Here is a 72,089-nt window from a genome sequence, read left to right on the forward strand (position 1 = left end):
TCACATGAATATCATATATTCAAAACCATACATATATAAGCATATTATATCAACATCAAATCATGGCGAATCACGTACACGCTCATATATCGAAAACAGTTAAACACATAAACGAATTAAAAACTTTTCGCAAGTAGCTCTGATGCCATTGAAGGGTTTTTAGCACATAAACGCAGCGAAAACGTAAACTTAAATCTTAAAAAAACCGAAACCCTCCACAGGATCCATGCGAAAAATAATATTTAATTCGTAGTTCAGTATGTTTACCTTAAGAAGCTTTACATTAATGGAAAGATGGAGGTCTTTAATAGCGATCCAAGAACCACGAGCGGAGATCCTTAGCAGCTGTTCCTCAAGTGTGAAGCACTCCACCGGTATCCACCAAGAAAACGATGTAATGGAGAAGGAGGAGGTGGAGAGAATTAGGGTTTTGTAAAATTTTTAGGTTGGGGCAAAAATAGGGTTTATAATAGTATATTTATAGGCAAAATTTTCAGCTGAAAATTTTCCCATAAAATATTATTATTATTAACCCTTTATTATTCTCATTAATAATTAAAACACCTTTTAATTATTAATCTTTTTTCTAAACACTTTAAAAATAATTCTCTCTCTTGATTTAATTTCCAAAAATTAAATTCTTAATTAATAATATTAAGAACTTTTTCTTAATTAATTTAAAATCAATTAAATCTCATTTAATCAATTATTAAATTTGCCAATTAATTATTTATTTTATAAATAAATAATTATCAGTCATTATTAATAAATTCCTCCACCATTAAATCATTCTCTTTTATGGTGTGACCCTGTAGGTTCAATATTAAGCCGGTAGTAGAAATAAATAATAATAAAACTATTTTATCATTATTTATATAAATTCTCTAATTTATTAAATATGATTAATTAATTAATCATATTTATTCTACATCGTGAGGGATACTTCTCAGCATATCGCGACTATCCGGATAATACGAATTCACTGCTTAGAATACCAAGAACCTATTCAGTGAGTAGTTACCGTACAATTAATTCCTTCTACCCTGCAATGTCACGATTAAATACAAGGCATGGAACTTGTGTCAAGCCTATCTTATTTAATCACTTGCTTTCACATTCACTATGCTTAGTTCTATTTAATATAAATTAGAAACTCCTTTCTAATTTCATTCACTCTGGCCAGAGATTCCTGAACTAACATAAGTGGATCAGCATTGAACATTCTCTTCCTACACTGGAATGGGTAGATCCTTTATTGATCATAAACTATCTTCGTGTACAAATTCCTATACCCAGTAGAGCCCTTATAATTGTCCCTTGAGACTAAGAACTAAACCAAAGTATAGTTCAGTGTACACAAGATGACTATGATGACCTCAAGTCTAAGGATACTTGTACAACTATCACTATGTGAACAACTGCTGACACGTGAGTGAACTCCATCAGTTTTTCAGTTGTGTGAGTCATGTTCAGTGAACTTATTCTATAATAAGCACCTACATACTAGCTATAGTGTCACCACACAAATGTCTATGAGAACAGACATCCTTCATAATGAAGCAAGCATAGTATGTACCGATCTTTGCGGATTATTAATTACCAGTTAGTAATCCTACGACCAGGAACTATTTAAGTTTAGAGTAATCATCTTTTAGGTCTCATTATTATGATCTCATCACAATCCATAAAAAGCTTTACTCTAAACTGTGGTATATTTTATTTAAATATTTAAATAGATAGAGCCCGCAATAAAAACAAAACAAGTCTTTTATTAATATCAATGAAATCGAAACAGATTACATAAAAGTTATTCCTAAATCCTCATACATGATTGGACTTAAGACATATCTCTTTCATTGTCCACCTTGACCAACACATCCTCTATAATACCTCGTGGATATATAATAGAACGATCGGCCAACTACAAGGACATATATGTCGGCTTCAGATCAGGTAGACCAAGCTTCTTGAAGATAGACAAGGGCATCAGATTGATGCTAGCTCCCAAATCACATAAACACTTGTCGAACGACAAGTTTCCGATGGTGCAAGGAATAGTGAAGCTTCCAGGACTTTAAGCTTCGGAGGCAACATCTGTTGCAGCACAACACTGCATTCCTCCGTAAGAGAAACGATCTTTAAGTCATCAAGCTTCACTTTCCGAGAGAGAATATCTTTCATAAACTTCACATAGCTAGGCATTTGTTCAAGAGCTTCTGTGAAAGGTATGTTGATATGAAGTTTCTTAAACACCTCCAGAAACTTAGCAAATTGCTTATCCAACTTCTGCTTATGCAGCCTTTTAGGATAATGAGGTGGAGGATAGACATGTTTCTCCCCTGTATTACCCTCAGGAGAAGTGTGTTCAATAGTTTTCTTCCTTGATTCCACTTCTGCTTCCTTCTACACATCTTCTTCAGCCAAAGCTTCAAATTCTGGAACTTGAGATTTTTCAAAACTTGCAACCTTCCCAGACCTCAATGTAATTGCCTTAACCTGCTCTTCTAATTCCCTCTTGCCTGGAACTTCTGTATCACTAGAAAGCATTCCTAGTGGTCGATTCAATAAGGCATTAGCAATTTGCCCTATTTGGTTATCCAGAGTCTTGATAGAAACAACCTGGCTTTGGCATATAAGAGCCTGGTTTTTGCACATAAGCCACAACTCCTCCAATTCAGATTTTTTATTCGAAGATAGACCTGCATCATGAGTTTGTTGTTGAAGTTGGAGTTGTTGTCTTGGTGCAAACTGTTGCTGAAAATTAGGAGGGTTGAATTGTTTTTCTCCAAACTACTGGAACGGCTGTTGCATCGCATTCTGATTGTTGCTCCAAGTGTCATAAAGACAAGATGGGTATTAGATACCAGAGTGATTGGCTTTAGTACAAGTGGGAGATTGAAAGGAATATGTCCTAAGTCCAATCATGAATTAGCATTTAGGAATAACTTCATGTGTAATCTGCTTTGATTTCATTGATATTAATAAAAGACTTGTTTTGTTTTTATTACGGGCTCTATCTATTTAAGTGTTTAAATAAGATATACCATAGTTTAAAGTAAAGCTTTTTATGGATTATGATGAGATCATAATAGTGAGACCTAAAAGATGATAACTCTAAACTTAAATAGTTCATGATCATAGGATTACTAACTGGTAATTAATAATCCGCAAAGATCGGTACATACTATGCTTGCTTCATTATGAAGGATGTCTGTTCTCATAGACATTTGTGTGGTGGCACTATAGCTAGTATGTAGGTGCTTATTATAGAATAAGTTCACTGAACATGACTCGCACAGCTGAACAACTGATGGAGTTCACTCACGTGTCAGCAGTTGTTCACATAGTGATAGTTGTACAAGTATCCTTAGACTTGAGGTCATCATAGTCATCTTGTGTACACTGAACTATGCTTTGGTTTAGTTCTTAGTCTCCAGGGACAATTATTAGGGCTCTACTGGGTATAGGAATTTGTACACGAAGATAGTGTATGATCAATAAAGGATCTACCCCTTCCAGTGAAGGAAGCGAATGTTCAAGGCTGATCCACTTATGCTAGTTCAGGAATCTCTGGCCAGAGTGAATGAAATTAGAAAGGAGTTTCTAATTTGCATAGAACTACGCATAGTAAATGGTAAGCAAATGATTAAATTAGATAGGCTTAACACGAGATCCATGCCTTATATTTAATCAGGACATTGTAGGGTAGAAGGAGTTTATTGTACGGTAACTATTCACTGAATAGGTTCTTGGTATTCTAAGCAGTGAATTCATATTATCCGGATAGTCGCGATATGCTGAGAAGTATCCCTCACGATGTAGAATAAATGTGATTAATTAATTAATCATATTTAATAACTTAGAGAATTTATATAAATAATGATAAAATAGTTTTATTATTATTTATTTCTACTACCGGCTTAATATTGAACCTGCAGGGTCACACCATAAAAAGAGAATGATTTAATGGTGGAGGAATTAATTAATAATGGCTAAATAATTATTTATTTGTGAAATAAATAATTAATTGGCAAATTTAATAATTGATTAAATGAGATTTAATTAATTATAAATTAATTAAGAAAAGTTCTTAATATTATTAATTAAGGATTTAATTTTTGGAAATTAAATCAAGAGAGAGAATTATTTCTAAAGTGTTTAGAAAAAGGATTAATAATTAAAAGGTGTTTTAATTATTAATGAGAATAATAAATGGGATAATAATAATAATATTTATGGGAAAATTTCAGCTGAAAATTTTGCCTATAAATATACTATTATAGACCCTATTTTTATTCGAACCCAAAAACCCAAAAGTTTTAGAAAACCAAATTCTCTCCACCTCCTCCTCCTCCTTAACGTCGTTTTCTTGGTGGATACAGGTGGAGTGCTTCACGTTTGAGGAGCAGCTGCTAAGGATCTCCGAACGTTGCTTTTGGATCGCATATTAAAGGTTAGTAAACGATCCCCTATGTTTTTATCACGATTTATATGCTTTTATTTGGATTTTATATGTGTAAAAGTGTTTTATCATGCCCCCGCTGCGATTAAAATCCAACATTCTCAACAAGAAGGAATAGATTTTGATGAAACATTTGCTCCAGTTGCCAGACTTGAGGCCATCAGAATCTTTCTAGCCTATGCAGCTCATGCCAATTTCAAAGTCTATCAAATGGATGTCAAGAGTGCATTTCTAAATGGGGAATTGGAGGAAGAAGTTTATGTAAGCCAACCTCCAGGATTTGAAGATCCAAACTTTCCAGACTATGTGTATTATCTGTTGAAAGCACTCTATGGACTAAAGCAAGCACCTAGAGCCTGGTATGAGACTTTGTCAAAATTCCTTCTAGATAATCACTTCACAAGAGGTACTGTTGACAAAACTCTCTTCTTTAGAAATGTTAATGGCTCTAAAATACTTGTTCAAATTTATGTAGATGATATTATATTTGGATCTACTGATGATAACCTTTGTAAAAAGTTTGCTAAGTTAATGCAAAGTAAATATGAAATGAGCATGATGGGAGAGCTAACTTATTTTCTTGGTTTACAAGTTAAACAAGTTAGTGATGGAATTTTCATTAGTCAAACTAAATATATTTATGATCTTTTAAAGAAGTTTGACTTAATGGATTGTTCATCTGCAAAAACTCCCATGGCCACTGCCACCAAGCTTGAATTAAACAAGGCTGAAAAGTCTGTGGATATTTCAAGTTATAGAGGCATGGTTGGCTCACTTTTATATTTAACTGCTAGTAGACCTGATATAATGTTTTCTACATGTCTCTGTGCTAGATTTCAAGCTGACCCTAAAGAATCTCACTTAGTGGCTATTAAAAGAATCTTCAGATATCTCAAAGGGACTCTAAATCTAGGAATTTGGTACCCTAGAGAGTCTGGTTTTGATCTAATTGGCTACTCAGATGCAGATTATGCAGGCTGTAAAATAGACAGGAAAAGCATAACTGGCACCTGTCAATTTCTAGGGAACAAGCTTGTGTCATGGTTCAGCAAGAAGCAAAATTCTGTTTCTACATCAACAGCTGAAGCTGAGTACATTGCTGATGGTAGTTGCTGTGCACAGATACTATGGATGAGGAATCAACTATTTGACTATGGTTTGACTGTTGACAAAATTCCAATATTCTGTGACAACACAAGTGCCATTGCCATTACTGAAAATCTAGTGCAGCACTCAAGAACGAAGCACATTGACATCAAGTACCATTTCATTAGGGAATATGTGATGAAAGGTACATTGGAACTTCACTTTATTCCAAGTGAAAAGCAGATTGCAGACATATTTACCAAGCCACTTGATGAATCAACATTCACAAGATTAGTAAGTGAACTAGGTATGCTTAATTATTCATAATTTATGTTCTCTATATAATATGTCTTGAAGCCTGAAATGAATTTGCTGCAAGAACAAAGTTGGCTTTAAGTAAGACTTGTCCAATCAACGAATATTCCCTATCCGTTGAAAGCCAAAATTGTTCTATCAACGGATGTTCATTATCCGTTGAAAGACAAATACATTTCTGGTAATTTTATCCTTCAACGGATAAAATGGTGTTGATCATCAATGGATAACTATTTACCTTATCCGTTGAAGTGTCACATCAGTTACTATAAGTGAGTCACAGCCATTGATTCTTTTACTTAACCATTGATACAGATATACACTATTGTATGTATTTGTGTTAAAGGCAGTTTTCAGAATTTTTACAGTTTTTTTTCCTCTTAAACGGCTGTAATTTATTTAAAGATATCATTTAATCATTTTATTTTCATTTTAATTCAAGAAAGTATAAAAGCCCAATTGAACTCTTATTTTCACTTTACGCTTTCTTGCAATTCTTATTCTCCTTCTCTCCCAAAATTCTCAAGTTTTTCTCTGCAACCTCTACTCACAACAATGGCACCAGTAGTCAAAATTATGTCTCAAACAGGATTTGTTTATGAAAAGAATAATTTTGTAGCCTTGGTTGAAAAGAATGAAGCCCATTCTGATTATCACAAGATGATGGACTTCATCAAAAACTGCAAACTGAGCTATGCAATGCTGGAAGCCCCAACCATCTACTGTGAAGTGATTGAGGAGATTTGGACAACTGCAGAGTTCAACTCCACATATATGACTATTGCCTTCTCTCTCAAAGGTAAGGATTATTGCATTAACTGTGATGATATAAAGTCTTGCTTTAAGTTGCCTGAGAATAATGTCATAACACCACACACTGATAAAGATGTATCTACTATGTTAGATTCCATAGGCTATGCTTTTGATTCTGCTAGTTTAGGTAGCATTAGAAGGAAAGGCCTTAGGAAAGAATGGAGTTTTCTTGGAGATGCCTTTATTAAGGTTTTCTCTGGGAAGATTAGCAATTTTGATGCCATAACTTCATCTCTTGTTAATATGCTTTATATGCTAGTTTCTGATAGGTACTTTAATTTTAGCAACTGTGTCATGCTAGAATTAGGTTCCAGATTAGGTAACAAAGCTAGTAGACCACATAACATCTACTATGCTAGATTTTTTATGTTATTGGCTAACCATGTTGCTGAAGGATTGGTTATATCAAATGAGAATAATAAACTCAAATGCTGGGCACAAGAGAAAAGGGTCCTTGCAGACCTTTTGAGAATGAACCTCAACAGCCAGGTGCCATTGGTATATTTGCCAATCATGAATGCACCACAGGTAAGTGAGGTAAACACTTCTATAACTCCTACTATTTCCAACCCCATTATTTCTTTGCCTTCTAGTGTGGCCATGGAATCTGTGTCTTTGTCCAAACAGGTTCCTACCAAAGCCACCAAAACTAAAGTTTTAAAACTCAAGTCAAAGAAAACTACCTCTGTTGTTTCTCAAAAGACAACAGTTGTAACAACTACCATAAACCCTGAAGGGAGTGAACATGGTGTGAGTGGTGAGGGGAGGGGTGAACATCAAGAAACCCCCCAGGATAAGGTGGGAGAGGTGAGTGGTACCCAAGCCAGCCAAGCCACAGTCTCTCAAAAGACTGTGGTGGTTCAAAAGGAGTCTAACACATCCCTAGTTGCATCCTCCCAAAAGGATGTAACTATTGAAAATAGTCCCCAACCAGGGACACAGAACAAAAGGGGGAGGGACACTGAAGCCACACATTCACCAATTAAAGCCTTTTCAAGGAAGAAGAAGGCCAAGACCCTAGTTTCCACACAAGGGGCACACACAACACAGATACATCCACCTGTATCTGAGCCTTCTCAAATTCAGCTTGATGTGATTCCAGCAAATGTGGAGTCACAGCCCCATTCTCTCATAATAGAAACACACCAATCATCAAACTCTCCATCACCCTCTCTGGATGTGGATATGATATTCACATCAATTCCTGATTCTCCCTCATTAAAACTCAGGGAGGAGCCCCACTCAAAACCTGATGATCATCATTTTTTAGATGATTTGTTGGATCATCAGCCAATTCTTTCAGATGTAGTTGAAGACTCTGTGTCACCACACTTAAAATCAATTCACACAGATTCAACAATTATGTCACTTTCTATATCTACATCTTTTCCTTCTTCAACGGATATCTCTCATCTGTTGACAAGTGGTTGTTCTTCAACGGATAAGCTTAACAGCAGTTATCCGTTGATACCATCAGTTTCCACTTCAACGGATACTCCCTATCCGTTGATGGTCTCTACACACATAACAGAAACAATTCCAACTGTAGAGGATATGGTTACTGTACAATCACTTTTAGGTTTGAGGGAAGGGAGTGATCTTTTGAGTGAGAGGCTGGGTTGCTCCCAGGCAAAAGGAGAGGTTGAGAGTCACCATATGCATGCTATTTCTTCCAGCATGGCAAAAGTGAGTGAGGGGAGTGCCACCTTAGAAGGTGAGGGTGCGGGTGTGAGGGTGTGTGTGAGCCAGGGGGAGCCCCTGATGCAAGAAAATAGAGAAAATGAGAGAAAGGCAGGTACAGAAGCTATAAGGGTGGATCCAGTCATTGCTAGTGAGTCAATAAAAGTGGATGATGCAGAAAAGGAAAGACAATTTCATCAACATTACAAAGCTGTAATTGATAACATTTCCTTGGATGCTGACACTTTTACTCATCCTGTTTCAGCCTATCAATTATTGGCTGCTCAGGGCAATGTGGAGGCAGAACATACATTAAACATTGTACACACTTCAGAATCTCTTCTCAGAGACAAATCTGCTGTTAACAAGCTGCCTTCTCAAGCTGGTGAGCCATCTGAAGAATTTGGAGTAAATTCTAATGATGATGACTCTGATTCTTTGGATGAGAGCATGAACTTAGGGGGAGTATCAGGCTCAAGTTCTGTTCCAGATCTTCCTGAATGGGCATGGGCAAAAGCATCAACGCCAGGAGAGTTTGGTGTCACTTTAGTCAGACAAGTCATGACAATTCAAAAGGCCCTTCAGGAGACTACAGATGCTGGTACCAAGGCAATTCTTCAAGCTCATCTGGAATCTCTGCATCTCTTGCAGTTGCAGCATTTCAAACAGAATCTAAGTGTGGATGAGCTCAAGCAGGATATTGCTGATTTAAAATCCTACAATGCTGAGAAGTTGGATTCAGTCATACCTTATGGTACTATGCAAGATTTGTTGGGGAGACTGAGGAAAGAATCTGATGCTGAAAAGAGACTGGCCAGATTGGAAACCAGAGTTCAGATCATTGAAGAATCTATGGTCACCATTCTTCAGAATCAACAAACTCAAACAAATCTACTCATGCAGCTGGCAAATGCACAAGGCTTGACCCCTACCCTTGATGATAACAAAAAGGGGGAGAATAAAGGGGAAGGGGAAAGAGAGCCATCAACAACAGTTCAAATTTCTCAAGTGCTAGTTCCTGTCATCACCACTTCTCCAATCATTCCAATCAAAGGAAAGCTTGATGGAATTGATCTAATCCAGATAACAGCAGCTGAATTGCAAGTCAAAGAGCAAAGGAAGAAGATTGATGAAAAGATGCAACAAATATTTGGTTCTACAACTTCTCAATCACAATCTGTGAAGCATAGCACAAAAGTGGAATCAATTATTATGGAGCTCAAGCCAATAGGGAGGAATAAGGTTAGAGAGACTTCTTCCAAGGATCTGAAACCTATGGTTCTCAAGCCCAACAACAGATCCAATAAGGACTCTACAAAGAATCCTCTGAAAGAAGTGGATTTTCCTCTTCCAAAGGCTGATGAGGACAAGCTTTTGGGTAGAAGTATCTCAAAGCTCAAAGAGACCATGGATGTGGCTGTAAGGAGGAACATGGCTATTATCTTCAGAGAGGGAAAGAGCATATGTGTGATGCAAGGACATCCCAAATTCTCAATAGCCAAGAGGGAAAAAACCAGAAGGTTGAAGGAAGAAGCCAAACAGCTAAAGGCTGACAAAAGAGCACAAGCAAAGCTTGAAAACAGCTAAAGTCAAGTCAGGCTGAAGAACAGAAAGAAATTGAAGACAAAAGTGAAGATGAAGCTATGGGGGACATGGTTGATACTGATATGGAGGAAAGAAGTAAGGGAAGAGAAGAATGGCAAAAAGGGAACAGAAAGAAGGTCAATGCAAAGAGAAAGATGGTAGATGAGACTGAAGAAACCCAATCAATATCCAAACCACTACCCTCTATTCCTGAACCCATTGTGCCTGACCCCTTCATGAACATTCATGGTGAAACAATCATTCCCAAGGAGGAACCAATTGATTGGGACACCATCAAATTGCCCACCTTCCTAACCTCTTCTCCACCATCAAAGAAGCAGAAAAGAAGAATCAAATCAATACCCTCTAAAGCCTCAATCAAATTCACACAGAAGCCTAAGCCTAAGCCTCAAGCCTCTAAGGATGATTATGTTCACATCTGTGACATAAAAGAATTTTCAGACATTGAACTCTATCTGGATGAGCTGGAGGAAGTAAGGGGAATAGCTGCCTACAGACAGCTACCAGAAAGACTAGTGTTCAAATACAAAGGAGATGGGGAAATAACCTGGCCTCTTTACAGAATTCTGAATGAAGGCTACTCTACCTTGATTAGAGTCTACTCAGCCATACAAAGGGATTCTAGCTTTACCAGGACTGTCAAGACTGAGATTCTCAACAAGATTGCCAACATAAGGAAAACTTGGAGGGAGCCCAATGCTTTGCCTAGAACATTACTCATTCAAGAAAGAGGAATTACAATTCACAAATCACCTCATTGGTTGATGGAGTTCAGAGACAATAAAGGACTCAAAAGATTTTTCAGAATTGAAGATCAGCTCAAGATTGCCAGTAATGAAACTCTCAAGGATATGCAATCTAAGTTAGACATCAATGAAGAAGATGAAGCTGAATTCTACAGACAACTTCAACTTCAAATAGAGGAGAATGACAGGAGGCTAGGAAAGAAAACAAGGAATCAAAGGAAAAGAAACTAATCTGCTCAGGCTAAAGGAGCACCCTTGGAAACAATGTAACTCTTCAATTCCATCTCAGCATACACATTTTTGTAGCACTTTTGAATTTCTGCTTTATTACAGTTTATATATTTGTCAAGTGTTTTGTTATCATCAAGCTAAACCCAAATTTATGCCTGCAGTTCTAGTAGACATAAATAGGGGGAGATTGTTAGGAATATGTGTATTAGTTTGATGATAAGTTAAACAAAACACTTAAGTAGAAATCTAGTGTTTGTAGCTTCAACGGATAAGACCATCTTGGCTATCCGTTGAAGGAGTAGCTTTACTTAGCAATAAGTTTAGTATTGTAGCACATTTCATTCTCTGGATTCAAGTTGTAATTCTTAGATGTTGTAGGAAATTATCAGTCATGTTGACTACTAATGGATATGCAAATAGGAGGGCTAATTGTAAATATTTCATGCCTTGTAATTTTGTATAAGTGAAGAAGTATCAACGGATATTGAAGACCTTTAACGGATAAGAAACAAAGCTTCAACGGATGTCTCTAATGCTTCAACTGATAATATTCATCAACGGATAAGTGCTTCAACGGATAAAGACTTCAACTGATAATACATCAACGGATAAAGTTTCAACGGATAAAGCCTCAACGGATAAGGCATCAACGGATGAAAGCTTCAACGGATGCTTAGTTCATTAGTAGTTGATAGTGACAATTCACAAGCTGACAGAGGCACATGGGTTGACAGAGACAAACTGGAATGTGGAAGCCTCTAGGAGGAATCAAGAAAATACAGCATTTCCATTCTGATGCAAACAAGGAAGTATTCAAAGATTCACAGATTATCCTAGATTGCATTGGATAGAGAAATGAAGAAGAAACATGTAAAGAATCTTTTTAATTATATTTTACAGTTTTGTCTTCACTTGTAAACTTGGTGATATATAAACCAAGTAGCAGCTAGTAATTAGATATAAATTTTTTTTTGAGCTGTTTAGAATATCCAGAGAGAAAATCATCTAGTTTGTACTAGGAAGCAGCTGTGATTTAATTCTTTGAATCAGAGATTTTCTGAAATAACACATCTCTGGTGAAACAACAAATCCACCAGAAAAGTTTTTAAGTTCTTTGTGTTCTTTACATTTGTGTTTGAATATATATCTGTCTGTATCAGCTTCAAGCAATTCACACACATTTGTTCACTTAAACACTTAGCCTTAGAAACTATTCAAAACTTGAAAAATTTTGAGATTTACATTCAACCCCCCTTCTGTAAATCTCATTGTTAGTCCACTGGGAATACCATTATGATTTAATTCCAATTAAGCCCAATACCTTGGGAATTTTTTATTTATCTCATAAAATAATAAACTCTAATTATTGATATCCAATTAATGATATAATATTATAAATATGAGAATAAAATCATATAAAATATATATAAATATATACTCTATCAAAAAGTGTACCAACCCTTTATTCACATCTATTTTTTTTATATTTGATCAATATTCCTATGATTTTTAATATTGTCATTTAACTTTTATGCACATAACTTAAGTTGCTTTGACGACATAATTAAAATAATTATTTTAATAAAATTTCTTTTTGTGAATTTTGGTATTTGTTATATATTTTTATTTAGAAAAAAGAAATTTAAAAATTAATTTTAACTACTCAGTCAAAATATTTGAGATATGGACATAAAAGTAAATTCTTAAATATTAAAAACAGAGTGATATTCAAACAGTTTCTTGAAAAATTCTAAATCATTGAATTAATATCTGTACCCAAAAAAAGTGAGTGTAGCGGGACATCCCTCTCAGCCGCCTCCCTTCTTTCATCCTCGCTGTTAGGGTTTGTCTATTTTCAAGTAAATCGAGGGGCTTCCACGGGTTTTCTCCGGTGGAAAGCCCCAACCCCTTCATTCTATATTATTCTCGTTTATTTCCTTTCAATAAAACCCATTTTTTTGGGTGTTTGTGTGTCTCTTCTCTTGGAGTATGTGTTTTGTCTCTCCTTTTTGAGTTTTGTTATGTTTTTATTTAGTCATACTTGGGTTTATCTGGTGATGGATCTGTTGAGGACGAATTTATTGATATTTTTGGTGATCTGCAAAGCCTGCATCGGATCTGGGACGGTGGTGATTATTGCAAGAGCTCACCTTTCACAACTAAAGATTGTTCATCTTTCATGGGTTTATACTTTCGGCATGTCTATAGCTGGTATCTGACATGTAGATAGCTGGAGTGCCTTCGACATGTCTATAGCTGGTGTCCGGCATGTAGATAGCTGAGGTGCCGCTTCTTCAATCTCATTTTATGCGATTGGTGTTTCTGAACACTGGGCTAACCATAGTTTTTATGTGATATGATCAATTGCGATGTTGCTATTTTCAGAGATGCTGCTGCAATTTGGATCGCTTGGGATGTCTTTGATTTCGTTTTTAATTTCAAGAATTTTTAAATTCTACGTGTTAAACGATCAGGAAACAAATCATCTAATTCTTTTTAGTATGTTATTTGTTTTATCACCTGGTTGTATCGACAGTTGGGGGTTTGTCCCGACTGTACTATATTCAATTTAATGAGAAATTTCTGCATTTGTCAAAAAAATATGTGTACCCAAATGATTTCAAAAATACACATAAATTACTTGTCTTGTGAATTAGTCGGAATATTGTTTATTAGCTAATTTTTATCACATGATTTTTTTAAAATCATCTGTGATGAATTAACAAATTTCGAATGTATCAAATTTTTGAACGTCAGGTATTTGCTAAAAGGGTAGTAGATTCAATTTAACAGCAAAAAATTAGTTTTTAAAATAGAATAATTTTAAGATGTCATAAATAAAATCTTGTAATAAATGGCAGACAGATCTTAGTAGATGCGTTCAATCTTTACTTTTACTCCGATTCTTTATACCTTAATGTTTAAGCAAAACAAAATATTACCACATATTATTATTATACTTTAAATTAATTTCAAAAATAAAATAATAAAATTTTTATTTATATTTTGTTATTTGCGCGTACAAAGTGGCAGCTGTATATGTGGAACCCGTGACCCCACGCCTTTCCACATAAACTCATAAATTTGTGTCTATATGTACATGCTGTGATTTATACATACATCTTTATATAGGTGTAGGCAGTTTTCTGGCTGGTATGGCAAAAACAGGTGTATTGGATGGTGATCTAGGAGTGGTAGCCAAGGCAACTGAGTTAAAAAAAGAGATACAAAGACTTGTAAAGACAATTGTTGAAGAAACAGATGATGAGTTGTTTAGTTTAGAAGTGATTGATCAGACCCATCACTTGCTTTGTGCTTTAAAAGATTTGAAGTTGAGAAAGTCATTGTCTTTTAACATAATGTCCCATAAAGAAGATGAAAAGATTGAGTCTTTGGGTGATTTTCCTCAAGAATTTAGGTGCCCTTTATCTATGAAACTTATGTGTGATCCTGTTATTGTATCTACTGGTCAGGTGTGTGTACTCTCTCTGTCTCTCTCTCTCGCTCGCTCCCTCCCTCCCTCTCTCTCTCTCACTCTCTCTGTTTCCTTGTTCTTTAGTGTGTGGCTATGTGCTTTTTTGTTTGTTTACCTTGGTGTTCAATGATTTGGTCAGTTTTTTGGATTTGATTTGATAAAGTTGGGATTTTTATGAAGAATTATACATTTTATGTAGTTGAAATATGATTGAATCTGTGTGGTAGTTGGTAGAACTTGTGCTTTTGTGTTTGTTTTTGACAGTTACTTTGAATGTTGGTTGTTCTTTTTTTGACTTGGGTAACTAATTTTTTGTTCTGTCAGATTTCTTCTTTGTTCTCATAATTGCATTAATGAAGTTCTTGTATACGACAATTTTTGTGTTGGTCTACCTAGTTTACAATGTTAGTCACTCATCGGAATTTTACTTAATATTCATGGTAGTCTCTGGAGTCTGGAGCTTGGTGAAGAGTTTCGATTTCAAGCAATTCAATTTTTCATATGCTAGACTTAGGGGGTGTATTCATTTCAGATTTTAAAGGATTGTTAATAATCTACGTATTTTAAAAGATTTTTGTTGATTTCAATTTTTCGTGGATTTTGATGGAGTTGGTCCAAAATCTTATAAAGTCTTGCAGATTTTGTGTAGAGTTTTTTAGAACGGTTTTTCTAGTGTGTGCCCAATGCTACATGCTAAGAATCCGTGTTTGTCAAAATTTTATTTTATTGATGGAGATGTGCATGCACGGGTTCCATCATTATTAATAAGCTCCCACCAATAAAATTTTGACAACTCATCAGACATGGATTCTTAGCATGTGCCCTTGGGCACATACTAGAAAATTCGTTTTTAGAAATCCATCAAAATCTCATGTATTTTGAAGAGATTTCAAGATATTAAAAATGTACTAGCAAATCCATCAAAATCCACAAACTTTTTTAAATAAAAGAAAATCCATGGACTTTTGAATACCATCAGATTTTGATGGATTTTTTAAAATCCAAATTGAATACCACCAAATTTTGATTGACTTTTTAAAATCTAAATTGAATACACTCAGATTTTAAAAGATTTTTTCCGATCCTTGTTGAATACCTTCAGATTTTAAAGTATTATTTAAAATCCAAATTGAATACCCCATGATTTCTAAAATTCATAAAAATCTTTCAAAATTCCAATTGAATACACCCCTAGAGTTGTACTTTCCTCATGTTGTAATGTGCATATGTGTCATTTGTATAGATATATCCTATTTTTTATATTGATAGTTTTGGTGTTACGAATATGTACATGTTTATGAGAATGAGAGAGCAACCATGTCGGGTTGTAAATTTTAATTTTGAACTCATAGTAGTTTGTTGAAATTGCAGACGTATGATAGACCTTTTATCCAAAAATGGCTAAAATCAGGTAACAGGACATGTCCTCAAACGCAACAAGTTCTTAGTCACACTTTTCTTACACCTAATAACTTAATTCGGGATATGATATCGAAATGGTGTAAGAGCCATTGTATTCAGTTGCCAGACTCTAACCAATACTCCAATGATGATGGATTAACCAAATCAGACCGGGATCATTTCAACTCGTTGCTTGAGAAGATGTCTTCGTCATTGTCTGATCAAAAGAAAGCTGCTAGGGAATTGCGATTGTTGACCAAGAGATCACCCTCATTCCGTGCACAATTTGGTGAATCTTTTGATGCTATTCCTAAATTACTAAATCCTCTCTCCCAAAACAAGTCGAGAAGTGAAGCTCATTTCGATCTTCAAGAAGACTTAATTACTACAGTTTTAAATTTATCTATTCACGACAACAACAAGAAGCTAGTCGCAGAGACATCGATGGTTATTCCTCTCCTTCTAGATGCATTGAGATCGGGGACAATTGAAACAAGGAGCAATGCAGCTGCCACTCTTTTTACATTATCAGCTCTGGACTCTAACAAATCACTTATTGGAAAATCCGGTGCTTTAAAACCACTCATCGATCTTTTAGAAGATGGCCACCCGTTAGCTATGAGGGATGTTGCCTCAGCCATTTTTAACCTCTGTATTCTTCACGAAAATAAAATGAGGGCTGTGAGGGGAGGTGCAGTGAGAGTGATCCTCGATAAACTCTCAAATAGAGTACGTGTGGATGAGTTATTAGCTATTCTTGCTATGCTTTCAACCAATCAAAAGGCTGTTGAAGAATTAGGAGAATTTGAAGCTGTTTCGTGCCTGCTCAGTATGACTAGAGAGAATTCTTGTGCTCGGAACACGGAAAATTGTGTAGCAATCCTCCATACTATATGTCTCAATGACAGGACTAAATGGAGTGAAATAAAAGAGGAAGAAACTACACATGGTACAATATCTCAGGTTGCTCAAAATGGCACATCCAGGGCCAAAAGGAAGGCTAGTGGCATTCTGGAGAGAATTAATAGAGCCATGAATATAACACATAGTGCATGATAGATGCTGGAGTTTTCTCATCGCTGAAACTGTAAATTATACATAGTGTGGCTGTTGTTTCCATCGCACTTCCTACCAGGGTATATCATGATCATTCTCAACTTAAATTTTGTAAATTATGTTTTTTTGAGTTATTTTAATCGTAGATAGATATAGTTATAGTCATTGTAAATAAGTGCCATGAAGAATATAAGCTTCATCTCCTGTAAGATTGATTTTACTCTATTATACTATCAAATAATTCATGCACATGCCTTTTCTTAATACATTGCTTGACCAGTACTTGACAGTATTAATGAATAGATTCAGAAGCAATAGTTATTTATTTTAAAGATTTTCTACTACATTCTGCACATGCATGACTTGGTACATGAACATCACAAATCCAGTTGAAATACCAGAATGCATTCCTTAACTTGTTGGCAACCAAATTGTTTTTTCCAAATTTTTAATTTTATTTGTACGAAGTAATCAAATCTTATCTACTGTGTCCATGATGCCTTCCGGCATATTCCACCACACGGCTTAGATATTTCTTAAATTTTTACTTAGTTTATAAGAGCTGGCACTGTGTTTTGGTTGTTTATTGCTTAGATATTGGTCCATTTGAGAATGAAGCCAAAAAATTGTTGTCCACCATGAATTATTTATTTGTGCTTCTGGAAATAAATGGCTGAGGGTTTGGGTGGGGATCGGAGGGAATAGAAAAAATGTAACCTTTTTGAATGGTAATGGTGTTGTGGACCAATCCAACATGTCACTCATCACACTTATTGATCAAGTATTCTCTAAAACTTTTGCCATGCAGCATTATATTCTCTTACCACCATCACCATGGTTCTCCATCTACATTTTGTTGCCAATAGAGTGTGGTCTAAAACAATTTGAACTTACAGATTTGTTTTTATTTGTAAGTTACTGTAATAGAATTCTTGCAGAAAAGAAGTCACAGAAGTGCACCTAGCAATCAGGCACAAAATAATTGAGAGGCATGAAATGATGTTTGCATAGGAAAAGAGTGTGACAGATTTCGAATCAATGGCATTTTTTGTTTCTTATGGATGTGCTTGTTTCATGCTTTTAAGCATATCATAGGATAACACTTCTTTAAATTTTCTATTTCCATATTTGTTATGTGAAAACTTATTTGGGATTAATCTAGGAATTGTAAGAATTGTAATTCTTTGAATTATCCTATTTTATATTTATTTTGTTTAAGGAAAAAATAGGATTATAATTTACTCTGATATTTGGTTGGAGGCGGCAATACTTAATCCCCTCTAATAAGTCATTGTTTAAAAGAATATATAATGCCCTTATTGTATTCCCTTGTTGTAATCCTGTGTTAAACAAACATAGCTTAGAAAATTTTATGGATAATGATCCAGTTCCATGATTATCTCTCAAAAAATGAGATTGAATAATTTGACGCATTATAAACTTTTAAAGGAGTATAGTCCATTACTAAACTTAGTACTTCAATACTAAGCCGAATAGAATATTTTAAAAAATTATAATCCAGATTATCAATGGTGGGATTAATGTACTCCGGTAATAATTCCGGGATTATAGTTCTCCAAAACCAACAAGGCCTTGGGTTTAGGAAATGGGATTGTCCAAGTCCACACAAGTAGACCCAAGATTCTGTTGTTTGTTGGACTGTTGATATAGACTGTAGGTAGAGCTTGCCCGCAAGAGTTCTCATATATACTTTTTCAGATGTTGATGTTTTGTCATGACTATGTAGTATATCCAACACAACAATACATCTTTTCCCTGTCTTTTTTAAGTATTGGTATGGCATTCTCTGCTGCTAGAATCTAATTCACCGTTCGGGCCCGCAAGGGTTGGCTTAATTGATTAAAGAGAGGAAAAATTATGCTCTTGATCACATGTTCGAATCCTACGGGAGGAGAATTTATGATTATGCCTCGTGAGTCTGTCCATGTGATTTGCACTACAATTGTGTGAGCCCGTAGGGTGTACGCCAGTACACACTCAAAAGATAGCGGTTGTCGGTTACCTACGATAAAAAAAAATCACCATTCGGAATAATTTACCTCCGAAAATCAGATTACTATGTGTGCAACTGTATCAAAAAGATAGTACGAGACTATAGAGTCAAAAATGAGAGGGTATTACAATCTAACTCGCACCCCTTCCCCAGTGTTTTTCCAAGACTGAGATACGTAGTTGACCATGCCTAGATCAACTAAATCCAGTGGTCATATTTTCAAATTTTAGCTAAACAAATTGCATACCAGAAAGATTGTAATCTATATGCTCTGTTTGTTTGGAGAATAGATATGAGGTGGTGAGCAGAATACAAAAAAAGTCTGCGAAATTAAAGGTTAAAGATGAGGAAAGAGGGTTAAGTGAAAAAAGTATGCTCTGATTATTTCTAGGCTTTTATACTATCATCTTAGATAAATAACAAGCTGAGTCGATTTCCTGCGTGGAAACGGAGTTGCACTAGGTAACAACAAGGTATGTGCAAGACACTGATGGGTTTTGCTTTAAAAGGGAATTATTACTTTGGGTGTTAACAAGTTTTGCTTTTGCCTGTTGTTTATTTTGGTTTACAGAATTGAACTACATATCTATGTTGATCAATTAATTTTTTTCTTGAACTCCAGGCATAGTGACTTGCCAAACACTATCGCTTAAATTTAAATTTGACAAGCTTAAGAGGTGATAGTTCTTTCATGGAGTAGCCAAGCCAAAAGCGAGGTAATCAGTGTATCATGGCAAATCAGGTAATATAAGAATTTTCCATTATGCAGAATATGTTTTTCAGTTGTCATTATAAAATCTATTCTCTCATAAATTCCGGGTTTCTCTGAAATTCTGATGGTAATCAATGCTATGCCTTTATTACAATTATCGGCATATAAACAATGTGTCTTTTGTCATAGAATTATATCATCCATAAGTATAACATTCATTTTACTCTGTCAATGTAAGATTATTTAGATCTGGGGTAACTGTTCCCTCACCCTCATATATACAATGATTTTCACTCGCTTTGTAGATGCATATTCTGGTTATTCATTATCTTCCTTCTTCACATGTTCCATAAAATTACATCTCTGACTCTCTGTACCTTTTTGTTGAGCATAATGTGGTTTATAAAAATGTCAGGGTTACTTCATAGATGTTAGACAATTGTGCAAATGTTTCAAACTGTTTCGCACATTCTGGATGTAATTGCTCTTGAATACAAACTGCATCATGTATGAATCTCCTATTAGAAGTGTGTTCCTGTCCGAAACAGTATTTAAAAAAATTGCAGCTTGATACAAGATACAGTTCTGATATTCACAAGAAAAAGCAAGTACATCAAGATAGTATAAATACGGTCTGATGCATAATATGCTTGATTCAGTGAGCTACTTGTAACTTGAAATGATTTAATCCAGACAACATTATGCTTATGCATACCAGATTTAACTTCATGTAACATGTCATATATATAGAAAGACTCGCAGTTTTCATGTTATTGATCACAAGAAAGTCACAATGCAATTATCACTCCACCTCGAATGAAGACTGACCTTTTCAGTGGTAACTACAGAATAGATTCTCCTACAGGTTCTATAATCCTCTCCCATTATGCATGTCATCTCACTTTTTTCCCTTACAAATTGATGATATTACAAATATCCACCACCTAAAGATTGTCATGTTCAAATGCTCACATACTTTCTGGCAAGTTCTAGTACTCGGAAGATAAAAAAAAATATCGTTTATGAACATAGATATGTTGTATTATGCTATCATTGAGGATAGCAAGAAAGAGACAAGTACAAATCTGTAAAACAAAAGAATTTACATACAGAACTATGTTTTTAGCACTCGAAGTCTCAAATTAATACTAAGCTTCTTTACAGGCACCATCATTGGTGTCTCACACCTATGACATACCATGTCTCCTATACTAGATTCATGTTATCAAAAAGAATTCTCTCACTGTTTCCAAACTCTCTAATAGTTGCAATTCTTTCTTCAAGATCACAATATAAAAGCCTTGAAAATCTTGTGGTTTCGAATCAGATTTCCTGCAAAAGTTACATCTTCAACAACATCCATCCCTCAAAAAAAGTGTCTTTCACAGATGTGATACGTTGGTGCATCGCTGCAAGCGCACAAATTGTTCTCTGCTTGTGTCTCAGCATTACTCACATTGTTCAAATTCTTTATAGAGACTTTGAGTTAAATCAGTTTACACTATATTTGGTTCCCTAATAAGCGATAACTATTTCACCTGGATACTTTCCATGTTGCAGTTCTTCGTATTATGCACACTTTTGTATGTGTCTTTTATTAATCTCTGCAAATATTCTAGCTACTAATTTGGTATGAAAATCAAGGAGTTCAATTGATTCCCTGCACTCATATTTCTCCTTATTAGAACACTGATCAAAAGTTTTTCCCGGAAAAAAAAAGATGAAGAAGAATATATGATCCTAATGATATAGGAAAGTTGAGCCTTCATAAAAAAATAGTTTAAACATGACTCCTGGTAAAGCTAACAACAATCTAAATGGAAGATAGCACATACTTAAAGCTTTGCTTTTCACACAATCGTTTTATAGATTCATTCGAGCATTCTTCATAACTTGCATTAGCAAGCTCTTGCCACACTGCCTCCACTGTCAAACTCTATAGGAGAAGTTTCAGTTAAATAGAGAGCCATGAAAGACCCGCAAACCAAAGAGAAAAGTTCATACCATTTCCCGCCTTTCATGTTTCTCCCTGTGTAGCAACGCGAGTCAAAGCATAGAATGAGCCTGCATAACAACGCATGAGTATTGAGTTGGATCATTCAGTTTTTTGGCAGTAAATGTCTTAGTAGAAGTCATTTCAAATTTCGATTGCATGCAGCATGCTTATACAATATTATACAGTCAGTCACTCACGGTCACAGAGGCTCATAATTAGTTGAGTTAGAGTAGTAGTCTTTTTCATATGGTCCCTCCTCTATTTTCTGTATGGTGCGGTTGCATGCTATGTCCTAACAATTATTCATATCTTATTTTGCTATACTATTTCTGTCTGTTGGACCAATTATATCATGCACTTTCAGGTTCCATGCTATTTTTGTTTGATGCTTTTCTACAATTGGCCTATTATTATTGCATAGATTCATCAGGTCATATTATTGTTGCGTTGGTTAAATTGTCATCTCAAGATCAAATCACAGAAAATAGTTATTAATACAATAATTTGCTTATTATTTTCTATATTGTTTATGAGGTGACTTGTCAAGAGGACAACTTAATTATTTTAAGAATATTAATCATGATTTAAATCATGAAATATAACATTTATTGTAAACAAAATAACATCATACTCATACGTACCACTCTCTCGAACAGAAAGGTATATAATTAAGTAGAAAATTTTCAAAAAGATTTAAGCTAAACGGAGCTATAAATTTAGCAACAATAAAAGAATAAAGAATAAATAAATAGCTACAATATTAATTTCTTTTTTCTGGCTTTACTGAAAATTACACACAAGTTAAAAAGCTTACACGTATTCTAATTATCTATAGTAGCACCAGGTTATTTATAACAACTTATCAGGATCAAGAAAATGGAACGTTATTAATTTGCAAATTATGAATTATGCCTCGCCTCACTGTAAGCAAATTACAATTGCACTAGAAAATGATAAGTTTTTTTTTTTCAGAATAATTAATCTTTCCTTGGTGAAGATGCACTTAAAAATGAGTGATCAATGAATAGACAACTGGCCAGCAGCAGTGTTGCAAATTTCACCGGAGAAACAAAATGACACAGGACACTCCGTCTGTTATTCACCGACGATGATAACAACGAATGGAATATGGCAAGGTGATAACCCATTGGATTATTCTTTACCTCTTTTCATTTTGCAAGTCACATTGGTGGTCAGCATAACTCGTGTTCATCTTGAAACCCCTTCGCCAGCCTCGGGTTATCTCTGATATTCTAGCAAGTACTTTGATTTAGCATGCTAAAGCACGTAACATTTCAAAAAAAAAATTGTCACTATAGTTTCTGGGGTCGTGGTTCCTAACAAGAGATATTTGTAATCATCTTTCTGCCAAAAAATTTCATGAATACGTTTAACACGGGAATCTGAGCTGAATACAAGTGGTCATGTCACTCTATCCATCCTTACATTTTGGTTTTAGGGGTTTGTTCTATCAGTGAAAATTTTCGCTTGACGTAGATCACTGCCCTTGTTTTTTTTGTGAGTGTTGCTTGAATATTACCGAGTTTATAAAATGATGCATGAAAATTATTGAGTTCACGATTTGGATCATGGAAATATTTTTCGAAAAATATACAAATAAATTTCTATATTAATCTGTTTTGTGTGTGAGTGTCAACAGAGAGGAATTATATTAGGTCCATCAGTGTTAGGAAAAAGTGCCAAATTTGCCGACGCATTGTTTCCAAGAAGAAGTGTAATGGTTCTTGAAACAATGGCTAATATTGGTCTTCTTTACTTTCTTTTCATTGTTGGAGTAGAAATGGACATAATTTCAATCAAACGAACGGGAAAAAAGGCGATACTTATTGCTATTGCTGGTATGATCTCGCCTTTCTTGTTAGGTGTGTCGTTCTCGTTTTTCCTAGGCCAAAAAACACAGATGGTAAAACAAGGGACTTTTATACTTTTTCTTGGAGTTGAACTCTCTGTCACTGCATTCCCGGTGTTAGCTCGAATTCTAGCAGAACTCAAACTACTCAACAAAGAAATCAGGCAAATAGCAATGTCTTCGGCTCTTGTAAATGATATTGTGGCATGGACTGTATTAGCCTTTGCAATTGCAATGTCTGAGAATAATACTAATTTGACATTAGCTTCTTTCTGGATGATAATTTCAAGTGTAGTATTTGTTATATTTTGTATATTTGTAGTCCGTCCGACAATAACTTGGACGATAAGAAGAACCCCAGAAGGCGAAATCATTGGTGAGTTCAACATGTGTCTAATTCTCACTGGAGTGATGATTTGTGGCTTTATAACGGATGCTATTGGAACACATTCTGTATTTGGAGCTTTTGTTTTTGGATTAGTTATTCCGAGTGGACCACTAGTCGTTACACTCATCGAAAGGCTTGAAGATTTTGTTTCAGGACTTTTACTACCAATCTTCTTTGCTATTAGTGGTTTAAAGACAGAATTCTCAGCAAATCAAGGAGCGGGAACTTGGGGAGCATTGGTTATTGTGATAGTTCTTGAATGTTTAGGAAAAGTTCCAGGAACAGCTCTTGTTGCTGTTTACTACTGAATGCCAATTTCTGAAGGCATCTTGCTAATGACACCAAAGGCCTCGTGGAGATGATCGTCCTTAATGTTCGCAAGGACCAAAAGGTGCGCACTAGTTAGCTATAAATGATTTTATTTATCCATGGATCTATTAGACATACTAAAGTGAGGACCAAGAATGTATAATTTGTTAGTGAATACGATATGCAGGTACTAGATGAGAAGTCATTTGCAATAGTGGTAATCGTAGTTGTGGTTATGACGGGAAGTGTTACCCCAATTGTGACAACAATATACAGGCCAGCGACAAAGTTTGCCCCTTACAAAAGAAGGACAATACAGAGGACTAAACGAGATGGCGAGTTTAAAGTTTTATCCTGCATTCACACTCCAAGAAATGTACCAACAATCATCAATCTAATAGAGGCGTCACATCTATGCAAAAAATCTCCAATATGCATATATGTACTCCATCTAGTCGAATTAACAGGCCGAGCCTCTGCAAATGTTAATTATCCACAACACCAAAAAGTCAGGCCCTGCTGCTAATCGGACCCAAGCTCAGTCAGATCATATCATCAGTGCATTCAAGAGCTACGAACATCATGCAAATTGTATTACAGTACAACCTCTAACAGCCATTTCACCGTACTCCACGATGCACAAAGATATATGTAACGTTGCTGAAGATAAGCGTGTGGCCTTGATCATAATTCCGTTTCATAAGCAACAAATGGTTGATGGCGGAATGGAAATCCTGAATCCATCTTTTCGTACGTATTGCAGTTAATATCCTGATTATCAACTCATTAAGCATAATGCACCTGTACACGTGCTTAATGAACATATTTACTTATTTTCCAGCACAATAAAACTAGCCAGTATGATCTTGCTGTTCTTGGTGGACCACCTCTTTTGTCTACACCTGAATCTCTCATCCTAAGTAGTGGTCCTTCCTCTTTGTCCAGTCCTACAGTTTATCTTATTCATGTACTAGGAGGGCAGCATAGTCTTCATATTAGTAGTTTGTTAGAGTAATGGACAAGGGGATGAGTCCTGATTCTGCTATATAGTGCTAAGGGCATTGTATTGTCTCTTTAAGCTTTGGTAATCAAGAACATCAAGAATGAGATAGTATCTTATTGTTCCCAACATCTCAGCTTTCACCATCTTTTATCATGCTTTATTAAGTTAACATGGTATGAGAGCAAGCATGAATAAGCTGTGATTCTTTGTTCTTTAAAAATGATACTTTTCCTCATTTACATTAGCTCTTTTTCAAAATTATGTGTTTGACTGTTGCCTGTATAAATTGAGTGTCTGTAATCTGCAAATTACTCAAGTATGGCAACAGGAGGGAGATTCACATTTGCTGATATGCAGAATCCTCTATTTGTACACCCATCTGATGGGCCTTTATCTATTAGTGTGCCCAAGCTGGAAGGTGCATCTAATTACAGATCCTGGAAGAGGTCTTTTGAAATACAGCTCTCCTAAAAAAGAAAACTGGATTTTGTGGATGGTTCAGTAAGGAGAAGCACTGATGATGAAACAAGTGGAGTGCAGTGGGGCACCTGCAATAATCTGGTAATTTCTTGGATTCACAATAATGTTTCTGAAACCTTTAAGAAATCTATTCTTTTCATTAACTCTGCGTGTGATATTTGTGCTCTAACTTGACAAAAAATTTGCTCTTACTCATGGCTCTAGAAAGTATAAAATCAGTAGAGATCTTTATGAAATGAAACAACATAATATGTCTGTAGCTGAATACTTCACCAACCTTAGTAGTCTGTGGGAAGAGCTTGACTCTATAAATCTATTGCCCAAAATAACCAATGTGACACCTGAAGTCAGTACTCTGTTATCAATTATTGAAAAATAAAAAGAAGAAACCAAGCTTTTCCAAATTTTAAATGGTCTGAATGATAAATATAGCCCACAGAGAAGTCAACTTCTTATGATGGCTTTTCTCCCCACTGTTGAAGTAGCATGTGCTGCTATACAACAAGAAGAATCTCGGATAGATGTCTTAGCTGTCAATGAAACCCTTGATGTTGAAATATCTGCTATGTATAGTAAGTCTGATAAGCCTTATTTCTGCACTGCTTGTAATACCAAAGGCCATACAAATGATAGATGTTGGTCAGTGATAGGTTACCCAAAATGGCACCTCAAACACAAAAAACCAAACCCAAACTTTAGATCTCACACTTCAGGACCTAGGTGGAATAGCTCAAAGCCTCAAAAAATGACTAATGTTGCACAAGGACCCATATACAAAACTGAGCAGCCCAACATTACTTTTACACCTCAACAGCTAGAACAACTCTTCAAGCTATTACCTGGAGGTTCTTCCACAAATCAAAAGGAATCAATAATTGATGATGAAATGGAACATTATTTTTCTAGCATGATAAGTTTTTGTTTCAAGCCGTAATTCAGGAAAACCTCCTTGGTCTTGCTCTGCTGCTAAATCCAATCAGTGGATCTTGGACTCTGGAGCCACAAACCACATGACTAGCTCTCTTTCTAATTTTCAAAATCCTAGACTGGCCCCTGCTAATTACAACATACACTTGCCCACTGGAGGAACATCAAACATTACACACATTGGCACTGTTCAGTTGCCTGGACTCGAGTTGAAAAATGTGCTGTTTGTGCCAACTTTCAACACAATCTCCTGTCAATTCAAAAGCTCACCAAAGACAACAATTATGCAGTCAGCTTTCAGCCAAACTCTTGTGTCATTGCTGATGCTATCACAAAAGAAATTAAAGCTGTTGGTCAAGAAGAAGGGGGACTCTACTATCTAGTGTCAACTCAAACTCAATTAGCTACTCCTGCTCACACATGCTACAGTGCCAAGATAAAAAAAGCTCAGAATAGACAACTCTTTGGCATAACAGGCTAGGTCATGCACCTATTTCAAAGCTCATCCCAGAGATCAAGCCTTACCTACTGGAGTCAACAAAAGTGTGTGTCACATGCCCTCTTGCAAAGTTCACTAAGCTACCATTTTCTTTCAGCTCTTCTCATGCAGCTAAGGCTTTCTCACTCATCCACATTGACACCTGGGGTCCATATAAAGTCTGCACCAGAGAAAGGTACAAATACTTTCTCACTATTCTTGATGATCATACTAGAATGACTTGAGTTTACTTGATGAAATTAAAGAATGATGTCTTAGAAATCCTGAAGTCTTTCTGCAATTATGTGTCAAATCACTTTAAGAAATCTGTGCAAGTTATTAGGTCTGATAATGCACTGGAATTTGATGATAGTCATTGTAAAGCTTTCTTTTCTACTAATGGTATCATATATAAAAAATCTTGTACGTATAGACCTCAGCAGAATTCTAGAGTAGAAAGAAAGCACATAAGTATACTTGAAATTGCAAGGGCATTAAGGTTTCAAGCTGGCTTAGACTTGTCTTTTTGGGGGGATTGTGTCCTAACTGCTACACACATTACGAATAGATTATCTAGCTCTGTACTTTCTAATGTCACCCCTTATGAAAAATTACATGAAAAACCAGCTGCTTATGACCATCTCAAGGTCTTTGGGTGCTTGACATTTGCTTCCCCAAATATTGCTGTAAATGATAAACTTCAACCTAGAGGCATACCATGTGTCTTAATAGGCTATCCTCCAAACACCAAAGGATACAAACTATACAATCTACTTGATAAAAATGTCTTCATATCTAGGGACACTGTGTTTCATGAACATATTCTTCCTTTCAACAAAAACTCTACTAATTGCTACATGACACCTTTACCTGTTTCGTTGCCTCATACACCATCCTTGATTCCTAATTTTGATGATGATTTGTTAATCACTCCTCCTGATGACATTGAAGACACCAATGATCCACTTACAACCACTTTGGAAACTTCTGATCACCCACAACCTCCTCTCAGAAGATCTACCAGACAAACCAAGAAACCAGTCTGGATAGGGGATTATGTCACCTCCATAAATAAAGTTGCTTCACAAGTTGTGAAACCAGTTTTTCAGTGCTTTATGAGCACTGTCACTAAGAACAATGACCCTATAACCTTCCAACAAGCCATCAAGCATCAACACTGGATTGATGCCATGAACTCTGAACTCAATGCCTTGGAAAGCAATAATACCTGGGATATCATGCCTTTACCCGCTGGAAAAAGAGTAATAGGTTGTAAGTGGCTTTTCAAAACTAAATTTCTCTCAGATGGTGCTGTAGAAAAATACAAGTCAAGACTGGTAATTCTTGGTTGCAAACAGATTTATGGTATTGACTATGGGGAAATATTTGCCCCTGTAGCCAAGATGACCACAGTAAGAGCAGTTTTAGCTGTAGCTGAAGGGTTTTTAGCACATAAACGCAGCGAAAACGTAAATTTAAATCTTAAAAAAAACCGAAACCCTCCACATGATCCATGCGAAAAATAATATATTTAATTCGTAGTTCAGTATGTTTACCTTAAGAAGTTTTATGTTAATGGAAAGATGGAGGTCTTTAATGGCGATCCAAAAACGATGAACGAAGATCCTTAGCAGCTGCTCCTCAAGTGTGAAGCACTCCACCGGTATCCACCAAGAAAACGATGTAATGAAGGAGGAGGAGATGGAGAGAATTAGAATTTTGTAAATCTTTTTGGTTGAGGCAAAAATAGGGTCTATAATAGTATATTTATAGGCAAAATTTTCAGCTGAAAATTTTCCCATAAAATATTATTATTATTAACCCTTTATTATTCTCACTAATAATTAAAATACCTTTTAATTATTAATCCTTTTTCTGAACTCTTTAGAAATAACTCTCTCACTTGATTTAATTTGCAAAACTTAAATTCTTAATTAATAATATTAAGAACCTTTTCTTAATTAATTTATAATCAATTAAATCTCATTTAATCAATTATTAAATTTTCCAATTAATTATTTATTTCATAAATAAATAATTATCATCCATTATTAATTAATTCCTCCACCATTAAATCATTCTCTTTTATGGTGTGACCCTGTAGGTTCAATATTAAGGCGGTAGTAGAAATAAATAATAATAAAACTATTTTATCATTATTTATATAAATTCTCTAATTCATTAAATATGATTAATTAATTAATCATATTTATTCTACATCGTGAGGGATACTTCTCAGCATATCACGACTATCAGGATAATACGAATTCTCTGCTTAGAATACCAAGAACCTATTCAGTGAGTAGTTACTGTACAATCAATTCCTTCTACCCTGCAATGTCACGATTAAATACAAGGCATGGAACTTGTGTCAAGCCTATCTTATTTAATCACTTGCTTTCCCATTCACTATACTTAGTTCTATTTAATGTAAATTAGAAACTCCTTTCTAATTTCATTCACTCTGGCCAGAGATTCCTGAACTAACATAAGTGGATCAACATTGAACATTCTCTTTCTATACTGGAAGGGGTAGATCCTTTATTGATCATACACTATCTTCGTGTACAAATTCCTATACCCAGTAGAGCCCTTATAATTGTCCCTTGAGACTAAGAACTAAACCAAAGCATAGTTCAGTGTACATAAGATGACTATGATGACCTCAAGTCTAAGGATACTTGTACAACTATCACTATGTGAACAACTGCTGACACATGAGTGAACTACATCAGTTGTTCAGGTGTGTGAGTCATGTTCAGTGAACTTATTCTATAATAAGCACCTACATACTAGCTATAGTATCACCACACAAATGTCTATGAGAACAGACATCCTTCATAATGAAGCAAGCATAGTATGTACCGATCTTTGCGGATTATTAATTACCAGTTAGTAATCCTATGACCAGGAACTATTTAAGTTTAGAGTTATCATCTTTTAGGTCTCATTATTATGATCTCATCACAATCCATAAAAAGCTTTACTCTAAACTGTGGTATATCTTATTTAAACATTTAAATAGATAGAGCCCACAATAAAAATAAAATAAGTCTTTTATTATATCAATGAAATCAAAACAGATTACATAAAAGTTATTCCTAAATCCTCATACATGATTGGACCTAGGACACATCTATTTCAATCTCCCACTTATACTAAAGCCAATCACTCTGGTATCTAATACCCATCTTGTTTTTATGACGATCAAAGTGACTTTGAGAAAGTGGCTTTGTGAGTGGGTCTGCTACATTGTTATGTGTGTCAACTCTCTTGATGTCTCCTCTTTCAATACAATACAAGAAATGTTACCGCGCTCCCACTAACCTTCTTGTAGACACATGGTTCATCTATGTTTTTGATAAAACCAAACTTTTTGATTGTCTCATCAAAATGGATGTTCCATCTACGAGAAGCTTGCCTTAAACCATATATGGTTCGCAGCAGCTTACACACTAGGTGTTCATTTCCCTTGGAAAGAAAACCCTCTGGCTGTGTCATATACACTTCCTCCTCAAGTTCCCCATTGAGGAAGGCCGTTTTCACGTCCATTTGCTAGATCTCATAGTCGTAGTAAGCAGCAATCGCAAGCAAAATCCGAATTGATTTTAACAGGGCTACAGGCGAAAAAGTTTCATCAAAGTCAATCCCTTGCCTTTGCTTGAATCCTTTTGCCACGAGCCTGGCCTTATAGGTCTCCACCTGACCATCTGCTCCAATCTTTCTCTTATATACCCACTTGCACCCAATAGGCTTAACACCTTCAGGCGCCTGAACCAGAGTCCATACTTGGTTGGTATACATAGATTCCATTTCGGATTTCATGACACTATGCCATTTCTCTGAGTCAACACTACTCATAGCCTCATTATAGGTCACAGGGTCATCATCATCAATGATTGACAACTCATTTCCATTCTCAATGACAAGGCCATAATACCTCTCAGGTTGGCGAGACACTCTCCCTGTCCTACGAATGGGCTGTTCCACAGAAGGTTGTTCAGTCTGAACAGGTGTTTCCACTTGATCCGTAGTAGTTTGTGCTTTTTGAACTTCATCAAGTTCAATTTTGCTCCCACTGTTTCCTTCAAGGATAAACTCCTTTTCCAAGAAGGTAGCATGTCTGGAGACAAACACCCGATGATCGGTGTAAAAGTAATACCCCAAAGTCTCTTTAGGATATCCCACAAAATTACATTTTACGGATCGAGATTCCAGCTTATCTGGGTCAACTTTCTTGACATAAGCTGGACATCCCCAAATTTTAACGTGTTTAAGACTCAGTTTCCTTTCTTTCCATATCTCATATGGAGCTTGAGGAACAGATTTGAAAGGCACCTTATTCAGTAAATATGTTGAGGTTTCCAATGCATAACCCCATAGGAATACTGGAAGATTCGCATAGCTCATCATGGACCGAACCATGTCTAACAAAGTTCGATTTCTCCTTTTAGATACCCCATTTAACTGTGGAATATATGGAGGAGTCCACTGGGAGACTATACCATTTTCTTTGAGATAATCAAGAAACTCTCCATTCAAGTATTCACCACCTCGATCGGATCGAAGAGTTATAATACTGTGTTTGGTTTGTTTCTCCACTTCATGTTTATATTCTTTGAACTTTTCAAAGGCTTCAGACTTGTGTTTCATCAAATACACATATCCAAATATAGATCTATCATCTATGAAAGTAATGAAGTACGAAAATCCACCCATGGCTTGCGTAGACATTGGTCCACATACATCTGTGTGTACCAATCCTAGCAAATTTGCAGCCCTCTCTCCATGTCCACTAAATGGAGATTTAGTCATTTTACCCAATAGACAAGACTCGCATGTAGGATATGATTCAAAATCAAAGGGGTCAAGTAACCCTTCCTTATGCAATGTCCGCAGTCTGTTTTCACTAATATGACCTAGCCTACAATACCATAAATAGGTCAGATTTTCATCATCTCGTTTTCTTTTATTAGTTTGTTCAATCTGAAGTGAATCATGCTCTACGTCACATACATACAGACCATTATTTATAATACCACATCCATAAAGAATATTATCTCTAAGGATAGAACATTCATTATTCTTAATAATAAATGAAAAACCAGCCAAATCCAACTTAGGGATAGAAACAATATTCCTCACAATAGAGGGAACGTAATAACAATTATTCAAAATAATAGCCTTGCCCGTAGGCATATGTAAACTAAATGATCCTACAGATATGGCCGCAACCCTTGCTCCATTGCCCATACGCAAAATCACCTCATCTTTTTCAAGAGTCCTACTTCCCTTTAGTCCTTGCAACGAATTGCAAATATGAGAACCACAGGCGGTATCTAATACCCAAGTAGAAATTTGACCTAGTGACATATTAACTTCGATCATGAACATGCCTGAATCAGAAGCGGTAGTCTTACTACCCTTCTTCTTCTTCAATTCTGCAAGGTAAACCTTGCAGTTCCTCTTCCAGTGCCCCAACTTGTTACAGTGAAAACAAACAGCTAAATTAGGACCAGTCAACTTGTGAGCATCTAGTATGCTTCGGAGTGATAGTGCAGAAGACATGACGAATATAGTAAATCGGTAAATGATAATCACATAACAACACTTAGAAAATATTCAATTTCATTTCAAAACACTATATGAATCGGGTCTTTATTCATAAGTGTCTCCCACTAGTTTATCTAATTTTTTTCAACCCCCTAAGTGAAAATTAAGCATTCATAATGCTAGTGGGAATGGGATCCTACATTCCATCACACAACCTCGGCTGTGGCACGAAACGTCATGTGATGTTCAATAGGCAGACAACTCTTGTCAATTACATCTTATATTATTCCCTAATATAACTTTAGCCTCTTGAATAATTGAGTCACGGCTGTGGCACGACAAACTCAATATTCTAAGTCAAGTCTAACCCAACATTTCGTACAATTAAATCAGTCTCCAACGGCCCACGACTGTGGCATGTACCGACCTTTAGATTCTAATTCAATGTACACATCTCTATGTAATAGACAAGTATTTCTTATTTCGAAATCAAAGCCCTCGGCTGTAGCACGAAACGACAATGATTTAAAAATAAGAACCACTTTCTACCATGTTGGAAGGCTATGACCGACACAAGCCCGTTGTGTCATTGGCCAATTACTACTTGATATTATTTAATTTTAGTGGGATTATATTACGTTACAATCATAATCATATTATAAAGAGATTCTTCCTTTTAAATTAAATATTTCAAATCAATAATCGATAATCAGATGATTCCCAGATCGGGTGGAGCATTGTCAAGAGGCGTCACTTAATAACCCTTTCTTACAGATATAAATCTGTTGTTGACAGAATCATCCTTTCTCTCAATATTGAAAATTCATATTCAATTACGTGTTTCATAAATACAAGAATCTCATGATCGTATTCATAATATTATTGTTAAGGCAAGAAACGATTCTTATTCTAGATTTTCTATAGCACGCCTTATATTGATTTAAGTTCATCTAAACCTATCATCGCATGGTAAATATAGGCATATATCTCATATATAAAATTAAATAAACAAGTAAATGTAAAGTGTAATAAAGTAAATGTGTTTTGTTATGGCCCCATCCTATGTGATCTTTATCAAGCTCATGATAAAGATCAAGGTCAATCTAATATGGTGATGGAAATAAATACAACTACTTATTACATAAGTCTTCTTCTTTGTTTAGACTTCTTGTATGCCTCGTCTTCTTCTTTGTATCACCTCCATTGGATAGCCTTCTTGAGTCTTCAATTACATTACATGATTGAAAGTAAAACTAATATAATGAACTTACAAGAATAACTCGAGTTACATTCGAGATTTATGATTACAAAGATTGACGACATGCAAGTCGTATTTAAAACCAAAACCAAAACCATTACACTATGGTCGAAAGGCCATAACCATCCACCATGCTCATACAACACATAAAAGCATGTTAAAACACATAATCTGATCTTAACATATCATATTATCCATGATCTAATCATAAAAAGAAAATATGAAAAAAATCAGAAAAATCAGAATCAAATCAGAAAAACAAGAATCACTATTTACGGGCAATAAACGACGTCAAACGCCTTACAGACGAGTCGTTGATAGCTTTAGTTATCATTTTTGTTCAGACGCTCGTTTACCTATGGAATAGGGTATTCGTTTGCGTAAATCGGACACCAGACCCAGATTTCAGCAAATCTGCAGCAGCCAATTCAGAATCTGTATCTAATATGATTTTCATAATTAGAAGAAACATAAATCATGTATATATCAGTATATATACAGATTACATAATCATCTTATGATTATACAACTCACATGAATATCATATATTCAAAACCATACATATATAAGCATATTATATCAACATCAAATCATGGCGAATCACGTACATGCTCATATATCGAAAACAGTTAAACACATAAACGAATTAAAAACTTTTTGCAAGTAACTATGATACCATTGAAGGGTTTTTAGCACATAAATGCAGTGAAAACGTAAATTTAAATCTTAAAAAAAAAAAACGAAACCCTCCGCAGGATCCATGCGAAAAATAATATTTAATTTGTAGTTCATTATGTTTACCTTAAGAAGCTTTACGTTAATGGAAAGATGGAGGTCTTTAATGGCGATCCAAAAACGATGAACGGAGATCCTTAGTAGCTGCTCCTCAAGCGTGAAGCACTCCACCGGAATCCACCAAGAAAACGATGTAATGAAGAAGGAGGAGATGGAGAGAATTAGGGTTTTTTGTAAATCTTTTTGGTTGAGGCAAAAATATGGTCTATAATAGTATATTTATAGGCAAAATTTTCAGCTGAAAATTTTCCCATAAAATATTATTATTATTAACCCTTTATTATTCTCACTAATAATTAAAACACCTTTTAGTTATTAATCCTTATTCTAAACTCTTTAGAAATAATTCTCTCACTTGATTTAATTTTCAAAAATTAAATTCTTAATTAATAATATTAAGAACCTTTTCTTAATTAATTTATAATCAATTAAATCTCATTTAATCAATTATTAAATTTGCCAATTAATTATTTATTTCATAAATAAATAATTATCAGCCATTATTAATTAATTCCTCCACCATTAAATCATTCTCTTTTATGGTGTGACCCTGTAGGTTCAATATTAAGGCGGTAGTAGAAATAAATAATAATAAAATTATTTTATCATTATTTATATAAATTCTCTAATTCATTAAATATGATTAATTAATTAATCATATTTATTCTACATCGTGAGGGATACTTCTCAGCATATCGCGACTATCCGGATAATACGAATTCACTGCTTAGAATACCAAGAACCTATTCAGTGAGTAGTTACCGTACAATCAATTCCTTCTACCCTGCAATGTCACGATTAAATACAAGGCATGGAACTTGTGTCAAGCCTATCTTATTTAATCACTTGCTTTCCCATTCACTATGCTTAGTTCTATTTAATGTAAATTAGAAACTCCTTTCTAATTTTATTCACTCTGGCTAGAGATTCCTGAACTAACATAAGTGGATCAGCATTGAACATTCTCTTCCTACACTGGAAGGGGTAGATCCTTTATTGATCATACACTATCTTCATGTACAAATTCCTATACCCAGTAGAGCCCTTATAATTGTCCCTTGAGACTAAGAACTAAACCAAAGCATAGTTCAGTGTACATAAGATGACTATGATGACCTCAAGTCTAAGGATACTTGTACAACTATCACTATGTGAACAACTGTTGACACGTGAGTGAACTCCATCAGTTGTTCAGCTGTGTGAGTCATGTTCAGTGAACTTATTCTATAATAAGCACGTACATACTAGCTATAGTGTCACCACACAAATGTCTATGAGAACAGACATCCTTCATAATGAAGCAAGCATAGTATGTACCGATCTTTGCGTTTTATTAATTACCAGTTAGTAATCCTACGACCAGGAACTATTTAAGTTTAGAGTTATCATATTTTAGGTCTCATTATTATGATCTCATTACAATCCATAAAAAGCTTTACTCTAAACTGTGGTATATCTTATTTAAATATTTAAATAGATAGAGCCCGTAATAAAAACAAAACAAGTCTTTTATTAATATCAATGAAATCAAAACATATTACATAAAAGTTATTCCTAAATCCTCATACATGATTGGACTTAGGACACATCTCTTTCAGTAGCTGCTATTTACAATTGGCATGCTATTCAGATGGATGTCACCAATGCATTTTTGTATGGTGACCTCCATGAGGTTGTATACATGAAGCTTCCTACAGGTTACACTGGCCTTGGCAGCAGAATCTCCTTAACAACAGATTACAAGTCCAACTCTTCATCCACTCTGGTCTGCAAATTGAAGAAATCACTCTATGGGCTCAAGCAAGCCCCCAGAAACTGATTCAGCAAACTTTGTGTTCACCTGCAAAACTCTGGTTACAAACAGTACAAATTAGACTACATCCTGTTCACTTCTGCTTCAGACACCACTATCACCTTAATCTTGGTCTATGTTGATGACTTACTAATTGTTGGGAACTCGATGTCCACCATCAACACTCTTAAGAATGTGTTGTCAATCTCATCCACATACCGGTCAAGCAGCATAATTATCTTCTACATAAGCTTGGCACTTCTGTTCCACCTCCAATGCAACTTGAGGGGGAATATTGCAGTTAATATCCTGATTATCAACTCATTAAGCATAATGCACCTGTGCACGTGCTTAATGAATATAATTACTTATTTTCCAGCATAATAAAACTAGCCAGTATGATCTTGCTGTTCTTGGTGGACCACCTTTTTTGTCTACACCTGTATCTCTAATCCTAAGTAGTGGTCCTTCCTCTTTGTCCAGTCCTGCAGTTTATCTTATTCATGTACAAGGAGGGCAGCATAGTCTTCATATTAGTAGTTTGTTAGAGTAATGGACAAGAGGATGAGTCCTGATTCTGCTATATAGTGCTAAGGGCATTGTATTGTCTCTTTAAGCTTTGGTAATTAAGAACATCAGGAATGAGATAGTATCTTTTTGTTCCCAACATCTCAACTTTCACCATCTTTTATCGTGCTTTATTAAGTTAACACATTAGGTCAAATGATAACATTCACGATCTATTTATTGTAGGAAGAGGACGAGGATCCGTTTCACCACTAACAACGGGTTTAACAGATTGGAGCGAATGTCCAGAACTCGGGGGTAATAGGGGATTTATTGGCTTCTTCAGATTTTGCAGCTACTGGTTCGGTGCTGGTTGTTCAACAATATGTTGGCATGCCATCAGCTAACACTACTGCAGAAACTTACACCAGATACTCCACAATGAGTAACTGAATTTAGCAACTCTACTGTAACTCAGCGAACGCCATCGACAGCGGCTAGTGCTCTAGTTTCAAATCCGGAGATCTAGCTGATATATTTTTGTACATTTGTATTAAATATTTTTTAAAGAGTCAGTTTATTATAGAAAATTTTAGAAATATATTTATAGTTTATATTAGTTATTGCTTCTAAATTCTGCTTTTATAGTTGCTACTTATTCTGAATCCAATGACAACAAGCCAACATATGCAGTTGATGTGAAGTTTTTGTCCGTAGATACGTTTGTATATAATTATCTTCTCATTCATCGTGTATTTTTATTCATTCCGAGATTTATTTCACTTCTTGATTTCAGCATCAATACTATTTATCAGATTATCAAGTATATTAAAAAGAGTAGCGCTAAATACCCCGAAAATATTCTCAAATGACACTAAACATTATTTTATTCGTGTGATTCATATTACTGCACGAGAGAGGGTCATTTTATTCATGGGTGAACAACCAATAACACGATAATGAGTGAACAATTAATAGCACGATGACAACTTAGTATTCAGGAACATTTTTGAAAATGTTTTTGGGGACTCTAATATTTGTTTGTTCAAAAATGGGTAAATGACATAAACTAGAGCAAAATCAATGAATCTTAATTATTATACCAAAATAGAAGAAAAGGCTAGATATCTTCTTCTACAAAAAATATTTATTACAATATTATAACAAAAGTGAAATACAAAAGAATTGGATAGAAAAAAGTATTTCAACAAAATAGGTAAATACATGGAAACTTCACGAGAAAAAAATAAAAACACTAGTTTATACGCACTTGAATCCCTTGGGGACTTTCTTGCCACAATAGTTAAGCAACAAGCTCAAATCAAAAGGAACATTAAGGTTAATACCAAAAATTTTAGCTTTTAACGTGGTGCCAAAATCTACCAATATTGGCAGGATACTCAAAACCTATCAATATTGGTAGATTTTGACCAAAATTTGTTCCCGAAATAGCTCCACCATCCACATCATCAACCCTCACATATTTAAATTAACAAAATAATTTTTTTAGAAAAAGAAATAATTTCATTATTGTAGGAACATTTTCTACAGACTTGGTAGGAAATTAAAACCTACCAATATTTGTAGGTTTTGACTGAATTTCTATACTAATACGACCTCACCTTCCACATCATCAGCTTACATGTTATTCAGAATAACTAACATGTTATCAAAGCATAAATATTGGTACTTATTCAGGATCTTTTTCTACCGACATTGGCAGGAAATGGTCCACCAGTTGTGAAAATTATTTCCTAACGATATTGGTAGGAAACAGTCCAAATTTAAAAAACAGACCCACCATATTTTTCTAATATATTAAATATTTTTATTGTATAAAAGTTATTTTAATTTTTCATAATAATTGTCCGTCACTCAAAACATACCACACATGTTACCATTAGGGTTGTAAAACCTACCATCTCCCACTTATTGCCTACCAATATTGGTAGGAAACGATAATAAACAAAGAAAAAAAATGCATTTTCATGTTTTCTATTGATTGCTTGTAACATTTTTGTTGATCAAACTCCATACACATAAAGATCTACGAAAGATAAAGCACCATGTATCAAATGTTGATAATGTCAAAACTATTCCTAAATCATTAGGATCCAAAATTGTTTGGGTACAAAAATCAACCTAGTACCATTTGTGAATGCAGGACAAGAATAAAGGAGTTATGTGAATCTTGAACACTGGATGCTTAAGGCACGTGACAAGTGATATAGCTTTGTTATCACAGTTTGAGGATAAGACTGGACCATTGGTTGCTTTTGGAGATGACAACAATAGTTTAACCATTGGTCATGGTAATGTGAAATATGGAAATGTAATCATTGAAGATGTAACATTGATAGAAGGATGAAAGCATAATCTGTTGATTATTGGGAAATTTATAAATAGAGATTTCAAAGTGAAATTTGATGAAGATCATTGCTAAATTACTCACAAGAAGAATGAAAACTTGTCCTTCTCCGCTGTAAGGAAAGAAAACTTGTTTGTTGCTGATTTCAAGATTACAGACAAGGGATAAATATGTTTATTTTATTCTAAAGTAACAAATATTGAATTATTGCTATGGCACAAGAATTGTCTCATTTGAATCTGAAATCAATGAACTCCCTTGCACTGAAATAGTTGGTTAAAGACATGCATGAACTTGTATTCTTTCAAGAAAAAGTGTGTTAGGCATATCTGGAAGGAAAGCTAAAAAGGTCCAGTCACAAAACAAAAACTGTGACCTCAATTATCAAACCTTTACAACTGATTCATATGGATTTGTTTGGTCATGTGAATGTTCTATCATTGAATAGAAAGAAATTTGCTCTAGTAACAGTGGATGACTTTTCAAGGTACACTTGAGTTACTATTTACAAAAGATGAAACACCTAAAGTCTTCATAAAGTATATAAGAAGAGTTGAAAAAGAAGCTCAAGGCATATTAGTTATTGCACTCAAGAGTGACAATAGAACTGAGTTCAAGAATGTTATTTTGGATGCCTTCTGTAAAATAATGTATCTCTCAACAGTTTTTAACTCCTAGAACACCTCAACAAAATAACGTGGTAGAAAGAAAGTATAGAACATTCATTGAGGCTATAGCAACAATGTTGTTTGATGTCAAGATGCTTACTAGCTTCTGGGCTGAAGCTGTCAAAATGCATGTTATGTATAGAACAGATCATTAATCAATAAGAGAAATGACAAAACCCCTTATTCTTTAATGACTCATAAGATGGCATATCTAACACATGTACATGTTTCTGAAGAAAAATGCTATGTGTTGAATTATCAATCTGAGTATCCTGGCAAGTTTGATGTTAAAGCATTTGAACATGTGTTTCTTGGCTACTCTCTGAAAAGAACAACATACAGAGTCTTCATCCCTGAACAACAGAAGATCATGGAAAGTATGGATGTGTCATTTAATGATAGATCATTTTTTGACTACAAAGATGTAAATCAATTATAATCACATACATTCTTGCAAGTTCTAATACTAGGAAGATTAAAAAAAATATCATTTATGAATATATATATATATGTCATATAATGCTATCATTTAAGATAGCAAGAAAGAGCCAAAAAAAGAAATTGCATAAATAAATATGTTCTTAGCGCTCAAAATCTCAAATTAATAAGCTTCTTTACAGGCACCATCATCGGTGTCCCACACCTACGAAATACCATGTCTCCTATACTTGATTCGTGTTATCAAAAAGATTTAAGTCACCGTCTCCAAATTCTCTTATTGTTGCAATTCTTTCTCCAATATCACAATATATAAAAGCCTCAAAAATCTGGTGGTTTCAACTCAGAATTCCTGTAAAAGTTACATCTTCAACAACATACATTTTAAAAAAAAAAGTCTTTCACATATTTGATACGTTGGTGCATCACTACATGCACACTATTTAGTTCTTTATTTGTGTCTCATCATTACTCACATTTTTGTTTATAAACTTTATAAAGACTCTAATTTAAATCAGCTTACACTAATATTGGTTCCTTACCAAGCGATACAATCATTTCACCTAAACATTTTCCATATTACAGCTTTCTATATTGTGCACATTGTTTATCGTTGTATTTTATTCATTTTTGCATGTATTATGGCTACAAATTTGGTATGAAATGGGGTTCCATTTATTCCATTTACTCATGGTTCTTCTTATGAGAACATTAATCGAATCATCGAAAAAATTATCTGAAATAATTAAATAAAGATGAAAGATGAAGAAAAATCTAGCATTCTACTATTTTATTTTAAAAAATATTAGAAAGTTTATCCTTCATTAAAAATAGTTTTAACATTGCTCCTACTGAAGCTAACAATAATTAATTGGAAGATAAACATATACTTTAAGCTTTGCTTTTCAAACAATAATTTTTTAGATTCATTCTTATATTCTTCATATCTTGCATCATCAACCTCTTGCCACATTATTTCCACTATCAAAATTTTTAGGTTTGCGCCTCCCTACTCGGATAGGAGAAATTTCACTTAAATCGATTGCCAAAAAAGGTCCGCAAAATCAAGAGAAAAGTTCATACCTTGCCCTTCATTTGCATTTTTCTCCCTCTGTAGCAATGCAAGTATAAGCATACAATGAGGCCACATAATAACGCATGACTATAGAGTTGGATGTCATTAAATTTTAAAGTAAATTCTTAGTAATTAACAGTAGTAAAATCGAGACTGGCTCATGCCACAAAATTATAAATAACACTATAAAATCAATTGATTGTTGGTAGGCTAATTAACACATAGTGTAAGTACCTTAAGAGCATACCACACTTCTCCGGCAATGTAAAAGACGAAACCAGATATTTTAGCTGCAATTATATTTTTAAGGCTTGAAGTTGTTATATAATGTTGAGTACTAAATCATAATGATTAAATGTTAAATGTGGTAGAATTTGATAAAGCACTAAAACTTGTCTTTGGAACGAAATGTATACTGAAATTTAAAGCAGTTAACAGTTATAGAAATAATACTTCTAGTTTTTTCCACCCTTGCTACTCCAGCTAGATGAACGTAAAAGATACGGAATTAACCATAAATCATGATTAATCCCAAGAAACTGGAACAACTTAAGAGCATGCGCGAAACCCAATTATTGTCAAGAAAAACATCACTCATTTCTTGTACATTGATTATATATTATATTGTTGGTTGAACAACTAGTCCAAAGAATATTGGACATTTTTCAGTTTTGGATCGGTTAGATCATTTGATTGAATACAACCAATAATAATGTTATCAAAGAATGTCCACAATACGATAGCCCACATCATCCAATTGAAAGCCTGGTAGCTTAATACTTTTCATTTTCTAAATCTGCAATGTAAAAGTCATTTCAATTGAATTAAAAAGAACAAAATAGAAAAATAAATTACGTTCTAAATTCAAGAGATGCATACATGCAACATGCTTATAAAATACACTCACATAGGCTCATAATTAGTCATCCTTTTCATATGGTCCCTCCTCTATTTTCTGCATGTTGTTATTGCATGCTAAGTGCTAACAATAATTCATACCTTATTTTTCAATACAATATTTTTCTGTTGGACAAATTATGACTCTGTTTGAGATTGCTGTTAAAAATTGATGTGCTTTTAGAAAAAGTGATGCTGAAAAAAGTGCTGATGTAAAAATTAGATGACTGTTTGGTAACTTTTTTAATATGTACATGTTTGATGATAAAATCAGCATATGTATCACGCAAAAATTGAAAAGCAGTTTTTCCAAAAGTATAAGGGACTTGTTTTCCCTAACAACAACTTTTATGACAAAAACACTTTTAAAAAGAGCAACTTTTGAATTTTATCAAACAATTTTTCAGCAAAAAACATTTGTTGTTCTTTGCAACAGTAATACCAAATACAACCTATAACATCCACTTTCAATTTCCATGCTATTTTTTTTAATGTTTTTGTACTTGGCCTACTCTAACTATATTCCAATTTTACGAGTTTGTCCTAAGTTGTCGTTAGTTTTCAAAAATTAGAGGGGACAAATGTTTTTGTAAAAATATGAATATTTGAAGATGAAGTTGAAGATTTAGTTAGATCTAAATTATGTGAAGTGATATTTTTTAATTGTTGTTGTTGACTGTGTATTCATGTTATTTTTCGGTGAGTCGATGACATTAAGGTATTTGTTTGAGTATGCGTAGTATAACACCCCCAAATCCGGGTCGGGGATCCGGGTTGTCACGAGTTCCATTTCCCTTAATAACACCCAATCTTAATAATTACTCAACTACTCTGTACTGTGACCCCACAATAAACACACACACCACACGTTATAGTCTCAGAGATGAACATCCAAAAATAACCACAAGTCATTTTATTCCACAATTATCTGCCAATACACCTTAAAAGGTTTTCTGAATAAATTTACATTTCTTTGCCATTATTACAATTCATAAATATACATAAATCTGGTACATCAAAAGTTGAAAGCCTAGCCTATTGGTAGTTCCTACCTCAGCTACAGCGACATCAACGCCTATAGGAAACTGCGGAATGTTTCCTATCCGCTCGCGAATTGGGAGCTTGGTCCTGTTCATCTTGCCTATCTGATGTTGTGTGATGAAAGAAGAAAGTAAGGGTGAACAACAAGCCCACCAAAATAATATGTATAATGATTAACAATATATGAGCCTTCTCATAGTACTCATGAAAGTCTTGGTCAAAAGAAATGAACCAAGTTTGATATTTTAATGCGATGAAGTCACAAAATATTTAGTATATATACATATATACTTTTCAAAATCTTGGAAGTCCTCTTCCATGCATAATATACACAAAGTTCCAGTTTATAACTGTATAAAAATATCGTTGCAAGGTGATCTAATATATCTAACCTTGTCTCAACGTTTTTCTGAAAATTTTTGTCATACACAAGATAATCATTTACTAGATATAAGTTTAAAAGATGAAGTTACAAGATACTCCAATATACTTATATCTTTTTCCAAATACTACTTGAACTACCACCTTTCAAGTTATAATTAACTTCAAAAGTTCATCACACTGATGAGACTACAAGATAAGACTTGAATAGATTCAATCTTTGAAATATTTTGAAGAAAATGAAGTTATGATATACTTCATTAAGTCCCGATATATATATACACCTTAATATATGCATACGTTTCCTGAAAACCTCTGTCATGTAAAGTATGAACAGAATTGCAATATCCAATAAATTTGGAAAGGAAAGAATTTTGGCATAAACCTGATATCTTGCTGATCAGGCAAAGATACCAATAAGTAACCTTTTCTACTAGTAGATGGACGAATTCCCCACTGGTCATCACCCTGGTCGCAATAGGACCTTATGCTGGACTGCCACTCAGCCACTTATGCATTTGATGGACTCCCACTGAGCCACTTACACTATCATGGATGCCCACTGAGCCCATGTTGCTTATGCCGACTCAATAGATGGACTTACTTCCCGAACGTTGGGTAAGTAATCAATTTATTTACCAAAACAGCAACCTCGTCGCGAATATAAAATACACCACTGAGCCGGATTCCCCAGGTTTTGAGCGAATATTTAAATCCCCTTTGAAAGGAAGATCTTAAATATAAAAATGAGTTTTGGGATCCGCTCTAACTTTTAAAAATCATTTTGAAGACTCGAAAACATTTTTAAGAATGTTTGGAGTAATACTGATTTATTAAAATAAATCAGTCCCGATATGAAAGAAATATCTGAATATTATTATTTAAATAATATTCCCATAAGAATAATTGAGGTAGAAGTTGGAAAACTTATACTTGAATGAATAGCAAATAATCAAAGATATACTTATACGAAAGTAATATCTTTATTTGAATAATCAAAAATAAGTTTGATTATCGACACCTTATTCTTTAATACAATAAAGAATATTATTAAGTAATAAGCGGAGTCATAATATCTCGAATGAATACTATAAATAATATTCATAAAATAAAGGAGTCATACATCCTCAAATGAATATCCAAGTAATATTCAATAATAATATAAACTGAGTCATAAGCCCTCGAATGAATATTCAAATAATATTCAAATAATAAAATAAACTGAGTCATAAGCCCTCGAATGTATATTCAAATAATAAAATAAACTGAGTCATAAGCCCTTGAATGAATATTCAAATAATATTCAAATAATAAAATAAACTGAGTCATAAGCCCTCGAATGAATACTCAAATTAATATTCAATTAAGTAAAATAAAGGTATCGAATAAACCTTATTCGATCCATAGTTTTAAAAACTATATCCATATAAATATAAATATATATATATATATATAATATACTCGGGAACATCGACTCCCGGTTTAGAAATATGTTCACCTTTTATCCCCTATACTAAGGTTATACGCAACTACTTGCTTATTTCTAGCATAGGTATTATGCAACTATAAGCATTGAAATCAACAGATAGATAACCAGATTACGAAACAGACATGCATATATACCATATCAGCATGCTCCAATATATCGCAAAATTTGCTAATAACAATCATGCACTATCACAAGATAATGCATATACATATATTTACATCACAACAACAGTATATCGGGTAGAAAACTTGCCTGAGCGACTGGGGGTTACGAATGGCTCGGGATGAGTCTGGTAACCTATAAGCAACAAGTAAGTTGGAATTAAACCAAAGTCACTTGTAAATCTATACTCTAACCAACTCAGACTCTAACGCTCGTTTTGCGCTTAACGATTTACTTAAGTCGCTCGAGTACCCTCGGCTCCACCATTTTTAATAATTTACCCATTACGAGTTTTAAGGCGATTCTTTCGCGAGTGTCTTATCAACTGCCTAACACACTCTACATAAATGTTTCATGCTCCAATTAGTCATTTAAGGGCCTTAACCAAGGTTTCAAAGTAAGGCGAGGGGTAAAGGTTCGTTCGCGAAACACCGTTACTTAAAACGGTCGTTTCTCCTAAACCGTACATCGGATTCAAGCAAACCACATATCAAAACGAAGCTTGAAACATAACCTATCTAAGCATGGAAGTGGTTAGTTTATAGAAGTGGGTGTTCGGGTCCAACAGTTAATCACAAAACAGTTTATAGAAAATCGGGCATTACGATGGCTATAACCTAACGATTTCCAAAGTTTAAACTACACCAAATCATCACCAATTCAACAACAATCCAACATCCATCAACATCAAACTAAACCCATTCATCTAAGCACTATTATCATCCAAACAAACCAAACTTAAAACTAAGGGTTCAAGAGTTTATACCTTCCTTGGAGAGTGGGTAGTCACTAACAAGCCTCTAGGAACCTTGATCTATGCTTAATCAACCTTAAGCTTTCATGAAAATCAAGAAAATCAAAGTAAGTTACTATTCACTACTATTCATCATCATCTTTGATGAGTGGATTAGCTATGCAAACCATGGAATCTTGATCTTAAACTCATGGTATAACTAAGTTATGAAATATAGGATCCAAGGAAACAAACCTTGTAATTTTCCATGGCCTAGAACTTGAGTTTTGAAAATCTATTTCTTCATTTCTTGAAAAGGCCGAATGGAAGAAGAAAGAAATGGGGGATAGCTTTTGCTTGCTTGTCTTGCCTTGATATTTGTGCAAAGAATGCATGGTTGTGGTTAATTATTGGCTAAATATCTTGTTTTCACTTGCTTATGTCATTGCTTGCATCACTACTTTGCCACATGTCTCATTCTTGTGGTGTGATGATGTCACCTTGCTTCTAACCACATGTTTTAGCTTATATTATAAGCTTCCTTCTCATGTTACTTGCATGTGCTTGCCCCTTGGACGTTTATTTGTTTTACGGTTCACTTAACTCTCTTTCTCGTTGATCGTTTGAGGGATCATACCCGGGATCTTATTACTTGGGTTCCCTTAACCTTTCTCAATACATTATATTCCTTTTTATAATCCTCTCTTATAATCCTTGAATTTAAATCCCTTTAATCATGTTACCTTATACTCAATTCTTTCGGTATCTGGTGGATTTTCGAGAAAAATCAAAGTGTTCGGAATTGGATTCTGACGATCTTTACATACACTTATTTACTTTATGGAATACTAATACGATCTTAGAATATCCATAACAGAACCCCTACATAGTGTGGCATGAAAAGTTTTCTCATTCAGCAAAAACACTTTTCATAAGGGTTTCAAAAATTTCCAAAAATTGGGGTTATTACAGTCTCCCCTCCTTAAAAGGATTCCGTCCCGGAATCAGATAGAAAATGAATAGGGATACTCTCTTAGCATTGCACTTTCTAACTCTCGAGTAAATTTACCCACATTGTGGTCCTACCACCAAACTCTGCCTAGTTTGATAATCCTTCTCCTAAGCACTTGTTCCTTTTTACTCTATAACCCTTCCTGGTTGCTCCATATAGGTTACGTCTGGTTGCATGTCTATGCACTCATATGCCCCTATTTGTCTGGCATCCGAATTACACTTCCTTAACATTGATATGTGGAACACGCTATGAACTTACTACATGTTCGAGGGTAGGGCTAGCTCATATGCTAACTTCCCAAAACGTCTTAATATATCCAAGGGTCCAACAATTTGTGGACTTAGCTTTCCTTTCTTTCCGAACCTCATCAATCCTTTCCAAGGGATACCTATAACATTTCTAGGTCCCCTATTTCATACTCTTTGTCCTTTCGAGTCAAATCAGCATACCTCTTATGTACATCTTGGGTTACTACCAGCCGTCCTCTGATTAGATCTATTATATCCATGGCCCTTTGGGCTACTGCGGGTCCGAGCATCTTGCGCTCTACAACTTCATCCTAACATAAGGGAGATCGATATTGTCTTCCCTCAAGGATCTCATAAGGCGACATCTCGATAATGACATATGATCTATTGTCGTAAGAAAACTTAATCCGTGTTAAGTGATCATTCCAAATTCTTTCAAGTCTATTGCACAGACTCTGATTATAGCTTTTAGCATTAGAGCTTTTGCTTCTTAATACCTATTCTTTTCCAGCTCGTAATCGCTACTACCTTCCGTTCCTAATATTATATTGGTTATACTTTTGCTTGTTAGCGCTCTATAACCTTTTAATAACCACGTCAACCTTAGTATCATGAATGTGCTTCCATTCTGAATACCACCATAACTTTACTACTCCTTTTTCAGATGTTTCTATTTCCCAAAGTTTGATCAATCATATAGAAGTAAAGGAATTTGTTGAGAGATCACTATGATCATGAACACTTGTTATATCGCATAGTTAGTACAGAAGGTGGCCAGCCTTTAGTACTTGGCAAGCAATTAAACAATAGATGGTATCCTACTAGGCTTCTATCACACAGATAGATAGTCATTCGGCAATACCTCCCCTTTCTGGAAGGGTTGTTCTTCTTAGCTTACATGAAATGAAAAGAAGAGAAAAGAACGAATTGAAGAGAATTATATATATGAAAAAAAATATACTGCCACAAAATATCTGGCTTGGAACCTACCTCTGAACTATAGAGGTTTGTCATAGGAGAACGAAACATATGAGTATTTATATCAACATCAAGTATTATAGCATCGTATTTCACATGCCTAAATATTTGCTATTCCGTCCATCATTCTATGGACCCATGCTCTTCCTCGAGCTTATACACAATCACCTTTGAAACTCCCTCGATTTCGAAAATCGAACCTGGGATCTCATTCTAGACATCATCGTTACTAGAATTCTATGCTTGCATCACAACCTTCCTCGTATAGTAATACGACTCTCTATTGATAAGAAGGAATAGATATTCAATAGGTAAATAATCGACCTAGTTTTTCTATCAAAGATAACTTATACGTCAACATGACCCGATTAGTGGTACTCAATCTCAACATCCATTCCAATACAACTCTCACGGTTGTAATCAGCTCATTACTCGCAGAATCATTGCTGCATTACTATGGTCCCCCACTGACCTACTGTCATCATTCACTTTCCATGAAATCTTAATATCTAACCATACGGAGTCCATACATGTCGTATAGAATTCTTCTAAGGAGTTAACATAATCACCATTTCTGATTCATGAAGAACACTCCTGATCCTGACATACATACATGACATGAAGCAGATAAAATTGCAGAAGAGTTTCAATCAAAGCAACGATAGCAGGTTAATACCATTCTAAATCATATGCCTTAAATAGAAGACTTACTCAAAGGTTCGTCTAGTCCTTTTTGAAACATGGTCCTGGCTTATCTCAAGATAGGACCTTCTAAGATAGATAGCCCGTTCATGGCGATTACATGAATTAAACCTTTACCAACTACTATTACGGTTGGGTATTGCACAGTCATCAGAAAGAATGTCAATCTTCCAAACCATAATACAACCTTCACAGCTTTAACCATCATCACTGTATTCTTTTGGCACAAGCGCCTATAATTATCCTCTTACCTTTAAAGTGTCGGCCACCTCTTTGGCCTTTCCTGATAGTACAATTTCCTTACAGTCAATGTCATTTTAACCACCTCCAAATAATTTTCTACCTCATTTCAATCACAGCTTATGTGAAGATGTTTTCCTTAAAATCAGATGGGTAAAAAAAAATATCACCATTTTTCCATAAGTTATTGCCTCAGTCTTTAGAGGCTAATCACTGTCAAGACTGACTCTCAATCATACTTAGAACATCTTTTATCCTAGGCCCTAATTGCCCTGAACAATTTCGACCATTACTGGTTCGATCCATACTTTCTCGTGGTGTAACACGTGCCCCACTTGGCATCATTATAATTACGACACATTTCCTTTATCAACATTTCTATTCTGGAGAATTTTGAATATTACCTTTCTCCTTGTAAAACCTCTAAGGTTATCCTTGAATCGTTCCTCCTGTATTCCCTAGATACAGGGCATATCAAAATACCATTTACTAATACTAAAACCATTGTCTATATACTTCTGAAAAATTTCTCCACTGATCCTTAAAGGTCGTTATTACCTTAATCCTTTCCAAATCATACTGTCAAAACTCATACTGTCCCTATTAAAGGTGAAATGCCAACCTTTATGCATTCCCCTAGGATTCATTTTAAGTTACCGATGTTCTATTCTTAATTCCACCTTTAAAAGGTACCTGCATCCTTCCATGGATAAATCAAGTCATATATCCCTGATAAGGGTGTGTTATTCAATCATTCCCACCTCGATAGTATATGCCTAATTTCACAATAACATCTGTATACAAAATGAGGTTAATCAAAATGGCCTCCAAAAGATAACAACGGTTATCCGCTTTTCTTGCCTAATCTGGTAACGATAACAAGGATGTTCTGGAAGATATTGGTCGTGTTCAACGTGAACTTCTTCTTAATAATTCCTTATTTACTTTTGTTGTTTATCTCAACGGTCACCTCAATGTTGGGATATCTTTCATATCTATCGTCTCCCTTTCTGGGTATCATGCCACCGGTCTTACACTTCACCTTCTTGAAGGTCACTTCCTTCATCCAATTTTCTTAATTTCTTACTTTCTTGTCTCCTCAGTCTATCCGCGTCTCATTATTTATCCTTCGAATTATCTCAAGGTTTCCTCGAATCTTCCCAACTTACAGGGGATAAAATATATGTATCTCTTATGCCCTCAACCATCAATTTTAACTCATGGTGAATTACCCTCATCCTGACGATTACATACTCTTCTATTTCTATTTCTACGAGTCTTTAGGGTTTCCTCATACCCAACTCCCTTATCATTCCTCAAACTCTATTGCCGTTATATTCCTTTCTCTTATCATTATTTCATGAACCAACACAACATAAGCATTGATTTCAAACATCCCGTCATTCTGGATTCGTGTCTTCAGAATGAATCTTGACAACTTTTACATCTTAGATTCATAATTCATCATACTCGTCTGCCTTTGTTCTGGCTCTAAAGCTTTTACACTATCTCCTTATCTTTGGGAATTACTTTCCCGAAAACAATTGACTGAACTTAAATCAGTTTATTATAATCTCTTGCTCCGTGCCTTCCTTGGCCTTTCACCAGCGGGTGGTCTCTCTCTTAGGAGGGTAAGTGACAAAAACAGTCTTTTGTGGTTCATCAATCATTTTGAATCTCAAATGATTCCTATATTTCCTTTAGCTAGGCTCTTGCCTCGGCTGGGTCAGCTTATTCCTTGGAACTCTGAGAGCTTAGCGACTTAAAGGTCATGAAAGAATTTCCTACCGCATTGTTTCCTCAAGGTGGTGGTTGGGGATAATAGTCTAAGTTCTTTTTAGACAGGTCCATGAATTGCCGTATAGGAGTACCGTCTCGGGTCTCCTTTCCTTACTCGACTTTCTGTTTCCTTAGTATGAAATGTTTCATCCTTCTCCCATACTTGGGGTTATCTTATACGTTAAAATCCTCATTTTCCACTTCATTATGTTATGGGTTCCTTCTATCTTGATGGCGTCCTCCCTGACTATCACATTCAGGGTTTGCCCTTAATCTTATTCCTTGAACTATGACTTTCATCTAAGATCTCATCTTTAAGCTCTTAAACATTTGGAACCCAAATTCTATAGGAATACCTCATTATTCCCTTATCATCTTTCTCGGTATTAATCTCATATCTATTTGTTGGCTCTCTGCCTTCATTCATCACTTTTTCTGGCACAATATGTTCTTTTCCGATAATTCGGTCTGTATTGCAATCTCAAACAGCTTTTCGGTACCGGCTCCGGTTACCTTCACTTCTATTTCCATTTTCTCAAAATCTCTTATGACTCTCCCAAGGACATTATCATCTTGAGTCTCTCCTTTCTACTAAGGGCATCAGCCACCACATCGGCTTTCCCCGAATGATAAAGAATCTCTCAATCATAATTCTTGATTAGCTCTAACCGCCTCCTCTGGCGTATGTTGAGCTCTCTCTACGGGAAAATGTACTAGAGCACTTATGGCTTAGGTAAATCTCGCACTTCTCTCCATACAAGTAGTGCCTCCAATATTTAGGGCAAAACTATTGCCACGAGCCCAAGCTCATGGGTGGGGATATCGAATTTCATATTACCTTAATTGTCTTGACGTGTACGCGATTACCTTACCGTGCTGCATAAGCACGCACCCTAAGCCCTTGTGCGAAGCGTCACTACACTTCACAAAATCTCCTTTTCCATCCGGCAACGCCAACATAGGGGCCGTCACCAACCTTTGCTTCAGTTCTTGAAAGCTGTTCTCGCATTTCTCTGTCCATTCGAACTTCTCAGTCTTACGAGTAAGCCACGTTAAAGGGGGCTACTATCTTTACAAACTTGAACGAACCTCCGGTAGTGATCGACCAATCCTACCTCTGGTAGTCGACTTAACCATGGTCATCAATTCATCAGTGATCCTTTATTCATTCTTGTCAGGATCCTCCATGGGATCCTCCTCAGCAACTATCCCTTCTAGGACAACATCCTCAACCGCTATATCCTCAATATCAACATTATCCGGTCCTGCATTAGGACGCTCCATCGGATCCACAATCTAATCTCCAATAAATAATAAAACATCATCGCGTTGTTTGTCCTCAACCTCAGGGTTCGGAGTCCCGCTACCATATACGATAACGAACTACGCTTCTATCACGATATTTATAAGGGTTCCCATAAGGGTTTTAACTGTCGGTGCTACGTTAGGTAGCCCGACTATGAACTTGGCAAGAGTTCTTATTATCTTAACGAACTTATTATCTTAACGTCACATCATCTCTGAGGTTTATAACGCTTAGCTCTGATACCATTTCTGTAACACCCCCAAATCCGGGGTCGGGGATTCGGGTTGTCACGAGTTCCATTTCCCTTAATAACACCCAATCTTAATAATTACTCAACTACTCTGTACTGTGACCCCACAATAAACACACACACCACACGTTATAGTCTCAGAGATGAACATCCAAAAATAACCACAAGTCATTTTATTCCACAATTATCTGCCAATACACCTTAAAAGGTTTTCTGAATAAATTTACATTTCTTTGCCATTATTACAATTCATAAATACACATAAATCTGGTACATCAAAAGTTGAAAGCCTAGCCTATTGGTAGTTCCTACCTCAGCTACAGCGACATCAACGCCTATAGGAAACTGCGGAATGTTTCCTATCCGCTCACGAATTGGGAGCTTGGTCCTGTTCATCTTGCCTATCTGATGTTGTGTGATGAAAGAAGAAAGCAAGGGTGAACAGCAAGCCCACCAAAATAATATGTATAATGATTAACAATATATGAGCCTTCTCATAGTACTCATGAAAGTCTTGGTCAAAAGAAATGAACCAAGTTTGATATTTTAATGCGATGAAGTCACAAAATATTTAGTATATATACATATATACTTTTCAAAATCTTGGAAGTCCTCTTCCATGCATAATATACACAAAGTTCCAGTTTATAACTGTATAAAAATATCGTTGCAAGGTGATCTAATATATCTAACCTTGTCTCAACATTTTTCTGAAAATCTTTGTCATACATAAGATAATCATTTACTAGATATAAGTTTAAAAGATGAAGTTACAAGATACTCCAATATACTTATATCTTTTTCCAAATACTACTTGAACTACCACCGTTCAAGTTATAATTAACTTCAAAAGTTCATCACACTGATGAGACTACAAGATAAGACTTGAATAGATTCAATCTTTGAAATATTTTGAAGAAAATGAAGTTATGATATACTTCATTAAGTCCCGATATATATATATACACCTATATATATACATACGTTTCCTGAAAACCTCTGTCATGTAAAGTATGAACAGAATTGCAATATCCAATAAATTTGGAAAGGAAAGAATTTTGGCATAAACCTGATATCTTGCTGATCAGGCAAAGATACCAATAACTAACCTTTTCTACTAGTAGATGGACGAATTCCCCACTGGTCATCACCCTGGTCGCAATAGGACCTTATGCTAGACTGCCACTCAGCCACTTATGCATTTGATGGACTCCCACTGAGCCACTTACACTATCATGGACGCCCACTGAGCCCATGTTGCTTATGCCGACTCAATAGATGGACTTACTTCCCGAACGTTGGGTAAGTAATCAATTTATTTACCAAAACAGCAACCTCGTCGCGAATATAAAATACACCACTGAGCCGGATTCCCCAGGTTTTGAGCGAATATTTAAATCCCCTTTGAAAGGAAGATCTTAAATATAAAAATGAGTTTTGGGATCCGCTCTAACTTTTAAAAATCATTTTGAAGACTCGAAAACATTTTTAAGAATGTTTGGAGTAATACTGATTTATTAAAATAAATCAGTCCCGATATGAAAGAAATATCTGAATATTATTATTTAAATAATATTCCCATAAGAATAATTGAGGTAGAAGTTGGAAAACTTATACTTGAATGAATAGCAAATAATCAAAGATATACTTATACGAAAGTAATATTTTTATTTGAATAATCAAAAATAAGTTTGATTATCGACACCTTATTCTTTAATACAATAAAGAATATTATTAAGTAATAAGCGGAGTCATAATATCTCGAATGAATACTATAAATAATATTCATAAAATAAAGGAGTCATACATCCTCAAATGAATATCCAAGTAATATTCAATAATAATATAAACTGAGTCATAAGCCCTCGAATGAATATTCAAATAATATTCAAATAATAAAATAAACTGAGTCATAAGCCCTCGAATGAATATTCAAATAATAAAATAAACTGAGTCATAAGCCCTCGAATGAATATTCAAATAATATTCAAATAATAAAATAAACTGAGTCATAAGCCCTCGAATGAATACTCAAATTAATATTCAATTAAGTAAAATAAAGGTATCGAATAAACCTTATTCGATCCATAGTTTTAAAAACTATATCCATATATATAAATATATATATATATAATATACTCGGGAACATCGACTCCCGGTTTAGAAATATGTTCACCTTTTATCCCCTATACTAAGGGTATACGCAACTACTTGCTTATTTCTAGCATAGGTATTATGCAACTATAAGCATTGAAATCAACAGATAGATAACCAGATTACGAAACAGACATGCATATATACCATATCAGCATGCTCCAATATATCGCAAAATTTGCTAATAACAATCATGCACTATCACAAGATAATGCATATACATATATTTACATCACAACAACAGTATATCGGGTAGAAAACTTGCCTGAGCGACTGGGGGTTACGAATGGCTCGAGACGAGTCTGGTAACCTATAAGCAACAAGTAAGTTGGAATTAAACCAAAGTCACTTGTAAATCTATACTCTAACCAACTCAGACTCTAACGCTCGTTTTGCGCTTAACGATTTACTTAAGTCGCTCGAGTACCCTCGGCTCCACCATTTTTAATAATTTACCCATTACGAGTTTTAAGGCGATTCTTTCGCGAGTGTCTTATCAACTGCCTAACACACTCTACATAAATGTTTCATGCTCCAATTAGTCATTTAAGGGCCTTAACCAAGGTTTCAAAGTAAGGCGAGGGGTAAAGGTTCGTTCGCGAAACACCGTTACTTAAAACGGTCGTTTCTCCTAAACCGTACATCGGATTCAAGCAAACCACATATCAAAACGAAGCTTGAAACATAACCTATCTAAGCATGGAAGTGGTTAGTTTATAGAAGTGGGTGTTTGGGTCTAACAGTTAATCACAAAACAGTTTATAGAAAATCGGGCATTACGACGGCTATAACCTAACGATTTCCAAAGTTTAAACTACACCAAATCATCACCAATTCAACAACAATCCAACATCCATCAACATCAAACTAAACCCATTCATCTAAGCACTATTATCATCCAAACAAACCAAACTTAAAACTAAGGGTTCAAGAGTTTATACCTTCCTTGGAGAGTAGGTAGTCACTAACAAGCCTCTAGGAACCTTGATCTATGCTTAATCAACCTTAAGCTTTCATGAAAATCAAGAAAATTAAAGTAAGTTACTATTCACTACTATTCATCATCATCTTTGATGAGTGGATTAGCTATGCAAACAATGGAATCTTGATCTTAAACTCATGGTATAACTAAGTTATGAAATATAGGATCCAAGGAAACAAACCTTGTAATTTTCCATGGCCTAGAACTTGAGTTTTGAAAATCTATTTCTTCATTTCTTGAAAAGGCCGAATGGAAGAAGAAAGAAATGGGGGATAGCTTTTGCTTGCTTGTCTTGCCTTGATATTTGTGCAAAGAATGCATGGTTGTGGTTAATTATTGGCTAAATATCTTGTTTTCACTTGCTTATGTCATTGCTTGCATCACTACTTTGCCACATGTCTCATTCTTGTGGTGTGATGATGTCACCTTGCTTCTAACCACATGTTTTAGCTTATATTATAAGCTTCCTTCTCATGTTACTTGCATGTGCTTGCCCCTTGGACGTTTATTTGTTTTACGGTTCGCTTAACTCTCTTTCTCGTTGATCGTTTGAGGGATCATACCCGGGATCTTATTACTTGGGTTCCCTTAACCTTTCTCAATACATTATATTCCTTTTTATAATCCTCTCTTATAATCCTTGAATTTAAATCCCTTTAATCATGTTACCTTATACTCAATTCCTTCGGTATCTGGTGGATTTTCGAGAAAAATCAAAGTGTTTGGAATTGGATTCTGACGATCTTTACATACACTTATTTACTTTATGGAATACTAATATGATCTTAGAATATCCATAACAGAACCCCTACATAGTGTGGCATGAAAAAAATTTTCATTCAGCAAAAACACTATTCATAAGGGTTTCAAAAATTTCCAAAAATTGGGGTTATTACACGTAGTTTTTTGTCTTTTAGGGTGTGATTATATTGGTGCATAATATATTTTTCGATATTTAACATTTAGCTGAAACAATAGAGGTATGTAGTGGTATTCTTAGCCCTTGCACATTTTCAAAATGTTAATAATTTTTTTTAATAACTAATGTATTTGAATGCTAAATATGTGACAAATGAGGTAAATGATTGCTGATTTTGACAGAAGTATGTGTGTTACAATATTAATTTATCTAATATAAATTAAAGTTCGATATTTGTTATATATTAATACGATTAAAAAATTTCATCATTATATCACGTATAACTTTAAAAATTTAAATCTAACCTTTATTCACATATAATTTTTACCATTTTACTAAACTTATATTTTTTATAATAGTTTTCCGTGTAATTAGAATCAAGAAAAATTTCTAAAATTCGTGTTTGAGTCTTCATACACTTTCATACACTAATCTTGTTTTTCCTTAGAAAATGTATTTAATTTATCCATATATAGTTATTAATGGTTAATATTAAATAATGAAGTAGTAATAAAACATACGTAATTATGAGTCAGAGTACTTAATACATGCATATTGAATTAGATTTATATTAATTAAATGAAAATAATTATCGACATACAATTATGAGGAAAATTCGGTAATTTTAATATAAATAAATAGTCTAACAAACTCCCTAAAGCTCCAATAAGGTAAGGTTTCGAGAGGCCCAAAGTAATGAGAAAATGACTTGTAAATGTGAAGCTATAAGGTATCATACCCTGTGGATTATGAAAGAACGAGTTACTCTATTTATTAACATAAAATTATGAGAGCCAATTCAATAATTTTCATATGAATGAATTATGGCCTCGTTTGTTTCGTCAATTTTTATAATAACACATGAACTTGAATTTTCCCGTAACTAAATCAGAACTTCAAGTTCCAAGGTAATTAAATATACGTGTTTGATTTATTAATATGTAACCAGAGGTTACGTAGTTAATTTTGGTAAGTAATCAATATTTTTATATTCAATAACTATGTAACTTGTGGTGACCTTGGTGAAATTTGTAACTAACTTCCCCTATTTTATGATAACTATAAAAATTATGAAATTTGAAGTTCCCTTATCCACTTTAAAATACAACAAACCAAACAGTGTAACTCATTTTAAATTCAAGGAATTTCAAGTTACGTAGTCCGGTTACGAAACACACGAGGCCTACGTGATTATAAGAGGACTATTCTAATAAAAACCAATTTTAGAATAGAAACTAGAAACCAAATAATATATTTTTAAAATTACTTCGAAATATATCACATATGTTATGCAAATCGATCATTGAGAGATGTACAAAAATACAGTGAAGTCGGATTTAAAAAAATTACCATTTGATAGGAAAAATCAAATTAAAAATGAATGAAAAAAAGCTGAGATTGTGTGTGAAAGGATGCAGATTAGTTGGATGTGGTGCTTTTAAGGGGGAAATTAGATTAGATTGATCCAATAACTTAGATTATTTTATAGTTTATATTCTAAGTTTAGATCTATGTGATTATTTGCCTATATATATAGTCAAATGATCAAATAAAAACTAAATTTACATTGGCTTTGTTTGGAATTGTTGTTAAAAAATGTTGTGCTGTTAGAAAAAGTGTTGTTGAAAAAAGTGTTGTTGTAAAAATCAGATGACTGTTTGGTAATTTTTTTGATATGTACATGTTTTGATGCAAAAAATTAAAAATAATAATGCTTTTGGCAAGGTTTGATGGTGAAATCAGCATCTACTTCGCGCAAAAGCTGAAAAGCAGCTTTTTCTGAAAGTATGGGGGACTTGCTTTCTCTAATAGCAGCTTTTAGGCCAAAAACAATTTTTCGAAAAGCAGGTTTTAAATTTTACCAAACAGTTTTTTAACAATTTTTCAGCGAAAAACTGTTGTTGCTGTCACCAACAGCAATACCAGCACACCCTTTATATCATTATTATTACATTTCCAATCATTAATTAAATATTCTTTCAAATTTGCTCCAAGCATTAATTATATATATACTTGTACACACAAACATATAAACATAAATTATATATCTCGATATATGTGAAAATAAATTATTAAATAATTAGGTGAAAAAATCGCGTTTCGCGCGGTTGGTGAAAAATATTTCTAAATATAATTCAAATATCCTGCTCAATAGTTAATTAATAAATTATTTTCTAATATATAACATATATATCATAAGAGTTTCATTTGTTAAGTATATAATATAATTATTACTCATCAACCTCAACATATGTTTATCGATAAAAATTTAAATTACTCATTTGTGATCAATTGTTTTCGCAACTTATATTTTGTTATACTTAATGTCAATGATAAATATTTTTGAAATTTAATTTTCCCGATATTCAATTTTAGAGGTCCTTTTATTTTAGAAAATACATGTTATAATGCTCGTAGATAAGAAATTGAAATATGGAATAATTATAACAAAATTCAAATAATCTTATATTTACGGTACTCTCAAATTTATCATTACTAAAGTGTATTATTTTTTTCCGTATATATCATAGTAATCTCTTTTCCGCTTTCTCCCATTCTACAATATAATTTTATTTGTTTTGTAGAATTATATGTATATATGTATAGCTGTCAAAAGGAAGAGTAGTAATAATAATATAAAATAATATAGGCTAATCACTTAATAATATTTACACCTTAACTTTTTCTTTCAATCTTCTTAGAAACATAATTAATATCTTTGGTAGAATCATTACATTTTTCAATGTTTTATAGAATTAAAGCACTGAGCGGCAAACATAATTTATTTTTATATTTTAATTAAAATTGCAATCTAGGATTTTTCATGAATTAAGATTAGTACATTAAAATATTAAAAAAAAGTGCTAAATATCCTTTTTACCTCGATCAGAGAATGGCATGTCAGAGTCATGTTTTGTTCTATTATAGCTAACAATACACTGAGACCTGAGTTGATTTGAAATAGAATGTCAATTCCAGTAAACATTAGCAAAATTAGCACGGTGACTGCATAATGATGAGAGAATGATCATATGTAAAAACATGTTAAAAACATAAAATAGAAACTTGACATTAGAATGTGATGACAAAGAAAGCCCTTATATCCATTAAGCAGGGGTTCTACCAACCTTAGCAATAAATAGCATGATTAATTGTTAGTGCATAGTGACAAGAGCTCATCTCAGCGATCATAATGGACCCAGCTTTTGTTAGCCTTCTACATCTCATTATAGAGATTATTGAGCTGGAGGTAGTATTCGGCAATCAAAATACCCAATATCACAAAAAAAAATTATAATGAGATATAATATCCATCATTAAACACCTACACACAATAAAAACATTACAGAAAATATAAATTTACATTTTCCCATCAGTAGGTACCGAAATCCAAGAGTTATGTCTGAACCAAAGCATGAGATGACAAAAGGTGACCATTTTAGTAGAGATTCAATCTTTATATGAAAATTGATTGATAGCTAAAATAGAAATTGCAATACAACAAACAGAAGATACATGATGAAAGGTCAAATGCAATGTCAAGGTGAAGTAGTATGCAGGTTAAATTACGGGCTTTTGTAGCTAAAGTTTCATTCCTATTTTCTGCAATATCTTGATAACAGGTGATGGCTTACTCTTCTTATAGATTTCTGAAATATTAAATCATCGAAACTGCTATGTTACAACCTGTCTTCACCTGGATGATGTTTACGGCTATATATGATAAATAATTTTTTTTAAGAATTTTAGCCTGTAGAGGTTCTCAGGACCCTTGCCTCCAACGACGATTAATTTGTATGTAGTTATAGTAGGAAGTGATATGGTAATGGTGATCACATATATACAACCCAAATGAATTTGTAACGTCAAGAGTTTATATTGAGTAATTAGTCAGAAAATAAAAAGCCTTCAGTTAAGAAATGCAGGGAGTTATGAAACATAGGAGGGAGAAATTAAGAAAATAACTAAATTGTGAGAAATTTAGAAAAATTGGTTTAAAGCATTCGACTACACCATGTCAACCAGAAGAGATTTTCCTTATTATAGATATATAGATAACATATCTTCCTGTTTCAAGTTGCATGTTTTTTGTTTAATATTTGCTTCATTCCTGCTGTGCTACTTCAAATTTGAAGTTTAATAATAAAGACAAAGTTGATAATCATTGGAGATAGTTTTCTAGATTTTAAAAACAAAGATAAGATGCATTTAAAGGCACCATGCGGTAGCTAAGTGCATCCTTCGTATGATCAATTCATCACCAATCAATATATATGTACACTGTTCATTTCTTCAAATTCGAAGTTAAAGAAGGTTAAAGACATTGTTCTTAGACTTTAAATTGAAAATTAAGAAATTATACGCATAAAGTTGCCGCCATCCTTACAAGCTTTAACACAACTATCGACTTAATTAAATCATTTAAATGTAAACAAGGCGAAGTGTCGGTACATATGTTACCAAACTTAAGGGAGGTGTTAATTAGCCTTAAGCCATTGATCACAATGAACAGGCCTCATGCATGATCAAGAACTTACTTCTTCTATAAATGTCACATTCCTCCTGCCGATTTGAATTGTATGCGCTTCGTTTCGTCTCCACTATCTTAAATTTTTGTTTCAAATGATATCATATATTTAATCGTCAAAATTTTCACGGACTGAAGTTATTGTTTCGGATTTATCGATCTCTTATACGAACATTCATGCTACAAAATCATTCTGCCAGTAATAATAATAACCCGTATAAATAATTGATAATCCGTTGATCTTTTCTAAAAAAAAGAATAGTTTACTGGTATATATTCCATTTTTATTATTTTAGAAAACGTTCCACTTTGAATTTCCTGCAATCAGCTGAATTACATTCAAATTGTGAAAGTAACTAGAAATCCAAGATTAGCAATTTAATTGACAGTGACAACCTACATCACGGTAAATCTCGAGTAAATAAAATGCAGCATGATTTGAGGCAGTTGGTGTTTTGTTAGTACAGCTAATCTTGGGGGTACCTAAATAGCAAAGCAATGATCCATCCAAACTTATTTGCTAGTTTTGCACAAACATGAATATATCTGTAATTATAAGAAATTTCATATATATAAAATAGATTCCTGAAACAACGTAGCTGCTGAGAGAAGTGGGGAAGATCTATTGTAACAACCGCGTGACCATCACATCAAATGTACAAAGCTTGTTACACATTATCAAACATCACATCATGATCAATTTCGTATGTACATATAGAGCATGTAATTGCAAGTGAAATTAAGAAGGTGCTTGGTGACAAATGTTTTTATTATAAGCGACCAAACTTTCTTAATGTACTTGGATTCCTCATCGGAATCACAATAGTTGCTAAATTTATTGCATGTCGTTTATTACATAAAACCAGGTATATTGGTACATGCACAGAGTACTCATGCCTGATGCCACTTTATTTGTCAAACAAGTTCGATAATTAATTATAAATTGCCAATTTTAGCATTCGACATTTCAATTGATTACCCATTGATGGTACAATTTGCGTATTTTTGAAATGCCCGAATGCTCATCATAACTTAGCATCAGGTTGTGGTAACTAATTATCAGATTGCAATACTAGAAAAACAGGATTAGACATTATACTTTAAGATATCGGTTAGAAAGTCCTTGGTATTCAGTTTTTTTTTTCTGAACATTTGGTACACTGTGCTATGCTATGAATTACTGTTTGGAAAGGTTCTTGACCAAATAAACAAAGTAGGTAGATCTATGAACAGTCCAAGGTTTCTACGATATTCTAGGGCTCTCCATGCATACTGTGTCTGTATGTATCTTTCTCCTTACAGTTTGTTGGTGGGGGTGAGAATCTATTCCAAGTTGAGTGCATGCTAACAAATTTTTCAAGCTTAAAAACCCAAAAACACCCTTGAAAAATCTCACAGAAACAAAGTTCTTCTTTTCATGTACCAAACTAAATTAATCATTCAAGGGGTAGTTCTGTAATGTGAGCTATTGAAGCTCAAACTGATATTTGTCTGATAGGGACCTCTTTAGAGTGTTTGTCTCAGGATATGCTGCACATTACACCAGTAGTCTATCTCTTATATATGGTCACTACCCGGTACCACAAGCCCTTCACTTTCTTTTCTTCTATCACTTACATTCTCTTAAAAGTTGTCAATTTTTCTGCAAACTTATCACCATACCAAGGGCCAACAATGGCGAACTTTAACACACTCAACTTACTCTTCCTCGTCTTAATTTGTGCAGCACAAACTACACAAGGTCATACTTATAGGGTTACTTCATTTTGTTTTCTACATGTAAATGTCTGTGTAACTACGTAATGTGGCTAAGCTGGTTTTCCGTTCACTTTTGTATTGACAAACACTAAAAATGAAGACTAGTGACAATTTTTATTATTTTGGTGAAATATCAGTTTAAGTGTGTTTGTTTGTGTGTCTGTGTTGATGTCATTTGACCTTGGCTTCTTGAAATGTAAGGCAACAACTACATTTCTAGATGCTAAATCTTGAGGGGGGTTTTCAAAAGTGTGCCGATACATTTGCTATAGAAAGTTATTTATCTTAAATATTTCAATTTTTTATTACAGGGTTCAGCACTCGTGTAGTTAATCCTCGTCCTCAAAACATTCACGCTTCAGCAGTACTGGGAAATGACTTGCAGGTGAGACACGCAAATGTAACTTTTGTCAAGAACCTTAAGGCTTATCACAGTAAAATATTATCAGATATGTTTTTTGTTATTGTTCTCTCTTCGTTCAGTGTACGAATTTCCTATTACTAAATAATTGTTCTGGTTCTCATCGAATTCACAGGTTCATGGCAAAGAGTGGATTCACAGTAATGCGAGAAGGTTAATGATTGGTTCAGTAGCTCCAACTTGCACTTACAATGAATGCAGAGGATGCAGGTTCCGGTGCAGAGCTGAGCAAGTTCCAGTTGAAGGGAATGATCCAATGAACAGTGCGTACCATTACAAATGTATTTGCCATAGGTGATTCCTATGTTTGTAGTTGCTGAATTTTTAGTGTAAGTTTTGTTGTTGAACCTATGTAGCAAGAATTTCCTAGTACAAGTAGACAAGTAGCTCCTCAGTGCTTAAGCTTAGCTGAAATGCATGTATCCTGAACTTGTAATGTTATGGCATTCTTTATTGTGAGGCTATGGATTTGTATTATTTGCATCTACTTATTTGCGGAAACACCCCTTCCTTCGAATCTTTGTGATGGAGGTTAGTTATGCATACATCTTATTTCACCTCTAAGCGCGCAATGTACTTGGTATGTTTGATTTGTATGGTTTATCAATTGCATCAGCTGCAAAGAGCATTGTTCACAGTTTAGCTGAGAGAAGAAGGTACCAGTTAAGTAACTATAGCTTGGAAATACACCATTTGAGGAGAAGGATGAGCATTGGAAAAGAGCAAAGATGAATGTTGTCTGGGGGGTTACCTCTGTGCTTTGTATCTTCTTTCTAGTAAGCCAAATTAAAATGACAAAAAAGTTAAAAAACAGAGAATATTATTGTCTGATAATCCTGGCCATTTGAAATTTGCACTGCAAGCTGCACATGAAAAAATGGTCCCAAATTTTATGTACATAAGTCACCAATGTGTCACATGGATTTTTAATTTAAGTTCACCATTTGCATAAAGTGGCAGAGTAGATGCATCTTTGAACTAGGAGAGGACCCAATTTCATATGGTCCATTCAATTAAATTTCTTGCTTTCTTTTAAACAATACACATGCTGAACTTTTCTTTACAGAAATTATAAAAATTGAAAATTGTAGCTGAATTCAATTCAAATATTAAAAAGGTTTGGGGCTGTTGAATGAGGTTAAGTTTTCCTGGATTCTTGGCTCGTCCTTTCGGAAGCTGACTGATTCTTCCCTGTTCTGCTACCATATAACAAATTATGGTACACTGACATGCTTTTATCCTTCATTGGAACTGGACATAGTACTTGCATGTTCAGTAGGCCTTACTTTCAGGCACAAATTAGGCTTCTTTCTGCCGGATTTTTGCCTATCGCTGGTTTCAAATGATACAATGTATCAAACAAGGGGATGATCTGGTAAGGGCCCCCTTAAAACAAAATTTTACGTTTTTTCACCATTAAACATTTTGAAAATATATGAAACATGTTACGATTCTTAGTTTTTCTGCTCAACAAATTTTGTGTAAGATTACGAATGTTGATACCAAGGATACTTTCATGATATTCTTTATGTATGGCCTTCATACTTATATTGATCGTAGAATATAATGGGAGGAGTTTCTTTTGTTCAAACATTTGGTTGACTCGTATGGTTTGCCTTGGGGTGTGTTGGGCGATTTTAACTCTATTCCTTCGTTGGATGAAACAGAGGGAGGTAATCCAAGGTGGGATAGTAGTATGTCAGAATTTATATACTCGTCGGGTCTAACTGATCTTCGGAACTGTGGTTCTTTCTTCACTTGGTGGGACAAGAATAAAACCTCTCCAAAGTATAGTAAGATTGACAGAGTTATGGTTAATGTTGTATCGGTTACTAGTTATGCAAATTTGTTAGCAAATTTTATGCCGCGAGGTGTCTCTGATCATAACCCTGCTGCTGTCAGTGTTGGTTTCTCTTTTGCTCGAGTTAAGAAGCCTTATCAGATGTTTAATCATCTAATTGATCACCCGCATTTCTTAAATTTAGTTAAGGAAGCTTGGGATTTTGATATTACGGGTGATCGGTGGTGGATCCTTACCGGTAAATTAAAAAGGGTCAAGCAGAGCATGATTTCTCGTAATAGAAATGGGAGAAATCTTCATTTGAAAGTCATTGAAGCTAGATCTTATATCAATATGTTTCAGGAAGGGTTACCTCCTCCTTCACTTGAACAGCTGGAAGAGGAAGCAAGATTAATTGAGGATTACAATTGTGCCTTAAAAATGAAGAGATTTTTCTTTGTCAAAACTCTCGTATTAGATGGCTTGAGAAGGGAGATGGAAATAACTGTTGTAGAGGCAGGTGGAACGATTGAAGATGATAATGGGGAAGGTCATGAAAATCTTAAGGAAATATCCAACATTGCGGTTGATTTTTTCAAGAACTTAATGGGTTCTTCTTTCAGGATGAATGACATTCCTGAAGACCTGGTTTTACCGGTTCTCTCTGATCCTTCCTGCAAAGAAGAGGTGTGGAATGTTTTGAAGAAAATTGCTTGTAAAAAATGTCCTGGTCCGGAAGGGTTCTCAGTGGAATTTTTTGTTGCAGCTTGGAGTATTATGAAGGAGGATGTGCTCAAGGCTATTCTATATTTCTCAACCTCGCTTCACATGCCTAGATCTGTTAATGCAGCTGTTATTGCATTAGTCCCGAAGCAGAAAAATCTGACAAGAATGGCACATTTCAGGCCTATTTCCTGTTGTAATGTCATAACCAAGTGTATTTCAAAGCTGTTGACATTGAGAATGAAGAAGGTTTTGCCCAGCTTGGTGTCGTTAACCAAACTGGGTTTATCTCTAAGCGTTCAATTGGTGATAACATTATGGTGGCTCAAGCTTTATGTAAAGATTACCATCTAAATAGAGGTACGGCTAGGTGTCTTATAAAAGTTGACATGGAAAAGGCGTTTGATTCTTTAAACTGGGGTTTTTTGAGCAGCTGTTTGACTGAAATGGGTTTTCCTCGGTAGTTTGTTAATTGGATCATGGCTTGCATTTCTTCAGGAATGTACTCGGTGAAGGTAAATGGTTACCTTGAAGGGTTTTTTGCTACAAAATCAGGGCTTAGACAAGGTGACACTATCTCTCCTTATTTTTTTTCCGCAGCTCTGGAAGTGCTCTCTTCTTGCATCAAAAAATTCACTGATAATAGTAACCTTAAACATCAATGGAAAACAAAGGAGTCTAACTTGACACACATTACGTTCGCGAATGACATCTTGATGTTTTATAAAGGGGAGGTGGATTCTGTTAAACTCTTAAAACAGGGGCTTGAGTCGTTCTCTTCAATCTCTGGTTTAAAGCCAAATCTTCAAAAAAAGTAGTTGTTTTTTCGGAAATGTTGGAGAAGGGGAAATGCAGACTATTCTTGATGCTTCTGGTTTTAGCTGAGGTTGCTTCGCTGCCTACAATATCTCGTTCTGCCTTTGATTACTGGGATGCTAAAAACCTCTGATTGTGCTTCACTAGTACATAAAATTTATGATCGAGTTGAAGTTTGGACTTCTATTTTCCTATCTTATGCTGAAAGATTGCAGTTGATTAATGCTGTTCTTTGGAGTATTTAGGGATTTTGGTCGATGTATCTGTTTCTTCCAAAGGGTGTACTGAAAGTCGTATAATTGATATTTGCAAAATTCCTTTGGGAAGGAACAAGGGATCGTAAATGCTGCGAGGGTAGTAGCGAAAATGATTAGCTAAAATAATATATAATAACTGTTAGTTAAAATTTGTTGAACCTGTAGGGGTTGTACTCTAATGGTGTTAGCTATAATGGTCACCTATAATTCAAATATAGTATTTTAGTATTATTTCAAATTCCAACGGCTATATTTGCAACGACTATATTCCAACGGCTATATTTTATAACGGTCATATTTTAGATGTTATAAATAGATAACAAAACTGAAAACTAGCCAGAACACAATTTCCAGACACAACTCAAATTTAATCCCACTTCTAAATCATTCATTTGTAATGGAGAACACTACACGAATAATTCTTGATATTATGCAAGCCCAAGAAGAAGAACATGAAGTAAGAATGAGAATGAGTGCTGCTTACCTTCATTATCGACGACAAAGATCGAATTCTCTCTCGTATCATGGTGGTTCCACTATGAATCATCGTGTACTTGATCGAAATAGAGAAGAAGGTCATGATAGACTATATCGTGATTATTTTTCTACTACAACTACATATACAGAAACACAGTTTCGTCGACGATTTCGGATGCGACGATCACTATTTTTACGAATTGAAGAAGCAGTTACAGCTCACGATAATTTTTTTATGCAACGAGTTGATGTTGTGGGAGTTCGTGGATTATCATCTCTTCAGAATATGACAGCTGCACTTAGGATGCTTGCATACAGAACGACAGTTGATGCTATCGATGATTACGTTCGAATTGGTGAGAGTACAACAATAGAGAGTCTAAGAAGATTTGTTAAAGCAATCGTTGAAGTGTTTGGAGCTGAATATTTGAGAAGACCAAATCCTGAAGATGTGTCTCGAATATTAAATGAAAATAAACGACGAGACTTTCCTGGGATGCTTGGTAGTATTGATTGTATGCACTGGAAGTGGAAAAATTGTCCAACTTCTTGGCAAGGTAAGTCTACAGGTCATGTTCATGAACCAAATATTATATTAGAAGCAATAGCTTCAAAAGATTTGTGGATTTGACATGTTTTTTTTGGACTACCGGGATCGTTAAATGATATTAATGTGTTAGATAGATCTCATCTATTTGAAGATTTGGCAGAAGCTCGTGGACCAGAAGTGAGGTATACCATCAATGGTCATAAATATAACATGGGATATTATCTTGCTGATGATATATATTCTTCTTGGCCAACATTTGTCAAAACTATTTCAAAACCTCTAGGTAACAAAAAAAATATTTTGCAACCGCACAAAAATCTGTAAGAAAAGATGTTGAGCAAGCATTTGGAGTTTTACAATCTCGGTTTGCAATGGTACGTGGACCATCACGATTTTGGGATGTGCACATGTATCATCTTGCACAATATGATCATTGAAGATGAAAGAGATTACATATGGAGGAAGAACACTTTGATACAGATGTTGCAATACCAATTATTACTCCAAAACGTAGTCATTCAAGTACCCTCAGGGAATTCATACAAGTGCATAAACAAATTCGAGACAAACAAGTCCATTTTCAGTTACAGAATGACCTTGTGGAACATCTTTGGCAGATGCATGACAGTGACATGAACTAAATATTTATTTGTGATGTATTTTATTTTATGTAATTTTTGTTTAACTGTTTTATGTAATTTCTATTTATATTTTATATGTAATGCATTTTTAAATTTTTATGTATCTCTCCCATTTGCAAAAAAAGAGTCAAAATAAGTATAGCACATAAACTTCACATATAAAACAAATTAAAGTTTAATACATAACAGTTACAAAATAGAGTCAAGTACACATAAATATTACAATATGTTTCTCATGATCCTAGCTTTGAGCGCATCGTAATATTTTACTTGATCTGGTAGCATCTTACTAGTGTCTACTGTCATGATAAATGTTTCTAAATCTGTCTTTCTCGTTTCTCTTTCTGTCTTTTCCTCTCCTCCTTCGCTAAGAGGAGTTGTAACTTTTCTTTCTGTAACTGAATAATTTCGTTTTGCCTTTCTTGCTCATCCTTCTGTAACTGCATCATCTCCTGTTGCAATTGCAAGCTCCTGTTGCATCATCTCAGAGTCATAAGCAACCAACAGACAACATAAATAAAATGAACACAGGGGAATCCAGCAGTCCTGATCAAGAGAAATCATATATGCAGAAGGGCACATAAAACCTTGACAAGAGAAATCATATATGCAGTCAAATGTTTATTGGCAATGTTACTCGCAAGCTAGAGACTTCGCAACATGAAACACATGCTACATACACCCTATAAACAATTCCTTAAAAGAAACAAAGATATGGGCACTAGGTGGTCGCAGAGATTTGATAGACTAACAAGGTAAGCAATGTCATCAATTTGGAACAGAACCATGTTGTGTTGAAATTAGTTCAACGCAAAGGTATTCAAGTTCGGAAGAAGAAGATCCTTCCAGTAAAAAAGTAAAAGAAATAAAATATCATAACTTCTAGCATGGCTAAAAGAGAGATCGAACAACACAAGACCTGAGAGATGCAAAATAATTGAACAAAGGTAGTGCGAGAAGTTAAGATGAGTTACTAGTTGCATACCACGGTAGATTTAACCGAGGGATTTCCGATGCCAAAAAAATTAATGAAGCCAATATAACTGGAAAAGCCTTCTAATGACACTCTCTCATTCAACTTGGAACCAAACCAGTCAAGGTCAAAATTAATCCGGCTTATATATCACATTTTACCCCCCTTCGGTAGCTTGAAATGACTACTAATAAGAGAAACTTAGTCTAGGTCTATAAGATCCCGGCTTATCCATCACATTTTACCCATTTTCATTCACACTGTCAGAATTCAATTTACAATTTAATGTTTCCAGAATAGGGATAATTTAATATCAGTCATCATAACAATACAGAGCAGCAAAATCTTGTTGGCTTCGCATTACGGGGTTCGGGTGAGGAAGATCAAAGTAAGTCACGAGTTTTTCCTACAAAATATTGAGTCTCATATCATGTACAAGCCCGCATAAACTACAAACAAACAAGTACCCTCGAGCACAATCAACCCAAATAATTCCACCAATTCATTTCAGAGCGACATACATGATTCATCACATAATTCATTAAAGTAAAGGATAAATCAAACTAAATACGGTACCTTATTTTTCTTAGTTAAGCCACTTTGATTTTTTGAAAGAATCTGATTATAGGAACCAATAAATTTGGCCACTTTTTCATTGATTGTACACCAGCGATTACACAACGAATTTGCCGTTCAATCACTTGAAAGACCTTCTTTATTTTCATTATAGTACCTCCAAATCCTATCCCAATAACACGAATGAGTTTGATTATTCCCTTGAATCGGATCCATACTAATATTTAACCAAGCAGAAATCAACAACATATCCTCTTCGATCAAGAAATTCTTCAACCTCCTTCCCTTTTTCGATTTTACAGCTTCTTGTTGATTTTGGCTTAGGGTTTGTGGGGGTGGTTGAGAAAATATGAAATTCTTGAATAAACCATCATTTAGTAAAGATGTGAATGAACTATTCATATTCTATCAAAAGAGTACACAAGATATTGGGGAATTAAAAAAATGTCCACATATCGCCCAATTTGTAAGAACTAGAACCCTAGTTATATATATACATATATATATATATGTGTGTGTTTGTGTGTGTATGTACAACTAACAGATAACGATAATTCAAATGATAGACAGAAGAATCCAATAACCCTAATTAAAGAAAAATTAACAAATTAAATTTGAGACATACCTCTATAGGAAAAATGATAGCGCGCAGGAAAGAAAGATGAAGCTGCGGGAGATGGAGAATTAAGCGGGAGATGAGGTGGATTGAGATAGAGAAGGGATAGATAATCAATAGATATAGAAGAAGAATAGAGGATATGTATAATTTTAACTAACAAGTCTGCAGCGTTGGAGTGGATAAAATTTGGAGAATAGCTAAATAACTGCCACGTAAGCAACTATAGCTAAGAGCTCTCCTGCATTGGAGATGCTCTTAAAAGGTAGCTTGGACAAATTGTTGCCTATCAAAATGCGAGGGAGGTCTAAGAATTCGCAATATGTTTGATTGGAACGATGCTGCCATTTTATTTCAGATTTGGCAAATTTCTCAATCTGTTGGTTACAGTTTGTGGGTTTCCTAGTTTAAACGTGATTTGCTCAAAGGGAAAGGATTCTGGACCTCAAAATTTCTGTATCGCAGGTCCTGGTGTAGTAGGAAAATGTTCTCTTCTAGAGATATAGCCAAACGACATATTCAGTACAAAGTTGGGAGGGATTCAAGTTTTTTTATTTGGCGGGACCCATGAATCCAAAATCTTCCTCTCTTGTAAAAATTTCCGGATACTATCATTACAGCTGCTGAATCTTCTAATCTTGCCCGAGTTAAATCATTTATGAGAAATGGTTGCTGAGATTTACCCTTATCAAATAGTGTGGACATAATTGAGTTGAGGTAGTTAATCTCCAATATACAGATAAATGCAGTTGATGATATTGGTTGGGCTGGAGCTCAGGCGTGTAATATTTCGATGGGTCATATTTACAACTCTATTAGCTTCAATACAGTTTATCCACATTGGGTTGAGATTGTTTAGCATAAGCTTGCAATATCAAAGTGATTATTTAACATAAGCTTGCAATATCAAAGTGCTCCTTCATAATGTGGTTGGCAGTTAAACATCGTCTTCTCACTAAAGATATGATGATCGGGTTTAGTTTGGAGGTTAGCCCTTCATATGTGCTTTGCGGAACTGTTGAATAACTTCTAGTCACCTTTTTTTATGAATGTAGGTTTATAAAATATATGTTAGATCAAAGCCCGTTCACGTACATTGAAAATTGGGGAGAATATGTGTTAGAAAATGGAACTTAGAGGCATAATTAAATAATGATCTTGATGTAATTTTCGGAAACTAATAGTTGGAAGTTGTT

General features: G+C 34.6%; 4 protein-coding genes across 8 annotated transcripts; all 4 read left to right on the top strand.

Moving 5' to 3' along the window:
• The first annotated feature begins 14,040 nt into the window (after positions 1-14,040).
• Positions 14,041-17,119, top strand: LOC141707533 (U-box domain-containing protein 9-like). The gene is made up of 2 exons (XM_074510736.1): positions 14,041-14,411; positions 15,785-17,119. The coding sequence occupies exons 1-2, from the start codon at positions 14,094-14,096 to the stop codon at positions 16,868-16,870; spliced, it is 1,404 nt and encodes a 467-aa protein (XP_074366837.1). The 5' UTR covers positions 14,041-14,093; the 3' UTR covers positions 16,871-17,119.
• Positions 17,120-18,990: 1,871 nt separating this feature from the next.
• LOC141707534 (cation/H(+) antiporter 15-like) lies at positions 18,991-37,518 on the top strand. 4 transcript variants are annotated; one of them, XR_012569092.1, is made up of 7 exons: positions 18,991-19,357; positions 19,507-19,626; positions 22,565-22,728; positions 23,785-24,241; positions 24,347-25,723; positions 26,860-27,243; positions 37,199-37,518. XR_012569092.1 is itself a non-coding variant. In XM_074510739.1 (7 exons), the coding sequence occupies exons 3-4, from the start codon at positions 22,701-22,703 to the stop codon at positions 24,156-24,158; spliced, it is 795 nt and encodes a 264-aa protein (XP_074366840.1). In that variant the 5' UTR covers positions 18,991-19,357; positions 19,507-19,626; positions 22,565-22,700; the 3' UTR covers positions 24,159-24,241; positions 24,347-25,723; positions 26,860-27,243; positions 37,199-37,518. The 4 variants fall into 4 exon arrangements, 3 of the variants coding, with proteins under 3 accessions (XP_074366840.1, XP_074366838.1, XP_074366839.1); XM_074510739.1 differs by having other exon boundaries at positions 23,392-24,241; XM_074510737.1 differs by having other exon boundaries at positions 22,565-24,241.
• Positions 37,519-62,451: 24,933 nt separating this feature from the next.
• LOC141705979 (EPIDERMAL PATTERNING FACTOR-like protein 9) lies at positions 62,452-63,969 on the top strand. Of its 2 annotated transcripts, none has more exons than XM_074508833.1 (3): positions 62,452-62,585; positions 63,375-63,448; positions 63,600-63,969. In XM_074508833.1, the coding sequence occupies exons 1-3, from the start codon at positions 62,531-62,533 to the stop codon at positions 63,780-63,782; spliced, it is 312 nt and encodes a 103-aa protein (XP_074364934.1). In that variant the 5' UTR covers positions 62,452-62,530; the 3' UTR covers positions 63,783-63,969. The 2 variants fall into 2 exon arrangements, with proteins under 2 accessions (XP_074364934.1, XP_074364933.1); XM_074508832.1 differs by lacking the exon at positions 62,452-62,585 and adding an exon at positions 62,666-63,046.
• Positions 63,970-67,457: 3,488 nt separating this feature from the next.
• On the top strand, positions 67,458-68,524 carry LOC141690688 (uncharacterized). Its single transcript, XM_074495467.1, has 3 exons — positions 67,458-68,094; positions 68,218-68,269; positions 68,413-68,524. The coding sequence occupies exons 1-3, from the start codon at positions 67,458-67,460 to the stop codon at positions 68,522-68,524; spliced, it is 801 nt and encodes a 266-aa protein (XP_074351568.1).
• Positions 68,525-72,089: the final 3,565 nt, after the last annotated feature.

The sequence above is a fragment of the Apium graveolens genome, chromosome 2 (genome assembly GCF_009905375.1).
Source record: "Apium graveolens cultivar Ventura chromosome 2, ASM990537v1, whole genome shotgun sequence".
NCBI classification, from domain to species: domain Eukaryota; kingdom Viridiplantae; phylum Streptophyta; class Magnoliopsida; order Apiales; family Apiaceae; genus Apium; species Apium graveolens.

Excerpts from the sequence above, each read along its gene's own strand:
- LOC141705979 (XM_074508832.1), top strand. The coding sequence starts at position 62,833 with ATGCTGCACATTACACCAGTAGTCTATCTCTTATATATGGTCACTACC. Across the intron at positions 63,047-63,374 it reads TGCAGCACAAACTACACAAG|GGTTCAGCACTCGTGTAGTT; the intron begins GTCATACTTATA and ends TTTTTATTACAG. Across the intron at positions 63,449-63,599 it reads TACTGGGAAATGACTTGCAG|GTTCATGGCAAAGAGTGGAT; the intron begins GTGAGACACGCA and ends TCGAATTCACAG.
- LOC141707534 (XM_074510737.1), top strand. The coding sequence starts at position 23,331 with ATGGTTCTTGAAACAATGGCTAATATTGGTCTTCTTTACTTTCTTTTC.
- LOC141707533 (XM_074510736.1), top strand. The coding sequence starts at position 14,094 with ATGGCAAAAACAGGTGTATTGGATGGTGATCTAGGAGTGGTAGCCAAG. Across the intron at positions 14,412-15,784 it reads TTATTGTATCTACTGGTCAG|ACGTATGATAGACCTTTTAT; the intron begins GTGTGTGTACTC and ends TTGAAATTGCAG.
- LOC141690688 (XM_074495467.1), top strand. The coding sequence starts at position 67,458 with ATGGAGAACACTACACGAATAATTCTTGATATTATGCAAGCCCAAGAA. Across the intron at positions 68,095-68,217 it reads TTGTCCAACTTCTTGGCAAG|ATAGATCTCATCTATTTGAA; the intron begins GTAAGTCTACAG and ends TTAATGTGTTAG. Across the intron at positions 68,270-68,412 it reads GCTCGTGGACCAGAAGTGAG|AAAAGATGTTGAGCAAGCAT; the intron begins GTATACCATCAA and ends AAAATCTGTAAG.